We start from the raw sequence: 53,883 nt of genomic DNA, 5'->3' as shown, positions 1-53,883 counted from the left end.
CTAAAAAAAAAAAAGGCAATTTTATGTAAATTTCACTTAATGTTGTTTGAATATTGTTCGATACTCTATTGTTCGAATTTTTTTATTGAAATTTTCAAAAAAAATATAGTGAAATCTAACGGATACCTTACGTTCACATTCTGAAATGAATATGTTCATATTTTGAATTCTTATGTTCATATTTTGAATCCTTTTGTAAACTTTCTGAAATGCTTATATTCACTTTCTAAATCCATATGTTCATATTTTTTATGTATATGTTCAACTTCTAAAATGCTTAATTATGTTCATACGCATTATAAAATGAACCAATGCATATATTCATATTTTGAATGCATATATTCATATTTTTAATACTTACGATGCATTATGCATATGTTTCATAATCATATTATTTTTTTATTTCTTCAATTTTTAAATTCATAATTAAATGCCTTATATTCATAATAATATTTTATATGCTCATAATGTAAATATTCATAGTAAATATTTGTTGTTCATAAATATTCTCATTATGTTTGTATGCATATATTCTCTTTCTTAAACGCATATGTTCATATTTTTTATGCATATGTTCACCTTTTAAATTGTTATATTTACTTTAAGGAAACCAATGCTTACGTTCATATTTTGAATTGTTATGTTTACTTTCTGAAATGCATATGTTCATATGTTTTATGCCTATATTCACTTTATGAAAAGCCAAGGTTCACATTTAAGGGAACCTATGCATATGTTCATATTTTGTATGATTATGTTCGTTGATAAAAAAAAATGCTGAAAATTAGATGAAATTCTTACACAGATGAAATTGATCGAAGCTAAAAAAAAATTCAATTCATAGGAATTCAAAAAAACAGATAAACAACCAATTCCATACTGTAAGGAACAGATTCAATCATTAAATCGAAAAAAACGAGAAAAATAGAAAGAAAAAAAAAAACAGAGGAAAAAGGAATTAAAGAAGGAAGGAGAAAAAACAAAGTATAATTTGTGAATTCAAAGATTCATATAAACCTTAATTAATCGAAATTAAAGCACAAAATCGAAATTCACACAAAAATTCATAGTTAATAACTACTTTCATGTTGTAAGAAACAAATTCAATCAAAAAAGTGTAAAAAAGGGGGGGAAATTAAAAAAACAAAGGAGAGAAAAAATAAAAAACGAAGGAGAAAAATAGAGGAGAAGAAAGCTAATGTTCAGTTTCTGAAAAGCTAATGTTCATATTGCACTGTTGTTACACCTATTTTTAGGTGCATGAGTGTGCACCTAAGAATATGTGTTTTTTCATTTATAATCACACAAATATTGAGCACATACACAATTACTACTTTATACTTAGCCCAGCCCAACGCATAATTGTTTTAAATTGTATCACAGTAATGAAGATGATCAATAAGGTAACATATTGATTTTATACCATTTTTGTTTATTTACTTCTTCATTCTTGATTTCATACCATAATTATTTACTTTTTCACTAACTCATTTATTCCCTTAAATTGTCCATACAACCTTTTTTCATTTACTGCCACAGAAGTATTGTGCACATATACAATTAATCCAGCCTAACCCTTAGTTGTTTAAAGTTTTTTTTTTTTTTTTTTGACAGCTGGAGCTGTTTAAAGTTCTTTCACATTACTAAAGAGGGTCAACAAGTCTACACGTGTATTTTATACAAACTTTGTCTATTCACTTCTCCATTATTGACTTCATACAATAATTATTGTACACCTTTTTGAGTGGCTGACTCATTTATGACACTTACATTATCTATACAATTTTTTTCATTTACAGTCACACTAATATAGTGCACATATATAACTAATAACAATTATCCCATCCTAACCCATATTTGTTTTAATTTCTATCACAATACACAAAATGGTCAACAAGGCAACATGTTGATTTTATACCAATTTTGTTTATTAAGTTTTTCATACTTGATTGCATACCATAATTATTGTAACGACTTTTTCACTGACTGACTCATTCATGACACATACATTGTCTAACATCCATTTTTTTCATTTATTGTCATACTTACTGTGCATATACACAATTAATACTTCCTCCGTTCTATTAATATTGCAACAAGAGGAAATTACGCATCCCAAAACATATTTTATATGCTAAATATCTATAATTGTGTAAGACTAAAAATTATAAAAAGTTGATATTATGAAAGTATTTTATGAGACGAATCCAACAAGATCCCACTTGACTATATTTTGCTTAACGTATAACTCATATTATATGGTCAAACAAGAGTGATGAATAGTACAAAAAGTCCATTGTTGCAATATTAATAGAACGGAGGAAGTATATAATTAGTTTAGCCCAGCCCTTAAATGTTTAAAGTTTAACCACAGTTCTCAAGATAGTCAACAAGTCAACGTGTATTTTATTCAATGTTTGTCTATTTACTACTCCATTATTGATTTGATACAATAATTATTGTAAGGATTTTTTCACATTTGCTACCATCTAAAACACCTCACTTCAGATTTGCTACCGTTTTAAAAAAAAAAATTAACTTTGCTACCACCCTAAACAGAGTTTGTTAAAAATTACTACCCCATGCCTTACACCATTACAATTTCCGTCAGTGGGGCCGAACAACCGTCCAGCCACCCCACTACCACCCCTCCCCTCAACTTCCACCCCTCCCCCTCCCCACTGCCTGCGGCCGATGCCCAAAACAACGGCCGACGCCGCGCGACCCACTTCCCTTTCCCCCACCCACGAAGCTAACCCCCCTCCCTTTCCCCAACCACGAAGCCAACCCCCACTCCCTTTCCCCCACCCACCGAAGCCAACCACCACCAAATTCAGCCCCCCTCCCCGTTACCTCCAGCAGCCACCAATTCGCACCCACCCGCAACACCAGCTCCGCCACCAATTTCGCTGTCCCTCCTCAATTCGCAGCCACCATTTCGCAGAAGCCTGCAACACCACCACAACCACCAAATTCGCAAACCCCCAATTCACAAACCCTAACCCACCAAATTCGCAAACCCTTAATTCACAAACCCTCAATTCATTTGGGTGGCTTCAGGTTTAGGGTTAGGGGTGGTTTCGGGTTTAGGGTTCGATTCCGGTGGGGTAACGGGGAGGGGGGACTGATTTCGGTGGGGGACGGCTTCGTGGGTGGTGGGGTTGGCTTCGTGGGTGAGGGATAGGGAGGGGGGTTGGCTTAGTGGGTGGGGAAAAGGGAGGGGGTGAGGTCCACTACTAGAAAAAGGTCTAACTCCGACGGAACGGTTGCGACGGACATGAAAATCCGTCGGAAAACACTTAATTTCCGACGGATTTATTTTCCGTAGGAAATTTGCGACGAATTTGGAATTTCCGTCGAAAATCCGTCGTAAAGTAAGTGTTTTCCGACGGATTTTATTCCGTAGGAAGTTTCCGACGGAATATTTGGTCGGAAATTAAAGTTTCCGACGGAATTATATTCCGTCGAAAAATTTCCGACGGAATATTATAAGTTTCCGACGGAAATTAATTTTTTTTTTTTTAAAAAAAAAAAACAAACCCCCCAAACCCTAATTAAAAACGGCGCCCCTCCCACCATATATATTCAAACTTCTCATTCTCTCTCCTCTCTTCTCACTCCGCCTCTCTTCTATCTCTCTCTCCTCTCCTCTCCTCTCCTCACTTCTCAGTTCTCTGAGTTTCTATCTCTCTGAGTTCCAATCTTCTCTGAGTTTCTATCTCTCTCTCCTCTCCTCTTCCTCACTTCTCAGTTCTCCGGTCTCCTCTCTCCCTTTTTTCTTTTATTTTTTTTATTTTCTCCTCATCTTCTTTCCTTCTCCTCTTTCTCAATTCTCACCGGCGCCGCGCCTTAGTTATCTTGCTATTTCATATTAGTGGTTTATACGGCCAAATTCGACCTTGAAACCTCTAGATCTAGAGGTTTTAGGGTCGAATTTAGCCGTATTTAACCAAATTCGGGTTGAAATTGGAAGCTTCGGTTGGTAAGGTATGTATTCTGGTTTTAATTTTTTTTTTGTTTTTTGTTTTTTGGTTGTTGGTTGAAATTCGTGGTTTTTTTTTTTTGTTTTTTGGTTGAAATTCGTGGTTTTTGGCGGTGGTGGTGGTTTTTTATGGTGGTGGTACGGCCGGATTTGTTGTAGATCTGGGTTTGTTTTGGTGTTAGATATTGATTTTGGTGGGTTAGGGTGGTGGAAATGGTCGTTTAGGATTAGGGGGTGGGTCTGGTTTGGGTTAGGGTGAGTGGTGGTGCGGTTAGGGTAAGGCTGGGGAAGAGGGTTTGGGAAGATCTGGGTAAGGGTGCGGTGGCGGTGGTTGGTGAATCTGGGTTAGGGTGCGGTGGTGGTGATTGGTGAATCTGGGTTAGGGTGCGGTGGTGGTGGTTGGTGAATCTGGGTTAGGGTTTGATGATGATAAGTGGGTGATTTGGGTGGGTCTGGGTTAGGGTTTGGTGGTGGTGGTGGATGGATCTTGGTTAGTTTAGGGAGTGGCGGTTTGGGCTTAGGGTTGGTGGTGTTCTGAGGTGGTGATGCGCCGCGCCCCTGGTGGCGTGGCGTGTTTTTTTTAATTTCTTAAAATCAGTTTCCGACAGATTTGTGTTCGTCGGAATTTTTTGACGGACTTTTCTAGTGCCCAAAAATGCATTCCGACGAAAGGATTCCGTCGGAATTTTCGTCGGAAAAGTGTTTCCGACGGAAAAGGCTGATTTTCCTACAAAGGGTTCTCCGACGACAGTTTCCGACGGAATTCCGTTGGAAACAGGTTTTCCGACGGAAAACAACGTGTTTTCGAGGGATTTTTTTCGTCGGAAAACAACAGTTTTCTAGTTGTGGTCGCCGCCGGCCGAATCTTTTGGCGCCGGCCGCCGGCAGGGGGGAGGGTGGCAGACTGGCAGTTGAGGGTATGGGGGTCGGTGGCAGTGGGGTGGCTGGGTTGTTTTTCCTTTTTTTTAAATTTTAATTTTTTTTTAATAAACTTAAGAAACTTAACGGAAATCCTTACGGATTCCGTTAAGTGGTAGTGATATCTAACAAACTCTAATTTAGCAATAGCAAAGTAAAAAAAAAAAAAAATTAAAACGGTAGCAAATCTAAAGCTAGGTGTTTTAGGTGGTAGCAAATGTGAAAAAATCCTTATTGTAACAACTTTTTGACCGATTGACTCATTTATGACACTCACATTATCCATACAACCTTTTCATTTATTGTCACACATTATGCACAAACATAATTAATTAACAATTCCAGCGCGCATAACTCATACTTGTTTATATTTCTAACACATTACTCCAGATGGTTAACAAGTTGGTAACACGTTGATTTAATACTATTTTTGCTTATTTACTTTTTCACACTTGTTTCGTAGCAACTTTTTTAGTGGCTGACTCATTCATGACACTTACATTGTCCATACAATATTTTAATTTGATGCCACACGAGTGTTGTGCACATACACAACTAATTTACAATTAGACTAGCCCAACCCTTAAGTGTTTATAGTTATATCACAATACTGAAGAGGGTCAACAAGTCAACACATGTATTTTAAATGATTTCTTGTCTATTTATTTCTTCATTAATGATTTTATACGATAATAAATGTAGTAATTGTTTGACCGATTGACTTATTTATGACATTCACATTACCCTTACAATCTTTTTCATTTATTGTAACTAGTATTGTGCACATACATAATTAACTAACAATTATCCTAGCCTAACCCACATTTGTTTAAATTTCTAGCATATTACTCAAGATGGTCAACATACAAGGCAACATGTTGATTTTAAACTATTTGTTTGTTTGTTTGTTTTTTTTTTAGCTTATCCAGCACTCCCAGACGTTCGTTAGCAAGGCCGGCCCTTAGGGTGTGCGGCCTGCACAACCGCACAGGGCCCAACATTGTTTGGGCCTCAAATTCTTACAATATATACAAAATGGTTGTAACAAATGTATAGTGAAATTGTTGTGGCTTAGTGGTAATACTGGTAAATGTGGAGGAATTGATTCCTGTAAGTGCAAGGTTCAAATCATGCTATGCACTTTTTTTTTTCTTTCCAGTTTTTATTTTTTTAATTTTTTGTTATCTTTTCTTTATTGTAATTTTAATTTTATTATTTAAAGGTTTGGATATTCTTTCTATTTTCAAATACTCCGTTAATCCGTTTGTGCTTTACTTTTCATTTTGGTCTTTTTTTTTTTTTTAAATTCCATTCCTATATTTTGGAAGATTTTTTTTTTTGAAATAAAATTGATTCATAAAAAAAGTCATACGACATCTACAAAGAGATTTAGATCTAATGAATACATTATAATTGAATCAAATAAAAACATTCCATAAGCAAAGCTACGATCGTTGTTGCAAATCGTACATTCTTCATACCCTCTTTCATATCGCTGTGATTTACAGCCTTCATTGGCGAGGGGATCTATCGATCTGTTGTAGCCCTGCAGAAAATTTCCGTCTGATTCGCTAGATTGTAATCGACATATTAACCTCTTTTTCGATCTCGCACAAAATTTTACCCATGAAACAACTCTATAGCAATCCATAAAATAAAAAAGCAAATCCTCCCTCAAAAGAGAGAAGAAAAACCCGGTCTTTCGAAGGAGCCAAATCTTCCTAAAGAAGAAAAAAAAAACCCTGTCTTTCGAGGGATAAATATTCCTCCTAGAAGAGGAAGAATTATTATTATAAACCTAAAACAATAGAAAAAGCACACAAAAACAAACAATTGGGGTTTTCCACCGATAAAAATCGATGGAAGCCCCTCCAAAATTCAACAATGGAGACTAGGGTTTGAGAGAGAAAAGAGAGGAAAGAGAGGCTAGGGTTTTTTGACAGTGACCTCTATATTTTGGAAGATTGTAACAATATTTTATACTTTTATCCCAACTAATGGTCCCTTGACTCAATTTCATTTTTAGAAAATATTACCATTCTCTTTCCTCTTTACAATAACTCATAAAAACTTTTATAACTTGTGTGTTTTTTTTTTTTTTTTTTTTTTTTTCTTTTCAACATATTTCGATCGCTTATACATTTATTTCTTTGTTCTAAACCTCTGCAACAAATCATAGCAGAGCATTTATTGTTTCTTAAAAAAAAAAAAAAAGGGTTCTAATGTATCTCATTCGCACAGGGCCTCCATAAAAGTTGGGACAGCCCTGTTCGTTAGCTTTTGCCTTTTAAAAAAAAAATTTACCTCTTCATAATTGATTTCATACCATCATTGTGTTTTCTAAACAACCTTTTTCATTAATTGTCACGCAAGTATCGCCCACATACAGAACTAATTCACAATTAGCCCAATTTATTTATAACTGTGAAGTTCTATTACAGTACTCTAGAGGATCGACAAAAAACACATTGACTTTATACCGCATTAGGTACCATAACTATGTTAGCAACTTATTATCTAGCTTGTTCATTCATGTTGTACACTTGCATTGTCCATACAACCTTTTTAATCAATTGATATACAACTCGTATTATCCACATTCACAATACTACCCTCGTTTGTATAAACAAATACTACGCAGTCGAAGAAAATTCAATGTAATACTTTAGTAGTAACAACTAAATTACACAAATTATTGTATAGTCGTAATTAATATATATATTATCTATATTATATAATTTACAGTGCCTCACAATAAAATAGTGTAAGGCAGTGTCATACAAAACTCAGTCTCAAGGAGCTTCAACTATAAGTTTATGGGGTGGAGGAGAAAGCAACACCACATAACTTTAAGCTCAGAAAAACATTGGTATCTTACAAATTACAACCTTCATATATACTAAATACTACATATGACTCGAGTTTTCATACAAATGGATGCAACCACATCAATCTTAAATTGCAGAAGTGAAATATTTTTACATTCCACCCTAATGAAAGAAACAAACAAACAATAGAAGTAACCAAATTTTACACAACTAGGTGCTTCTTATACTGATTTTTTTTTTTTTTAGTGTTTAGAGAGCCACAAGGGCGGGGGTGAGAATCGATTCTAGGATCTCCTGAAACCGGGAAGGAAGCTCTAAACACTTGAGTTATCCCTCACTTTCTTCTTATACTAAAGAACTTGTAGCAATATGGTGGTTGGATGTACTGCACGATGCATGGCTAGGTCAATCTCATGACAACTTAACTTCCTTTTTGCAGAGCGGGCAAATCTGAATGAAAAATAAAACGTTTGCATCACGTCATCAACACAAAAGCATGCTCGACTAAAAAAGATAGGAATCAAACTATTTACAAACACATGCATTCTAAATTTGCAAGCAAGCATTCCAAATTTGCAAGTTATGAATTAGGAGCTCCCACGTTATATTAAAGGTAAGCAACTTAATGATCATAATGAAATCCCATTACACCATCAAGTATAATCCCACAATTGCAAGCAAACATTCCAAGTTGAGATCAATTAAAAACACTAAGGGAATGTTATAAAGTTAAGCAACTTAATTAGCAATATAACCACTCTGTATCCCATTAGGCCACTACACCTTTTGTATTTTGGGGTTAAGGGATGGAGAAAGGGCTGGCCGGCTGGGTTGGTGGATGGGGACACAAACAATTAGAATTAGCCTGTTTGACCAATTTAATCCAGCCTGCTACGCCTCTATTACCAAGGAAGATATGAAAAATTGTACAATTTGCTCTGACAGTAGCTTGTGTAATGCCAACAGCCAGGAAATCTTAGAATCTGATCCACAGAGTTAGCAAAAAATGTCAGATAACACAAATTGAACAACCCTCAAATGGATGTCATTAGTCTTTTTCCAATCTCAACAGTACTTGAGCTAAGCTTTCAAAGTGACAAGGGACAAACTGAAATAAGCAGAAACACATGCAATCGCAAGGCAAAATTCTTTCAATGTTGATCGGTGATGACGCTAAAGTAGCTGGCAAAGATGTATCTACTATACCATTAATACTTAGATATCAGAGATGAGACCCCCCAAAAAAATTTCAAATTGTTCAGAAATGAAAGAGGAATATTAGATTAGGGCTGATTCTATTTGTCAATCAACATTAAGCGTTTGCACAACCTTTCACCACGTACAAGTCACCAAGACCATGATTAAATGCGAAGCAACAGTCAAGTAAAATTAACACATCGAATAATATAGAGGAAAATAAAATACTACATAGATAAGTAGCTTACCCTTTTCTTCACTAGCCAAGGCTCTATACAATCTTTATGATATTGATGTAAACATGGCAGACTGATAATAGAATCCCTGTTTTTATATGTTGTAAAACAGATCACGCAGCTGAAAAATGCATTGCACCATCAGTAAAGTTGATCAGTATCACAAAAACAACACTCTTAAGACAACCCAAAAAGGTATCAATCATATAATCATATTTTAACATTGGAAGTTCAAAAGTTAAAAAAGCAGGCAAAATTTTCATTGGTATGAAATGTTAATTTACAAAAACCAGAATGGACTAATAGATTTCACAAACAGAAGCTCAAAATTAAGGGGACATTACTTTGTTATTGTTTTAAGTTCATCCATTGTTGGAAATATAGCTTCGCTTGGATGACCACAAAAAAACCTCCAAACAAGTGTCTACCAGTTCCTCATTTCTTTCAGGAGGGGAGGGGGTAGACATAGGAGGAAGTGAACTTACTCTCCAATATCGATCTTCTTTGAGAAAATCCCAGATTTGTGTGTGTGACGTGGCAAACTGGATATCTCACTCTTAGATAATCCTTGGTTCTCACTACCAATTGCTTCCCCCAAGGACTGCAGCTCCTGAAATAGGAAAAAAAAAATCTATAAAATTACAATAAATGATACTACGTAAATAAATAAACATTTGAAGACTTAAATGTGAGTATCTGAACTCTTTACACTTTTACAGTCAGAGTTGCATGATCCCTTTCTCAGGTGACCATGAAGCTCCAAAATGTAATACAGCAATAACCAAACCCTACTACTAAATGGGCAGAAAACCTACTTTGAAGAATAGGTTAATGAAACAAATGGCAGCTTGTGCAGATTTTGCAACAAACCTACAAGCGGCCTCAATGCCTCATACAAACATTTCCAACCAGAAAGAGAGATAACTTGAGTTAATTAACATGAAAAAGTAGATAAAATGCCCAACTTACCTCATAAGTCATTTCATCTGGATCAACGGAATCCTGAATTGTCTCCTGCAAGCATGAAAGTGACAGAATTGCCTTTTCAGACAAAAAGTAATACGAAGTAGATTAATATTGCTGTGAAAGATCCTAATCGAATTACCGAGACAGATGTGCCAGCAGCAGCAGCAGGTTCAGAGTTCCCTATATATACGATAAAAAGAATTATTGTTTATACAATACCATGATTCCACATAATGTATATTACAGTAACTTTCTAATATTCAGTTAGACATCAGACCATCAAACTTCTTTTCAAGTATGGTTGGGGAACAGGAGTACAGACGTGAGCCATAGAAGACTAGAAGTTATGCTGGTGACGGAAACAGAGGCAATTTTATGAAAAGTGGAAGGTAAAGAAAAGATAAATGCACAGTGACTAGTCAAGAAACTAGAACATATCCGTCACATTGACCATATCCACAAACATGTATAGGCCCTCTACTGTTCATTTCTTCCTAATACTAAGAGCCATAATGGGCTTGGAAATACCTCTAAGAAGTCGACATAAAAGAACTAATGAATATGACACAAAATAAAGCAAAGAACCAGAAGGAAGAAGCTTTCATAGACGAAATTACATTTGAGCAAAAGCACATTTTAAGCTTAAATTGTCTTAGAACTAAGACCATAACATAATGAATGAAAACAAAACATATATGATAAGACTCGAGCAAAGAATCAAGCTCGCATGAGTCACATCAGATGTTAATATATTATACATGCTAAGAGGAGTAAAAATTGTTGTGTGTAAGACTTAAACCGATCCTGGACTAACAAATTCCTCAGTATATTTTGTAAGAAAAAAAAAAGTCCGAGTCATTAAGAGACACTGGCAGCAAAGTCCATACGAGAAGATGGAGTATGAGACCTAACTGGATGCCACAAGAACTACAGAGGTTTACTGTTTCTGTGCATAAAAGTTATAGTCACGTGTATCCGTTCACAACCTCACATGCTTTTGCAAGTTTAAGGAACAATTATTTGAGTATGATCATAAAAACATAAATAACGTCACAAAGTCAATTACCAATGCAGCGAATGAGAATCAATAAATAATTTAAATGGTACTCTAGAGATAAGGAAAACGGAGATTTGAAGCAATAAATCTCAGAAAGGAGTAGAACAACAGCTCAGAGGTCGTGAGAGAATGAGAGACACAGGCATACATAACAGCTTCTAAGATGGACGAAAGACCTAATAAGTTATAATCCCACAATAAAATAATTCCCATTTCAGGAATCTAAGTGCCAATCCACCAACCTGGCGCAGCATGTGAGCATAGGATGAGTATTAACATATTTCCTTGTCCAATTCTAGAAACAACCAGGCTAGAATTAATACTCAACAATAATTCGGCAAGAATGATCACAGAAAAATATACATCAAGCTAATATAACAATGAAAAAGTATCAACTTCTTCCGATTTCAGGAATGTTAGGCCAACCTGCTACAGCCCGTGAATACAGAATGAGTATTAGCAGAAGAAAGATGCATTTCCTACATCAACCTTTATAAAAAAAAAAAAAAAAAACAAAAAAAAAAACAAAAAAAAATTTATACCCCCCACAGCACTTCAGAAACAATTAGTCAGTAGGAAAAAAAAAAAAGGTAAAGTTCGACCAACAATCAAAGAAGTGTGGACAGTAAAATTCAGGCTTTACTAAACTACTAAAGTAAGGAAAGAAATTGCGTTCCAAAAACTTCAGCATTCATTATAAAATTAGTCTGTACTACTTACTAGAAGCACTACGCAGTGATTCTGAAATGGCATCATGATCAATTTCTTCTTCTAAATCTAACTCTTGCAAAGATCTAGCCACAGCTTCATCCAATGCCAAATCATAGTCACAACTTCCTGAAAATGATGATTCTCCCCATGAATGCTCATGGCTACTGCTTGGTTCATTGTCAGAAGATCTAGCTATTTGGTCTATAGTTAGACAGCTAATCTTTAGGGACTGGTAAAGACTTTCCTGAGATGTAAATTAAAAATTAAAAAAAAGTCAACACCAAGGGTCAGCTAAGTTCTAATTTCAAACACAGCACATCAAACTTACATATATAAAATTTTGTAGAAACATGGAAAGGACAATCCTCTAAGAGATATACCTGATGCTGAAGAGCCTCTTCAATAGTAAGACCAGGAAACAGTTCTTCCAGATTTTCTTTAAGCTCAGGTAGGACATGATGTTCCTCCCACGGCTGGCTACCCATAGCTGTTTGATAATTTCTCTATTGAAATCACCTCAGTCCTCTAAACTGAATCAGGAGTTCAGGACAAGAACCTTTAACAGAGGCAGAGCCGCAGAAGAATGTGTATCAGCACCTCAAATCAAAAGGTGCCTTGACAAATTCTCTTTTGATCAACTGTTTGAATCACCACTTAAACAGTTCTCTAAACCAAATGTGCCTTTAAAGCTGAAGCCAATTCCTTTTGATCAGCTTTTAAACACCTCAATTCTCTAAACTAGACCAGTACGAATACCATCAACAACAGAAAATATAGCTACAAGAAAGAAGAGATAATCAGGACCTGTGGTCATCATTGTTAACTCTTCTATTGAGAATATTATAGCAGCGTTCAAAAGTTTACAAAAAAGGACGGTATTTACAGAATATGCACCAATACAAGTAATGAAATGCAGAAAACTGTAGTACTAGAATCAATTAAGATCATCGATATGATGAACATACTAATCTCAATCTTAAATGAAAAGGGTGTTTCCATTAAAAAGGATAAACGAATGCATATTACATAGATTAGCAAATACTTCATATGAAAGATAAGTAAAGACCTTAATGATGGATCCCCATAAACCCGTTATAAGACTCTCCCTTCTTCAATATTAGCCAGAACCTCAGAAAACATATGATGACATCAATCAGGAAGATTAATGAAAAAGTGAAAAAGAAGAGGGAAGAACCTAATTAAAAGCTCAGTGTATTTATAGCCTTTTTGGTCATTATTAATTAGAATTTCTTCTCTAACTAAGCCACATCGACCAAGAATTCCGACCAATTTTCCAAATTACTACATGCCTCACCTCACATTGACAAAGACAGCATAAAGAATTTCATTGTAGATATTTCCATGCCTAAGAACACGGGAACGCGGATAGAAAGTGCAATATAAATATTTTCAATTATCTTGAAAACAACCTAGATACAATCTTGATCATACAATATCTCCAAAATTCAAGAACAAGCTTTTTAGCATCAAACAAATGGAAATTCCAAGGAAAATCTATGTAAATATTACTAGAATATATGTCAGTCAACTAAGAAACAAACAACAAATTACTATTACAACCTTAAAACAGTACTATGTACTAGAAACTAAATAATCAAACAATAGGCCAGCTCTCAAGTACAATTTCCTCCCACAAGTACCGTCTTTTCTTAGAAACTTATAATTGCATAAAATTAGTAATTTAGACATGTATTCCTCTGACTTTGTCAATTTTTTTGATAAAATTAATAATATCAACAGAAAATGACAATTACCCAGCAACATTAACCTACTTACGCAACAAAATTACAACATAATCAACTCAAAAACATTAAAGAAAACAAACAATTTGCTAACAAAACCCATTAAATTTCCTATAATATAAACAATGTGAAGTAATTACAAGAATAAAAATGGAATCTTTCAGATCCTAACTAGTAATTAAACTGTGCAAATATATAATTTGAGAGAGATGATGAAATATACCTGATGATTTTTTAGTGAGATTTGCAAGAAAAAATAAAATTGGGAAGATGGGGTTGTTGATATCTAGACCACAAAATCAGTAGATTACAACAAATAATTGAGATATTCCAAATAATGGGGTTTTCTGATGATTTGGGGTTTTCCAATTTTTAACAGTTTCTCTCTCTCACTTTCACAGAGTAAGAGATGAACTGAAAGTCAAAATATTAGGAATTATATTTTGGCTAAATAAAGAGAAAGCTGTTTGGTAAAAATTAGAAATTTCGACGCAGGACAATGCCATAGAGGGGGATCCACAGTTGTGACGCAGGAAAAAGCCATACAGGGTCTTGCAAGACATTGCGTGGGGCCGAAACCGGTATCGTATATTGCCACTATGAATATGGTACAATCGGATGTACTCCGTATTTATTAATTTGGATCTTGTATATAACATTTTCGTCAAATTTTATAGTATATAAGTATATTAAAGTACTCATTTTGTTCCCGTCAAAAAAAAAAAAAAAAAAGTACTCATTTTGTTTCTTAAAATTTTCCTATTCCTTTAAAAATTTAGAAGATTATCCAACTTGTGGATATGTTAACTTTGTTACTGTTATTTTTAAAGTTTTATTGATACTCCATAGGTTTTAGATAAGTAATTTAAATTCTATTGAGTACTTGTAATTAAGAATTTAGACAAGGATCCGATAAAAGATTATCTTTTGCATAATCTTGGGTTTTCAACACGGTAACTTTTTAAATCAACTCTTGGGTTTTCAAACAATTTATTCATGATCAAGGTGTGTCGAAGGTGTGTCAAGGTTACAAAGACTTTTGGTTCATCATTTATACTTCATATATATCTTTAACTATCTAATAGATCAATTAAGACATAATTACTTCACTCAAGTATATTTGTAATAACTTTTGGTTCATCATTTGTATTTCAACTAGCCTTTTGACCCGTTCGATGCACGGGTTGTTACTTAGGTTATTTTTCTTGAAAAGTGTTAGTGTTGTTGTGGAATTTTATTAGATATATATACATAGATATTGTAGGGCATGAAATGACACATTGGTTTAAGTTATATTTAAGTTTAGGAGATGAAAAGACTAATTTATTGTTAATGTAACGAACACAAATTAGTTTAACTTTAAGTTATCATATTGAATATGAAACACTTAATTTTCTTACTTAAATTTGTAAGTTTTAGAATGCATAAAGATTAAAAGACTCAAACATTATTTATATATTTTTTTTTTATATTAAAATGAAAATTTAAAAAGAAAGGATTAAGAGAGGTGACATGTGGCTTGGTATAGATTTGTGGTTTGTGTTTTTAAATACTAAGTATAGATATAGATATAGATTCGTATATCCTTAACTATCTAATACTCTAATTGATCATTAAAGAGACATAGTGTCACGGTCCGAGTGGTTTGACACCGGATCGTGCGGCGCGCTCTTATCTTTTAGAAACAAGAACGCAAGCCTAGAGTGAGAGAGGTTCGTGGGCACACAGCAACACGGACCAAAGGTATCTCAATGAGGCAATCGTTAGTAACGAGTGCAGGGTCGGGGCTTGTGACGGTCGATACTTCGAATCGGGCACAAGCGGAACCGACAAGGATGTAGGCGTCTTTGAGAGTCTCTTGGTTTGGTGGGGAGCTTTAAAACAAGGCAAGCACAATATCTATAAAGGCTTAAATCAACACACAAGTCTTAAAGCAAGGCAACCCGAATAGGAGCTTTTTCATTCATTCAACCATCGCTCCATATAGAGCTTTATATTGCTTACATGGAGAAATACTAGTGAACACTGAAATGACAGTAACACAATAATCTCCTCTAGCGCCTAAACTACTTACACGAATACATTGAAAGTTTAACATAAGCTAAATAAAGACATAAGAAAGCAAAATACATGATGAAAGAGGTTGGAAACATCCTCCCCCACTTAAGCTGTCGACGTCCTCGTCGACTTACAAAATATGACTAAGGAGACTAAAGTTCTTGATCCTTAGGTCTCTGCTGAAGAGGTGTTGCGCTGTCTGCTCCTGATGCTGGCTCGGTTGCTGATGTTGCGGCTTGAGTCTTCTTGATCTGGGTGGTAGGGCTTGAGGCGGCTGACGTGAAAGACTGGGTGTATCTTCATCCATGCTGGAGGTTCGACCTTGTACGCATTCTTCCCTATCCGTTTTATGATGCGGATGGGGCCTTCGTATTTTCTGATCAATCTTCGATCTCTTCCTCTCAAAAACTTCAATTGTTCGGGTAACACTTTCACCATCACCATATCCCCAACATCAAACTCCAACGGTCTTCTGTTTTGATCAGCCCACTTCTTCATTCTCCTAGTTGCTCGCTCCAAGTAGGCCCGAGAAATCTCTGTGTTTTGCTCCCACTCCCTTTTGAATTCTCGAGCTTGAGTACTTCGTCCGGCCTCGGTGTCTGCTACTGTGTGAGGCAAGAGAGGTTGTTGGCCCATGGTCAGCTCGAAAGGGCTCTTGTTTGATGAGGAGCTCCTTTGGGCGTTGAAACAAAGCTGAGCTATATCGAGGAGTCTCACCCAATCCTTCTGATTGGCACTGACGAAGTGGCGCAAATATTCTTCAAGTAACCCATTGAATCTCTCCGTCTGCCCATCTGATTGTGGATGATGACTTGATGACATATTGAGTTCTGAACCCATCATCCGAAACAACTCTAACCAGAATATGCTTGTGAATCTCGTGTCTCTGTCGCTCACTATACTCTTGGGGAGTCCCCAATACTTCACAACGTGCTTGAAAAATAATGAGGCAATTTCTTCAGCACCACATGCCTTTTGCATTGGAACGAAGGTAGCATATTTTGAGAATCTATCTACAACCACCATTACTGCGGAGAGCTGGTCCACCTTTGGGAGGCCACTGATGAAGTCCATGGATACACTCTCCCAAGGGCGAGTAGGGATTGGTAACGGTTCAAGGAGCCCACCGGATTTCTGTCGGTCGACCTTGTCTTGTTGACACACCAGACAAGTTCTTGTGTAGTTCATCACTTCCTCTTTCATCCCCGGCCAATATTATCCTGTGCTCAGTAAGCTGAGTGTCCTTTGCCGACCCGGATGACCTGCCCATAGCGTGTCGTGGCATTCCCTCAAGAGCATCTTTCTCAAACCACCTTCTCTAGGGATGAAGAGTTTCTTTCCTTTAGTGTAGACGAGTCCGTCTTCCATCCAGAAACGTCTAGTTTTCCCTTCTTCAATCAGTTTCCTGATGGTTCCTGTCATCGGATCATCTCCTAAGTAAGCTTTGACTTGATCACGCACAGAGGTAGCGACATTGCTTGAACTTAAAGGGGATAATCTTTGTAGGGGTGCCAGGTCTGCTCGCCTGCTCAGCGCATCTGCTACACTGTTGCTAGCCCCTGTCCTGTATGCAAACTCTACATCGAACTCAGCTAAGGATTCTTGCCATCGATCCTGTCTTAACGTCAACTTAGGCTGAGAGAGAAAGTGGGTTGCAGCAGTATTGTCGGTGCGGACGATGAACTTCGAGCCCAACAAGTAATGTCTCCAGCCCCTAAGGCAGTGCACAATAGCTAGGAGTTCCTTTTCTTGTGCTGCGTACTTCCTTTCCGTACTGTTCAACTTCCGACTCTCGAATGCGATGGGATGGCCATCTTGGAGTAGTACTCCTCCCAAGGCAAAATCGGAAGCGTCTGTCTCTACTTCAAAGGGTTTGTTGGGGTTAGGGAGAGCGAGGACTGGCTCTCTCACTACTGAATCTTTCAATTTCTGAAAAGCTTTTTGCTGTTTCTCTGACCATTCCCAACGACGATCCTTCTGCAAGAGGTCGGTGAGGGGACTGGCTAACTCGGAGTATCCCTTGATAAATCTGCGGTAATAATTTGCCAAGCCTAGAAAGGACCGAAGCTCGGAAGTGTTCCTTGGATCTTTCCAATCCTGAATTGCTTGTATCTTCTTTGGATCCATCCTTATGCGGCCTTTACCTACAAAGTGTCCCAAGAACCCAACTTCTTCTTGGGCGAAAGCACATTTTTCTCGCTTGACGAACAGATGATGTTTTCGCAGCTTCTCAAACACCTTTCTCAAGTGGTCGAGGTGTTCTTCAAAGGTCTTGCTATAAATTACAATGTCATCCAGGTACACCACTACAAATTTGTCGAGAAATTCATGGAACACTTGATTCATCAAGGTGCAGAAGGTTGCGGGGGCATTGGTCAACCCAAACGGCATAACTAGCCACTCAAATGCTCCATATCTCGTCACACATGCGGTCTTCGGTTCATCTCCTTGAGCAATGCGAACTTGGTGGTAGCCAGATTTCAGATCCAACTTCGTGAAGAACACTGCATCCCCTGGTTGATCGAACAAGTCCGCCACCAACGGAATGGGGTAATGATTCCGCACTGTGACCTTGTTGAGGGCTCGGTAGTCTATGCACAATCGGAGGCTCCCATCTTGTTTCTTCTGGAAGAGCACGGGAGCTCCATAAGGAGCTTTCGAGGGGCGGATGAATCCTGACTCTAGTAAGTCTTCCAGTTGCTTTCTAAGTTCCGTTAGCTCAGGAGGGGCCATACGGTAAGGGCCTCGAGCAGGGGGCCTCGAACCAGGAACAAGTTCAATCTCGTGATCCACAGCCCTCCTAGGAGGAAGCACCTTTGGGAGCTCTTTGGGGAGGAGGTCCTCAAATTCCGTGAGAAGCTTATCTAAAACTGCGGGGATTTCATGAGGGGCTACATCTTCTTTCACTGATAGAGTAGCAAGGAATGTGGGTTCGTTCCTTTTCAACCCCCTTTTTAGTTGCATTGCCGAAAGGAGGGGGCCTTTAGACCCTTTTCTCATCTTGCAAGTCTTGAGGAGGCAAGGCTGTTGTCCAGCTACTAATACTGACCCCAGATGGGGCATCGGGACAGCTTTACTTGCACGTAGGAAGTCCATACCGAGTACAAGGTTAAAGTCATCCATGGTGGCTACAGTGAAATCCAGGTTTCCGCTCCAGTCCCCCAGCTTTGTTGGGATGTTCCTTGCAACCCCATGAACTGGATTGGCGGCTGAGTTAACAACTTTCATACTACCCCCTTCTTGAATCGGCTTCAGCCCCAATCTTCGAGCTTCTCCTTGGGATATGAAGTTATGGGTGGCCCCGGTGTCAATCATCGCATTGCCCCTCCTCCCATTCACCAACACTTCTACATACATCAACTCAGTGTTTTTGGACCTCTCCTCGGGCTCTTCCTTTCCCATGGCGTACAACATGTGCACCGCGCCCAGCCTTGAGGGCTCTTCCTCATCAGGTTCTACTTCGCATGCTTCTTCGGTCTGTTTTGACTCCACCGTCATCGCCGATAACTTCTTTTGGAGACTATCGATTTCTCCCTTATGACGGCATTCGAACCACTTGTGAGGGCCCCGACAGAGGATGCATGTTAGGGGTCTGTTCCCCGTTGAGAAGGTTGATGTGCTTCCCTTACTTGATGAAGAGGAAGCTCCACTCCTTCTAGAGTCGTCCCCCACAATCTTGTTGTACCTACTCCCAACATTGTTTGAGCTAACTTGGGAGGCGGGGTGTTGGCTTCTAGGAGTGCTTGTTGCTTGTCCATTGTTCCCCTTCTTCTGATTAAGGCCCTTATCGGGTGAGTAATCCATTAACTTCTCAGCTGCTGCTATAGCACCGGCTAGAGTGTCTATCTTTTGGCGCCAAATCTCACGTTGCGCCCAATCCTTCAAACCTCGTACAAAGTTGAACAACCGATCCTTCTCTGACATATCTTGGATCTCTAACATGCACGCACAATATTCCTTCACATATTCTCGAATGGAAGTCTTGTGGTGTAGGGTGGTTAACTTTGTGCGAGCCACGAACTCGGTGTTATCCGGGCAGAACTGGTTCTTGATCTCCTTCTTGAGATCCTCCCAACTATCAAGCGTGATTCGTTTTGCTTGAATGTCGGCATATTTGGTGCGCCACCACAACTTTGCGTCCTCCACTAAATACATGGTGGTAGTATCCACCTTGAAGGGATCCTCTATTTGACAAATCCGGAAGTATTGTTCCATGTCAAAGATGAAGTTGTCGACTTGCTTCGAATCTCTTGCCCCATCAAAGGTTTGGGGCTTGGGCGGCTTTATCTTTGCACCCCCACTGCCCCCAAAGCCTTGAGGAGCATGCATAGTGGCACACTTGTCGAGTGCCTCATCAGCTAGTGCCTGGACACAATTCAGTTGCTCCAACAGTCCATCTACTGTGAAACGTAGAATGCTGATTTCATTATCCTGCTTAATCACAATATCTTCGAGCTTGGGCACCCTTTCCTCTAGGAAGGCCCATTGTTCGGACTTGCCCTCAAGCCAGGCCAACCGTTGTTCGAAGGTGTATTCGAGATTATCTTCCATCACTGGCGTGCTACTTGAACACGAGTTTAGGCAACGATGCAGCGTTGGCTCTGATACCAACTGTCACGGTCCGAGTGGTTTGACACCGGATCGTGCGGCGCGCTCTTATCTTTTAGAAACAAGAACGCAAGCCTAGAGTGAGAGAGGTTCGTGGGCACACAGCAACACGGACCAAAGGTATCTCAATGAGGCAATCGTTAGTAACGAGTGCAGGGTCGGGCTTGTGACGGCCGATACTTCGAAGCGGGCACAAGCGGAATCGACAAGGATGTAGGCGTCTTTGAGAGTCTCTTGGTTTGGTGGGGAGATTTAAAACAAGGCAAGCACAATATCTATAAAGGCTTAAATCAACACACAAGTCTTAAAGCAAGGCAACCCGAATAGGAGCTTTTTCATTCATTCAACCATCGCTCCATATAGAGCTTTATATTGCTTACATGGAGAAATACTAGTGAACACTGAAATGACAGTAACACAATAATCTCCTCTAGCGCCTAAACTACTTACACGAATACATTGAAAGTTTAACATAAGCTAAATAAAGACATAAGAAAGCAAAATACATGATGAAAGAGGTTGGATCCTAACACATAGTCATTCCACTCAAGTGTATAGTAGGTCTAAGATATTGTGATTATACATACACTATAGCATGATTTTTAAAATATTTCAGATAAAATTGAAGATAATTCGCTAGAAGAGCTAAAATATTGAGTTGAGCTAAGCTCAATAACTCAAACTCGACTCGTCTTGTTATCACCCCTAACCTAATCTATTTGTTTAACTCTTGGACCTTCTTTGTGCAAGGCCATCATTTGATTACCATGTAATGGTATTCAAGATATAGTAGGCATATAATATGCATACATAAATCTTTTTCTAACCTGTAAATTTATAACTTGCAATATAGATTGATAATCATCCACTTATCATTATTTCCCTGAATTGAAACTTCAGGTACAAACCAAAACCAAATCCATTGTTTTACAATATTATTAAAGAAAAAATGGACTAAAACAAATATAACTTTGGACATTTTTTTATTAAGTTCTTTTTCATTTTGGAATAATAGTCCAAGTTCTTAGGAATTAATTTTCCTCAAATGCACCCCATATAAATATGGAGCTTTTTAAAGCATTTTTGGAAGATTTTCCATACAACTTTAGAATCATTTTCCAAAATTATTTAAACTTCATAATATTTTGAAGTCCAAAGATCATATTGTTTTAATCCATTTTCATAGCAAATAAACCAAGTTCAACATTATTTAAGAAATAAAAACTTAATAGCAAATAGACTGTTTTTGCTTTATTCTTTATTTGAAAACGCCTTGATGAAAGGACCAACGAACACCTCTTCAGTACTCACCCAGCAATGGATCATTGTCAGCATCAACCAGATCGTTGTTTAAGTAGGCAGCAATTGCATCCATAGGATCCTACATAACATAGACAAAAACATAGTCATATATCAAGCAATATATAGAGAGTGAGAGATAGATAACTCGAGTGGTTAGAGCTTCCCTCCTGATTTCATCTAGTTAAGCTGGAAAAAGTGATTATTTTGAATAGTCATGACGGGATAACAATATACTTTCCCCTCTATTTTTCTAGTTGATAATACGTAATTACTTATTCCAAAACTCAACAAATTCTCTCCATATAATTAACTAACAATACTAGATGAATTAACTTGGTAAGAAGCGTATAACGATATAAAAATGAGCCAATTAAGGGAAAAACTTTAGTTTTATATATTAATTATGAAGTAGTTTATGTACGTACCATGGAATATTCATCGTTGTAAACATTTGATAACCAATTTTGGAGGTGATTCGAGGTTCCATTGTTGAAGCCATAGCCCTCCATTTCCTACAAATATTACAAGTACAATATATGTATTTGAGTCCAAACCAAAAGGCACGGGAAAATAAGCATATAAATATGTACGTATCTGATTATCTAATTAAGGCATGGTACGTATGTTATAACTTAATTATGAATTTATGTTGTGGCATGTGTGTATCACGGAGTATGTACTAACTATTTTGAACGTATATATTAAGATATTAGTATCATGATTTGCATTTATTGGCTTTATCCATGGATAATAGAAAGATATTAGGAAGTTTACATTACCGAAAAAAAAAAAAATTATGCAAACGTTATACTTTTTTTACATATCAATGTAAATAATTGTCAAACATAAAGTGTTTAACTCTCTCTTCTTCAACCAATGTGGGACACTTACATGTGGTGACACACGTACCTACTCTTGGCCCAGTGAACTTTAGCCATTTAAGGTCCCATATCGTGGGCCTGACTCTGATACCATGTCAAACGCGGGTCTAGGCTGCACCCGCAAACTAAGAGAGAGAGTCCACTTCACAAGTCCAAGGAGGTTTCATCCCAAAATCATATGGCAATAGGAGGAGTAACCCCTTAGCCTTATAAAGTGTTTAACTCTCTCTTCTTCAACCAATGTGGGACACTTACATGTGGTGACACTTGAGAGGTTTATTCTTCAACAATAATATTTGCTTTAATTCATTCTTTTTTAGTTAACATATTTTGACTATTGACATTATTCACAAACTCTAGTTTGATTACCTTTTATGACCTATAATAATGATAAAACAAAGTCGTTTATTAAGATTGCCTCAATGTATAATTTCATAGTATTAATATTTAACCGTTGATCTTTTTTATTTTACAACAATATTAACCTCTTTTGTATTGATAAAAGTGAGAATTAAAATGTGTGAGCTTAAAAAACAGAGGAATTAAATGAATTAGAAATTCAATACTACGAAGTAACAAAAGATGGATAGATTGATCGAACATAATTAATTGATTACAAAGAAAACATACCTGAGCTTGTTGATCATTTGACACAGAAGAACCATTACTCTCTTGATTACCAACAGCCAATTGCTCAGTAAATGTAACCACATTTTGATTACCAGCTGATGTGTTGCTCAGATTGTCTGAGTTACCAGAAACAACTTGAGGCTGTTGCGCAACAGACTTGGTCATGTTGCTGGTAGCAGCAGCAACAGTAGGCTGAGGTTGCTCATCAACGGAGTTGAGCACGTTGACATCAGAAGGTGCTTTCTCAGAATCGTCAGAAATGTCAACAACATCAGTTGCAGGATCAGGTTGCTTAACAAAGTCAGACAACTTAGCCAAAGGTAGCGGACCATTGTTAGCCTCATCAGAAGAAGATTGCGCGGCATGGTTCCACACAGCTCCCAAGGGAGTAGTAGCACCCTTAGTCAAATTAATCATAGCAGCAATTTGAGAGAAAGGTTGTTGTGACAAGTTGAAGAATTCACCCATAGGACTCACAAAGGAATTTGGTAGGGTGAAATTTGGCCTGCTTCCAAAGTTGGACAGCCTAGTCGTCGTAGGATCACTAGAAGAAGACGCGACATGGCTAGGCATGGCAGCAGGCACAGGAGTAGTATCAGGCATAGAGTTGGTACCAAGATGTTGATTCATGTAAGTTGGCATATAATTCACCTGAGAAGTAGCAACACCATAAGGTTGTCCCACAATATTACTAGCCATATTACCAATAGAAGGTTGTTGCATCATGTAGTTGCCATTAGTAAAGTTTTGTATGCCTCCCGGAAAGTGTCCGTTATTATCCACAGCCATACCATTACTTGGGCCGCCGCCATGTAACCCAGCATATCCGAATGGCCATTGTGTCATCACCGTTTGAGGTTGTGTACCCGTACCATTATTATTGATGTAACCACCAACATTTGGCACGGTACTCTCTAGCACGCGCCATGGTACATTATTTTTACGCGTACGATTACCAATAATATCATGGTAATAATTTGCACCATTAGTTGCACCAATAGCACCATTGCTTGTAATTGGTGTAACAAGAGGTGAAATAGGCCGATATGGGGTGTACAAGCTATCAACACCACTAGTTGCACCAATATTACCACTGCTCGAAATTGGTGTGACATGAGGTGAAATGGGCTGATATGGGGTGTACAAAGTACCAACACCACTAGTTGCACCAATAGTACCTTTGCTTGGAATTGGTGTGACAAGAGGTGAAATAGGCCGATATGGGGTGTACAAGCTACCAACACCACTAGTTGCACCAATAGTACCATTGCTCAGAGTTGGTGTGACACGAGATGCAATGGGCCGATATGGGGTGTACAAGCTACCAACACCACTAGTTGCACCAAAAGTATCATTGCTCAGAGTTGGTGTGACACGAGATGCAATGGGCCGATATGGGGTGTACAAGCTACCAACACCACTAGTTGCGCCAATAGTATCATTGCTCAGAGTTGGTGTGACACGAGATGCAATGGGCTGATATGGGGTGTACAAGCTACCAACACCACTAGTATCATTGCTCAGAATTGGTGTGACACGAGATGCAATGGGCCAATATGGGGTGTGCAAGCTACCAACACCACTAGTTGCACCAATAGTGTCATTGCTCAGAGTTGGTGTGACACGAGATGCAATGGGCCGATATAGGGTGTGCAAGCTACCAACACCACTAGTTGCACCGGTAGTACTAGTAGTACCATTGCTCGGAATTGGTGTGACAGGTGCAAGGGGCCGATAAGGGGTGTACAAGCTACCAACGCCACTAGTTGCACCAATAGTACTAGTAGTACCATTGCTCGGAATTGGTGTGACAGGTGCAAGGGGCCGATAAGGGGTGTACAAGCTACCAACACCACTAGTTGCACTAATAGTACTAAGAGTACCATTGCTCGGAATTGGTGTGATAGGTACAAGGGGCCGATAAGGGGTGTACAAGCTACCAACACCACTAGTTGCACCAATATTACCATTGCTCGAAATTGGTGTGACACGAGATGCAATGGGCCGGTAAGGGGTGTACAAGCTACCAAGCCCCTGAGATGATGGTGGTGCCAAAGACGGCGATAAACCAATACCATTACCGGAGGTGTTTGTACCATTACCAAGCATTGGCATTGCATTATTCAGCCCGAATTGAGTAAAAGTTCTCCTTCTCTTGAATGTAGTCCTATTTTTGTCTTCTTCAATCTCTTTCATAAACACTGCAGTTGCATAGTTAAGCAAGTAGCTGTTGTGAACAAGGTCTGGAAATTCTTCCCAACTTAAGCTTGACATCATTTGCATCCAATCAAAAGGAACACCATATTCTTCGATTTTCATACAGGCGTCATAAATTTTCTTCATATAGATCCGATATTTCTGTAATAATATTGATTAAAAATAATCTATGTTAGAACCCGCAACTAATAACCAGTTTTAATATGTGAATTTTATTTTAGGACAAAAAGAGTACGTATACTCCATATATATTGTGACTTTGTGAGTAATTAAGTAACAAAAATTTAACGTACGTGAAAATATGTTTTTTCATAGCCTTACTACCTCAAAAGATCATTTTATTAATTTACTCTTATAATTTAGTTATTTAAGGATAATTCTCACGTATATGATCTAGCACGACTTTTCTCGCAATATTTTTATGTTACAATGAATTTATAAATAAAACAATAAAGTGTGAGAAATACTTGAATGAAAAGTGCAAGTTCTTATAGAAAATATGTAAGAAAATTATTTTAGCATACATAGTTGATTATGTACCTGTAGATGGCTAGATATATGTTGTCGAGACAATCCAATAACATTCATGTGCTCCATAATCTTTTTCGGAACAGCCCCTGCATTAAAAGTAAATGCAAGCAAACAAATTGAGTATGTACTCTATAATCTATCTTAAATGTGCACGTGCGCATCTGCACGTGCGCGTCTAAAATGATTATTAAGATATCAAATTTATGTTACATTAATTATAAAGTATGATGATCTATTTAATAACTTACTATCATAACCAATAGCTTTCATAGCGTCCAAGAATCTATTGTGCAACGCGGGTGTCCAAACCAACTTTGGCTTCGGCCTCTTCCTTGAATCGATTTTAGAGGGATCTTCATTTTCGTTATTTCCATTCAACTCACTCAACTCAATTTCATCAGATTTGCCTTTTATAGGCTTCTTTCCTTTAAAGTTGTTCTTAGCTTTAAGTCTTGTAAGAATATACCGCCAAAGATTTTGAACTTGATCCACTGTTGGTGGCTTACTCATCACCATTGCTCCTTCTTGCAAACCAGTTTCTACTGCAAGTTGTTGCTTGTCACTAACTTCTGACATCACTGCAATTACACAATTATCGTGACAATTAATTAGTATAAGTTACGTTAGTTACTCTACAATGATCGAGAGTAGTTCAAATATTTCAGTATATGTCAAATGACTAACTCAACCAAAAGTCTAAATGATGGTTGGTTGCACTAAATGATCGGTCACAATATATGTATTAGAAAAATAATATGGTTTTTTTACACGATGTAGATATATAGCAAGCACATAAACTTACAAACAACAGGGATTGAAAAATCGTCTTCAATTTTTTGTTGTAGCACAACACCATACATCAAGGGCATGTAAATATCTGCTAGCACAAAGTCAAATGAGACCACTTTCATCTGAAGAATGTTTAACGCTTCAAAAGGGTCTCTTGCAGGAGTCACTGAGTAAAAAAAAAAAAAAACTATTAGCAAATTTGAGATAGTATATAATTATAATTAAGTTATTTATTTGACGAAATTATAATTAAGCTATTTATTTGACGAAATTATAATTAAGCTATTAATTCCATGTCATTAACATTTAAACATGGGATACATTTTTTTTTTACTAACTACAAAAAGTCATTACTATGTGTCTCGTGTCTATGTACAATTGTACATGCTAGACCTCGTTTTATTTAACAAAATTCATTGACCTCTTTTACTAATTACACAAATTCATTATAAATTTAATCAATAAGTTTTAATTCTTTCTCTCTTCAAATGATTGTACTTCGTCACTCGATGAAACTATATTTTATGGATAAAACTAATTTTTACTCTATAAAACTATTTTTCAGTGACTAACCTAGGTTTGATCTTTGATTTTCAGTAATGAAATGATTTTTTTTAATATTGATTATAAATGAAATGATTTTGATATGACAAACTCAATTGTAACTATACTTAAGCATGTAAAATAAACAATTATATACAATCTAAACTTTTTTAAATGATCTGGCAATCTCAATGAAATTCCTTTTTAATTCTTTAAAAAAAATGATTTTTTTTTTTTTTTGAAAACTGAAATTCTTTTTTTATTAGCTGGCATTTGATTTTTATTTATTACCTATAACTGTTATTAGATTTTTTTTTCTTTTAAAAAATTATACAAATAAAAAAAAGAAAAAAAAAAGAAGAAGAAGAATTAATATGAGCAATATACACTATTTTAAAACTTGCTCATTAGAATTGAATGAGAAAAACTTGTAAGAGTCCATACACATACATTTGATAGGTATTACTTGTATCATTTACTTGTATGTTTTCATTTACTTGTATGTTTAAAATGAGTAAAAAGTTATATTTGTTGGAAGTAAAATTTCTTAAGTAAGGTCATCTTGTATTACAATTGTATTTGTATATATTTACATAAAATTTTGCTGTAAAAATTGATTAATTTGAATAATTCATTCAAAATCTTAATTATTACTTACTCCGATCTTTCGCTCTTCAATGGAAAAAGAAAAAAGGATTAGAGGAAATATGTGATGGTTGGATTTTTTAAGGGTTTTATTTTTTTTTTTAATATTTTTTAATATTATTATCTTCCTTATTTTACTTTATTTAATTTCTTTTATGGTAAATGAAATTCTCACTTTTATAACTCCTTTTTTTTGACAGAAAATTTCTTTTATGGTAAATGAAATTCGCACTTTTATACCTCCTTATTATACCACATGGTCTACAATATAGTGTATGATAGATACCAATTAACAAAATGGACCAACTTTTCACTAATTTCCTTTTGAAAAAAATGTCATTAATAACATTACCTTTAGCCGTTTCAATTCTTATAAACAAGTCATCCTTTTTTAAATTCTTAATATTACATTTTTTGGGTCAGGGGTATCAATTTTAAATAGTTTAAATAAAACTTGCATTGTAACCTTTTGGATAGGTTAATTAAGCCATGTGTCACTCTGTGATTGGTTGGAAATTTTATTTATTTAATTTTTTAATAAAAATTGTAATCTTTTAAACCATAGAAGGGGGTTTCAAGCATAAGGAGTGGTTTTGGGCGTGGTGGGGGTAGTTTCGATGGTGGGTGTGGGTGGGGGTGGGGGGGTTTGACGTTTCGTGGGTAACAATGACTTTTTTCATGGGAGGGGCGGGTGGTTTTGAACAGAAATAAGGTGGGTTGGGGTGTTGCAGTGGTGGGATGGGGCAATGTAGCGATGGTGGTCTGGTAGGTGTAGCCGTGTAGGCAAGTGGGGGTAGTGGTGATGTTAGAAGGGGAGGAGAGAGAAAATATAATTTATTCAAAAAAAGGGGTGTAGACAGAAAATTTAATTAAAATAATTTTTTAAATGAATCATAGAGCGACACTTGGCATGGTTTTGACTTGTTTAAAATTGATAACCGCTAAAGATTGTAATATTAAGAATTAATTAAACCGTTCTTTTTACACAAGTCAACCGTTTAATTATTCATGACAATTTTTTTTATTATTTTTTTTCTTACTACAATAATAAGGGAGATTAAAAAAAGAACAAAAGGAATTATGTGGCACTCTAAACACTTAATTACAAAGGTGGAAAAAAGTTAGCCAAGCTCGGCCCGAAATGACCGAGCTTGGGAGATTTTTGGGCCCAACATTCGGGCTCAAGCCGGGCTAGTCCGATTATTTAAATTTTTTGAGATTTGAGCAACCTAAACATTTTTGTAAGTTAAAATTCGTTTGACTCGAAAATAATATATTTTTTACTCGATCTTGAGAGTTTGGGCACAATTTTTTGGCTCAAACTTTGTCTTGCCCCGAAGCTTAGGCCTATGTACCACGTTTTTTAGCCTAGGCCTAACCCAAGTTTACTCGAAAGTTTCTTATGGCAAAATTGTAATGAGAAATAATTAACAAAATTAATTTGTTATTATTTTTTTTTTATGAGAATTTGTTAAATTTTTATATATATAATTTTTGTATCAATATTTTTAATTAATAGATGTAGTTTAAATCTTAAACATTGGTGGACTAAATAAGGCATTATTAAGTCAAAATAATGAATATTAACTGCATGCATTAAATCGAATTGATAAAAAAGGAACACTCAACATCGAAAAAACTCCTGCATCCCAAATTAACAAATCAAAATAATAGATGCTCACAAATTATATATATATATATATATATATATATATATATATATATATATATATATATATATATATATATTATATATATATATATATATTAACATTAGAGCATTGAGAAAATAATTTGCTCATGATATCGTAAACAACTAGATTATATAAAAACTTTTATACATACTAAAAATTAATGGAGAGGAAGAAATTTTTTATAATTTAATTCATTACCTTGATAGTTAAGCATGTTGAGCAACCTTGTGAAAAAATCCAAGCATGAAGAGTCATCATCTACAACCAAAACCTTGACTTCAGGAACACTCTCATCTATTGGTGAACGGTTGAATGGATTTTCATAGTCCTCATTCATTTTGTTGTGTTTAAAGGATTTAAAAACTAGATTGCTAATTTTTATTTATTTTTATATAAAAAGAAAATACTTAGAGATTAGGAATGTCTTCTCTTAATAGAGAGTGTATGTAAAGACACTTAAAGAAAAGAAGACATGTAAAACATTGTTTTTAAGGGGGTATTTATAACAAAAATGAAAGGATATATGTTGACTAACCCCAAAATATTATGACCAAAGTCCTTTAATTGACATATATTATTTATTTATTTATTTATTTATTGTGAAATGGTAAATATCTAAGCAAGGGTAAGGACTCTAAACTAATGCAAAGGTTGCAGGCCCTGTTTTCATCACCTTACTTAAATTATTGATACTAGAATTGAAATTATTTTTATTAAACTTAAATTATTTTTTTTGTTAAATTAAAATTATTTTACATATTAAAACATTTTTTATTAACTTATTTTTTTTTATTGAACTTAACTTATTTTTACTACAGTTATTGTTTAAAGAACATGGACGTTATTTATTAATAATAATGCTTAAAAAAATGATAGGAAAACAAAATGAGTATCTATACAATCTTATAATATCAAATTTGGTTTAATAATATTGATTTGATTTTAAATACTCAAATTTGGTTTAATAATATAAGGATTTGTCTTTGTACCTAATGCTTTGGTGTTTTTTCCATGGCAAAAATCATTAAGTAATTTTAATTTGAATACATGGTCCTATTATTCATATTTTATGCAAGCTTTCACAATTTTTTTTTCTTCATGATTTTAACAAATTTAATGATCTTCTTTGATTGTTAAAAACACTTCATATAGTTGTTCTTTTTCTGCAGGAAATCACCCTTCATAAGAACTTGCTGTAGTTAAGAAAACAAAATGTGTATCTATACTATCTTATAATAAATCATTTATTATAATTTTTAATTTATCTAAACGCATTTAGTTAAGCTTACACTAGTTTATTCGATAACTAAGTGTGAAGTATTGTGAATTTTTATTAAACAATATATACTGATCTTGTGTTACACATAGCATGTAGGATATAATCATCTCATTTTCAATTGACTTTGAAAGACAATGAATTTTTAACAATCTTTCAGACTTTGTGTACAATATCTATACTAATTTCCAACAACAAATGGTAAGAAATCCATATATGCACTTGAATTTGGCGCTCAAACTTACCGCATTATTTGAAATTTATCGCGTCATTTTAGCGGGTTTACACAAATGTTATATTACTAAGTTTGTAAAAAATTTTAGTTATACAAATAATTGCAACCTATGAACTTAGATATTGTTGGTTACAACTTTGACCTTCCTTTGTTTTTATTTATGGTGCGTGCAAGGTCTGTCCATAGTTTCACTATTAATTTCATCATTTAATTTAATAATATGAATGTATAAGAAAACATAACACATTAGATAAATTTGTACAACACATATAGCTTGATTTATATTTATTTGATCACTATCAAAAAACACATTTTAATTTAGAAAAATTAACATAAAGAAAATGGATCGAACAACATATGTTTTTGACAATGATCTTATTAACATATTTACAAGATTTTCATTTGTGTTGTAATGTAATATTTTTTTTGATACTATAAGTATGTACCATCGTACCCAAAACAAATGAGAACATATTTTCAACCGACTTAATTAATGATATACATATATATTGAAAGTAAGGAATTAGTTTTATTTTCTCGTCAAAAAAAAAAGAATTAGTTTTATTTCAATAAATTAACACAAACAAACAAGGGTTGGTAAATGTATGCTCAATGCACGTGTGACAATGACCAACTACAAGTAAAAACGCTACTCAGTAATTAAACTTTACTAGTTCCACACTTTCATCCACATTATTAACAAGGATTGAGAAATTAATGAGGGAAATATGAGTTGTCATTAACAAATGCTTAGGTAGATATGAAATTTTTTAGGAAATAAATCACCCTATTTGATACTCTATAATAATGTTTTAAAAGTGTCCTTATGAATTTGAGGCTCTCTAATAATGCTGTTATTAGACTGTCTCTAATTAATGCTACACCACGTGGTATTTTAATATATGTTATATATCCTTAGGTTGTCCCTAATTAATGCTGTGCCACGTGGTATTATATTATACTCCTTTACTTTTTGACTAATAAGTTAGCCAATTTCTGTTTTCAAAAGTTATTTAATCCATTGTACACCATAAGAAAAAATATAGTCATGTGAAATCTTGTTTAATTTGTCTCATACAGAATATTTAACTTCTCTAATTTTTAATTATTATCATGTAATTACATATATTAACACTTGCAAATGTTTATTGACAACCATGTTCATATATTATTGGAAGGACTTGGTCCGTTTTCCTAGATGATTGAATTAAAATTTAAATTTCCATTTGTTTGGCCAATAAAATTTATGATTACTTACAAATCCAAAAATTGGTCTCATTTAATGTATCCTATTAAATTATAACTAATGTGTGGTCCAGGATATGCACAAAGTTGTTACTCTAGACACTTATAATAAGATAGCTAGGACAATTTCATTCCCTTAATTTTAATAAATTATCCATAAAGCCTCTAAATATATGGGCTTGCCTTGTAAATTGTATGATATTGAGTAATTATCCTCTTTATCCCTACAAGCCAAGAAACAAACGCAGTGCAAACCGATTGTCTTTACAAGCTAAGAAAAAGTTTGACTCCATAATTTAGTAACTGAAATTACAAACCGTCTAGCAAAAGTAACAAAAAATTCTACAACAGCACTATAATTAATAAAAATAATTATTTAAACTTAACAAACTTCACATGAGAATAACACGCCCTAAAATTACACATTTTGATACTCATAATAATAGTCTAGTACAAGTAAAATTTTACACTCGAGTGTAAAATGGACACCATAACTCGAGTCAAGACACAGACTACGACTTGACTTTGTAATAACAAAACATGGGCTTAATTTGGGCGCCCACAACATCTCATCATCTTAAAAAAAAATTCAACACATTGCTTTTGGACCGTTTAAATTAATCAACAACATCTCTTTCTTCCTTACTTTCTCTCTCATCTCCCCCCAAATCTGCGATTCGCCGGAAACCACCGTGCACCACCGTCGCAACGGCGGCGCTTCACCGAACAATGTCTACATCACTAATCTCAACGCCATTTTCTCTCCCAACAAAAACCCACCTCCAATCTCAACAATCTCAAGCAATTAGTACTCTAAAACCTGCAATTTCTCTCTCTAATTTCACTCCTAAACCACTTTCTCTCTCCTCCCGAAAGCTCCCACCTCTTTCTGCCATGGCAATCGAGAAAGAAACCCCAGAAAACGAAGCCCCACCCACATTTCTTAAGGACCCATCTACGTCTTCCGACAGTGTACGAGGAAGATTCGAGAAGATGATAAGGGATGCACAAGACAAGGTTTGCGAAGCAATTGAGGCCGCAGATGGTGGCGGGAAGTTTAAGGAAGATGTTTGGTCGAGACCAGGTGGTGGTGGTGGGATTAGCAGGGTTTTACAAGACGGTGTCGTTTGGGAGAAAGCTGGTGTTAATGTTTCGGTTGTTTATGGTGTTATGCCGCCTGATGCTTATCGTGCTGCTAAAGCTGATGGTGGGTCTCATAAACCTGGTCCTATCCCTTTCTTTGCTGCTGGAATTAGCTCGGTAAATTCTGATTTTGTTGATTTTTGATTGGAATTTTGAGGTTGAGATTTTGATTTTGTGGGTGATGTTTCTAATTTTGGATGGTTTTTTGTTTGATTTTGAAAGGTTATGCATCCGAAGAATCCGTTTGCTCCAACTGTGCATTTCAATTATAGGTACTTTGAGACTGATGCTCCCAAAGGTATCCAATTATGTTATTGAATTTTGTTGGTATTGATTGAATTATAGCAATTTCAATTTTGATTGACTATTTTTATCAATGTAGAATGTTAATGGGAATGCAATTGGTTACCTATAGTTCTTAAGCAAGGGTCTGATAGTGTTCTACTTTACCAATTTAGTTCGTTTAGGATGGTGGTTTGTGGCCATTGTGGGGGCATTAGTGAATTAGGTGACACTGTTATAAACTGAGTACTGTATAATGACATTGGAATGTCTTGTGGCATGCTGGCATCACATTGAGGATTTGAGGTTATAAATATAACAAGATTTGAACTTGTGAATGTGTTTATGAGCTATGTTTAGACTAGTTAAGGTAGTGAAGAACAAGGGAGAGTAGCATAAGGTGATGCATATGACTCAAAGGCATTTGATATGACTAGAGTAATCATATTTCTTCAATTTTTGAATGTGGTGGGAAAATACAGCATTTCATGGTATTAGGTGTGTTATGGCAAATGTTCTTTTAAAATTTTTTAATATGGACTATTTTGCGAATTTTCAGATAACTTTATAGTTTAACAACTCTATATTACTCGGTATAGCAATTGGTGGCCTACATTCAAATTTCAAAGATGATGCATGTCATTATGATTTAGTGAAACTATTCTTAATGTTAGTAGTTATTTGTATTCTTTCTAAGTCCATTGCAGTGTCGTATTTGGATACATTATCGTTTCAATTGTTGTTCCATAATACCAATTTTGCTTTACCTAGCAAAAGTAATTGTGGTGTTGCTGGTATTCTGCTCCATGGCTTTGAAGTTTCAATTAACCTTTATTTGCTTTTGTGAAGTATAACATGACCATGACCCATTCTGAAATATCACTACTTAAAGCCAGAAACTGCTTCGTTGCTAATTGTCTATGAAATCTATCTTTTGCTGTGATCACTGTTTTGTGATAAGAGGTAGAATGATGGCAGGGTTCCTGACTTTAATGATCTTCATGGGTTAGCTGGGTGCTGGGAGGCCCATTAAAATTTTCAAATAGTTCTCTTGCTAAAGTAATAAATTTTAGCTTCGAGAGCAGTTTCTGTTGTGAAATTGTGCAAAAGAATCTTTCTAATTCAAAGGAAAGAGCAGAAAATATGATCTTAGAAGCTTGATGCAAAGCTTTGTTATGCTTTATGGCATGTAATTTTTAGTTTTAGACATCGTTTGGGTAGTGCTCTCAAACAAATGTTGTTTTAAATGTACAGATGTTCCTGGAGCACCTCGACAATGGTGGTTTGGCGGTGGTACTGACTTAACTCCTGCCTACATTTTTGAGGAAGATGTTAAGCACTTCCATCAGGTATTTGCTCCAATAAAGGGCTAGAAAGCTTTGTCAATTTATGATGTGAAGCTGGTGTTTATATAGTTATTATGTTTCTTCACTTAATTTTAGGTGAAGAGAACATCGCCTTAGTAGTCTAGAAAATTCACATCAAGTTTTTTTTTTAATTTTTTTTATTAATTTTTATATATGTGAAGAATCTGTAATTTGATCCTGGTGGTCATATGCGTAATACCTCTGTCCCCTGTATTTCTATCACCATGTACACCTTGCTGACTTTTTTTTTCCGAAAAAAACTATCGGTTTTCAAATTTGTGGTTGGCCATATGTGCTTAACAGAATGAAGGTATATGGTTGCTACTTGGGTTGACAAGAAATGTTGCTGGCTATATTCATTAGCTGTGTTTATGACAAACAAATTACATAGTACTGTTTGCTAAACATACTTACATGTTTTTGATGTTATTGCTGTACAGATATGGTGTGAAGTCTTCACCTTAACTATCATATTATGCTGACATTTGGCTTACTTTGTAGGTCCAAAAAGATGCTTGTGATAAATTTGATCCTAGCTTCTATCCACGTTTCAAGAAATGGTGTGATGATTACTTTTACATTAAGGTTTGTTTCTTATAAGATAGTCATATTTTATTGTCCTCGGATGCTTAATCTTCCATGTACTGATGTGCATGCCTATTTTTTACTTTCTTCAAGAGTGGGTGGAGAATTTCATTTTAAGAAGCCTTGTTTAGTTGAATTGGGAGAATTTTTTGCTTTGTCTTGCCAATTTACCGATGTGCCATACTCTACCCATGTCTGCTCTATTGTATGGAGTATCAGGAGACTTGTAATATCTTCTAGGTTCATTTGGGTTTTAGTGATGAACAACATGAACGAATTTCTTTGCTTTGTCTGGGCATATTTGCTGTCATGCCAAGCTCTACCCATGTCTGCTCCATATTGGAGTATAAGAATACTTAGACGGTCTACTAGATTCAATTGAGAAACTTTTGATAGCTTGATGTGTCTATAATCTGTATCTTATGTATCCTAATATATATGTACACAGTTCCCATCCTATTGCTCTAAATTATAAGTCAATTTACAATATCAGTACAATTTAATAGTTACCAAATTGCTAATTTGCAAAGGTGGCTAAAATGCCTTATGTTTTAAGATGGAGACAGTAAATTGCTACGGCCCTTAATGAAACTTGAAAATAAAAGGAGGTGAATAGTCAAATGGCTTCTCAGTTGTCACTTTTTCCACTCTTCCACATGCTAACTTACCTGAGAGCTGTAGTTTAACCAGGTCGATTCACTAACCAGGATTATTAAAAGCCTACAGATCAGAAGATCTTCATCTCCTACTTGTTCTGCAATTCTTCAGATAAATATATTTTAAATTTTTTAGTGTGCTTTGTTTGATGGAAATCATGTTGCTGATGCTTGTGATAAAGAACTAGAGCTCTACCATTATAGAAAATAAAATGTTAGCTCTTTCACGCTTGCTTCTTGTTATAACTGATTATCGTATATTTGTATATCATACATCTGTTATGTTATCAGTATATTGTTGGAGTTTGTTTTTATCTTTCTATCTCCTGATCTGAATGTGCATTCTGAAATGTAGTGTATGTACTTGATATGTGATTTAGAAAGCGTTGTTACAGTTATTTATGGTAAGAATTTATTCATTAGCGTTTTTTCAACAGCACCGAGGTGAACGGAGAGGGCTAGGTGGAATCTTTTTTGACGATCTAAATGACTATGATCAAGAGATGCTTCTTTCTTTTGCCACTGGTACGTATAAGCAGTGAATCCTCTTGTAATCTTTATATACGGAGTAACAGTTTATTCTTGCTTTCCAGCATTCCAGGTATGATTTTAACTTTTGTGATGTTTTTACTCAACTTTGCAGAATGTGCAAACTCTGTGATACCTGCATATCTACCTATCATCGAGAAAAGGAAAGATACACCTTTCACCGATAAAAACAAGGAATGGCAGCAGTTACGACGGGGACGTTACGTAGAGTTCAATTTGGTATGATAATAGCTTTGAAGGCTAGAAATTTACTCCTAATTTCTTTGCAATGGGCTCACTATTGTATTATTTGATGGGTTTATAGGTCTATGATAGAGGAACAACATTCGGTCTGAAAACTGGTGGTCGTATAGAGAGCATTCTGGTCTCTCTTCCTCTGACTGCTCGATGGGAATATGACCATGTAAGCCATTTCATAGCCCCCTGTGATCCTTACTATGAAGCCTTGTGAGTTATCCCCCTCTTTCAGTCCCAGCTCAAAGTTAACATTGCTTTAGGGCACAGTAATGAGTTTGGAGAAAGAATTACGAGAGGTAGAATGCTACGTGGAATGTTAACTTTGAGCTGTGACGAAGGGAGTAAAAAAGCAATTTGAGAACTGACATGTTGCAATATTATTATTAGTTGCATAAAATCACTTAAATGTTCGATTTCTTGCCACACTTGGTGTTTACAGAAGCCAGAAGAAGGCAGTGAAGAGTGGAAATTGTTGGATGCTTGCATCAATCCAAAAGAGTGGTTATGATCGTGAATTCGTGACAATACCTTTGTAGAATCAGCCTGACAACTTTCTCCAACCCCTGCCTTTTAGTGCGACTGCTTGAAGTTGTAGCGATGAGTTCCTTTTTGTTCATAGATTGTATTTACCCCTTTTTTGAAGGTTCAAGTGTTCAATTGTAGATTAATTTTGAGAATCATCCACGAGATTGTAGATGTAATAACCTACTATGAATGTAATCAGGTTTAAATTGTAAGAACTTTGCTCTCTCTTGCAGTCTTGTTACTATAAACTATAAAGGACTAGTTTTGTCAAATTACTCAATAAAGTTTGGTCCAGCTTGATTCAGCCTTCAATGCAAGTTATCCTCTTAAACGGGCTTGGATGATGGCCCAACTTTGGATAATTAAATTAATCAGGGGGCAAACATTATAGCTACAAATACTTTTATGTACTACTAATAGGCTTGAAGTTGGCTTGTATAAATTTGTTCAAATGTTTAGTTGTCCTAAACTTTACAAACTAAAATACTCTTTCCTTGAAAATTTCGCATTGTGTTTTGGTGTATTCGGGTCTCTAATGGACACTTGAGAGTATAAAAAGGTTGGTTGTTAGGGCCTGTTCTCTTTAGCTTATTTTCAGTTCAGTGTAGTTTCTATTGGTACATCATTGATCATTGTTGTTGTTTATACTCGTATTTGACTTAAGTTGAATTCATAAAGGTTTTTAACAACATGACGAACATCCATTCCGTTCTTCAGCATAAAATCGTAATTATCATCGTTAATTATGCAAGAGATAATAAGTCAAAGTCAAGGAGGTCTAAAGTGGAGTGGTTACATAATTACTTTACGTAAGTTTGGAAATTAAACTTTCTGATAATAGGAATGGGCCCATAAACTATTGTCATTCCTGATAATCAGCAGCAACTTGATTTCAGCCCATTTGTTAACCTTATCATCTTAGCTAACTTTATGCCAAGATTGCCAACCATATAAGTTCATTGTTTTTTTGCCCTTGTTTTTTACCGTTTACAAATCTATGCACCATGATGCTATACCTTACTAAAGTAGTGAAGTTGACAAGAAAATAAAATTGTTTAAGGTGATAGTTTCATTTTAGTATCCATCTCCGTTTCATATTATTTACAACGATTTGACATAAAATGAACCGTTGCAAATAATATGAAACGGAGATAGTAGTTTGAGCTTTAATTATTCTAGCTACAACTAGACAAAGATACTCCTAAGTCCTAAGTACTACTCATGGTCCAAAGCTCTATGAATTCCCCCTTTTTCTTTATAGATCTTGTGTTGTATAATTTGCGCGCGGCCGCTAATATCAATAGAAAAATATTTAATATTATATTAGAAAATTAATACTCCTACTAATCGGATTAAGCAAAATCATAATAAGCATGCATGCATGAAAAACTTTGTGGAATGAAATAGTATGATTGGTGTACCGTTATACTCCATATATATCTATAAATCAAACTATATTTATTCAAACAATGTTGTATTTTAATTACTCCGTAATAAATTAGGTTAATAATCATTATAATTCATGCTATAGATTTCAATTCAACACTATCACTATGTTTTGTGATGTATGTTTATTACTTACAAGTTGATCGATCAATTCAATTTTACATGGCTTTGGAGAAACATGCGGGAACCACTTCTTTTGTTTCATGCACGTTTACATTTTATGTTGGATTGTCATGTCAAGTTCAATTTAGCCACTTATTTCTTTTTGTAGCTTATTAGTATGGAGTACTCTGTATAAGGGTGTTTTTATGTTCTTTGCTTCTAGTTTCTTCTAACATCATAATTGTTACACTTACATACTTCTATTATAACTGATGCAAGAAAGATTTGCGAAACCAATAGAAAATAAAGATACAGATCAGATTTACGTGATTCACTAACAATAATGAGATATAGTTACGTCAATCGTCTGTGTATAGGGGGGATGATCAGATTTTTAAATAACTTCGTAAAGATTAGAATAGATCGAATTAAGAGTGTATATAATTTAACGTAAATTAATTAAGGAATGAGAATGTAATTGTCAAATCAACTCTTAATTGTTTGGAATAAATGATGGTGTTTGTTTACTACTCCTTTCAACATTTTCCAACTCTATGGTTTCTATTAGGGCTGAGCAAAACTACCCGAAAAATCGAAAACCCGAAAACCCGAAAACCCGTTCCGTTACCGTTCCGAAAATTAGGGTACCCGATCCGATAACCATAACAATTCGGGTACCCGTTCCGATAATTTGTTATCGGGTATGGTTTTTGGGTTTCATTTTAAAATTAACGGATACCCGTTCCGTTCCGATAAGCAATTATTTTGTTTTTTTTCCTACTTAAATCTATCTTTTCAATATTTAAACTCTTACATTACTTCATAATCACTATAAGTATCAATAATTAGTAATGTTATTAATAATTTGGTCAAGATCATGTGGTATTGTTGTTAATTAGTGTTAAAAAATATCATAATAACTAATTTTTTAAAGTTTAATTATCACTATTGGATACTTTATAAGGTACCCGATAACCGTTCCGAAAATTCGGGTACCCGAACTTATCGGTTCGGGTTATAGATATCACTTTTAGTGATATTGGTTATCGAGTACCCGAACCGTTAATACTAACGGTACGGGTACCCGTCCCATTCTCACCCCTAGTTCCTATGATCCACTATACTTTGCCAAGGCTAGCTAGTCCTACATATATATGCATGGTCCTATACTCCTATAGTATCATGTGATGGGTTGATATGTAATTTCAAGTCATGCATGCATGCAATTAATATAATGTACATATATACAATTGACAAATCACACATCAAGCAATAATGCACGGTAGGCAAGAGTACATGTTTTTTTTTTGAAAGAATAACGTTGGCATGAGCATGAGTATGTACTTATATTACTACTTACTAACCCTTCTTCAAATACTAAATGCAATCACAACTATTTTAGAAAAAGCCATATATATGATATTGAGGTACTTATAGATCAATACTTGACCCAGTGATTATTACATGCAGTTTTATTGGTTTCATGAGAGTCTCGAGAGTGGAGAAATTTGATATCATCACAATACTTGACGACTAGACTTTTATTTGTTACTACGTACTCTCTACTTTACTTTTTGTTGTTTACGGATGCTATTATTGCTCATTTTTATCGCTCATGGTAGGTTACAATCCCGAACTTTTTTTTTTAAATGTAAAATTAACTTTTCTATCTAAGCATTCTTATGACACAAAATGGTCAAAATCCACTTACTATTCTTTCTATCTAAATATTAATGTTTATAATTAAACTTGGAATCCATTAACAATCATCATGCAACTTTCACTACTTATACTACGTATTTAAAACTCTTTTCATAAGCTTAGAAAATCGGAGTTCCTTCAACCTCCGACCAATCACCCAAGATTTTCATGAAAACCAAATTTGCTAATACTTTATTAACTTTATCTTCAATCTTATGTACTTTATATTTTTTGTTAATAAAATTCATTTGTCTCAATAAGTAATATCTTTGCACTAAATTAAGATGAATGTTTTTCTGACCTCCTACTATTTTAAATTTTAAACATTCATTGAGTGGAGTGGGATTTTACTAGTTATATGTATATACAACCTTTATGTTTTATTTACCCCTTGATTAAAGCTATCAACATCACATAATAAAACTCACCCACGAATTGGAAACACACACAAAAAATTAATATTCCTTAGTCTTTCACCATTTTCCATAAACCTACAAGATTTTTACTTTTTTTTTTTTTTTTTTTTTTTTTTGAAACATACAAGATTTTAACTTAATTACAGTAATAATTACTCCATAATATATTTAAACTAAACCATCCATCTCCCCCATATTAGAACATATTTAGTCATATTTTTTTTGAAGGAATTTCCCATAAAATATAACCACATAAAATCGATAAATAATCTCATTTTCCAACATCCCCTCTTCACTAGCTCACTCCCTTCACCAATAAATACTCTCACTAAGTCACTAGTAGAAAATTATCATAACAAAATCCAAAACACCCTAAAAAAAAAAAATAAAAAAAAAAAAGGGAGGTTTAGACTCACCATATCACCCTACTTCAAAACCTTCTTCCTCCTTTTTGAACAAAATAATAAAAAACACCAATAAACACAACATACTCACTTTAATTTTCATTGTTTTCCTATGCTCCTTTTCCTACCTCCTAGCAATATGGCAGGGCCGTGGCACCGCTATAACTTGTATCACCACTTTCAACAACCTAACCGGGTCGGGCTCATTAGACTTCGTGGCCCACCACACGGCGGACCACGAACTATCCACTTCTAGCCCGACCCAATCACGGGTGTATCCGCCGTGCAACATCACGTACAGCGAATACACCCCGTGTGAGGATAAAAGAAGGTCAAGAAAATTCACAAAAACCAGACTGATATATAGAGAAAGACACTGTCCCAATAAATGGGAGGTCCTAAAATGTCGGGTACCCGCCCCAAAAGGGTATAAAAGCCCGTTTAAGTGGCCCGTTAGTAGGGATTACGTATGGTACAATAACGTACCACATAAACATTTAACGGTCGAGAAAGCGGTTCAAAATTGGATCCGGTTCGAAGGTGACCGGTTTAGATTCCCTGGAGGAGGGACTACGTTTCCTAATGGTGCAGACGCATATATTGATGATATTGCTAAATTGATTAATCTTGATGATGGGTCTATTAGGACTGCTATTGATACTGGTTGTGGGGTAAGTTATTTTAATTTATTTTTGTTTTTTTTTTAATAACAAATTAATTATTATTTTTGTTTGAGAAAATGTATTAATGAAATTTGTTGGAATGCTTGTGTATTTTTGTGGGTGATTAAATTGGGTTTTTGGAATTTTGTAGTTATTTTTATTTTCTAAGGTAATGTTTAATGTGATGATTGGTTAATAGTGGACTACGTAAATTAGATAAGGTGGAATAGAGAAGGATGTGCATGTGGAATCTTTTGTCTTATGGTCCTGATTTGTTTGCTTGGAAGAATAGTCTAAAATTGGGGAATTTTCTACTGATTTTTTTTTCTTCTCAAGGAGTAATAATTGTGTGATGTGAAGTCCGCGCGGGTAATTTTTGCTATTACGGGTTTGTTCTCTTCACATAAGTTATACTGAACTAATGAATGAAGTTTCTATAATAAATCAAACGGATAATTATTGAATATTGATTGAGAAGAACTTTCGATAAACACTTAGGAACATGGTCTAAGACTCTAAGTTGCATATTGTGTTTGTTCCTGTACTATAAGGAGTACCATTTACTTCACATATTGTATGAGATTAATATGGAATGATTATTATTTCACTTGTATGAGACGGATTGTTTTAATAGAATTTGAAAAGCAAAATGGGAAACTAATCAATTAAAAACACAAATTTGATTTTATGTAACTATGCTATCAATATTATTTGATAATATCATACGATCAGGATCTTAGCTATAGTCATTTTTTTTTTGTTGAACAAATCTTAGCTATAGTATCATACCATATACATGATATTTCATAGTAATAATGAATATGCTATAGCATTCTTATTTTCTTAATAATGTATCATGCCCAATGTATTATTATACCATTAGTTGCTTCAATTATTTAGAGATCAATAGAAAATTTGATGTAAAAAAAGTTAATTAAATTTGTTTACTAATAGGTAGCAAGTTGGGGAGCGTACTTGTTGTCAAGGAACATATTGGCAATGTCCTTTGCACCAAAGGACACTCATGAAGCTCAAGTACAATTTGCCCTAGAACGCGGTGTTTCTGCTTTGCTTGGTGTTATTGCTTCTAAGAGACTCCCTTATCCTTCTAGGGCTTTTGACATGGCTCATTGCTCTCGTTGCCTTATTCCTTGGGATCAATATGGTACTGACAAAATTAATCCACTCGAATATACTCATATTTACTATTGCATACAAAATAATCATACTAGTATAATTTGAAATAACCCATTAACACACACATTAATTTTATTATGCTATTTGTCCTGTTTTGTATTATTTTGGAACAGATGGAGTATATTTGATAGAAGTTGATAGGGTACTTCGACCAGGAGGATACTGGATCCTATCGGGCCCACCTATTCGATGGAAGAAGTATTGGAAGGGGTGGGAGAGGACCAAGGAAGACTTGAATGCAGAACAAACTAGGATTGAAAGTTTAGCCAAAAGTCTATGTTGGAACAAAGTGATAGAGAAGGGTGATATTGCTATTTGGCAGAAGCCAATTAATCACATAGATTGCAAACATAATAAGAAAGTTAATTCTATGCCACATTTTTGCCCTGCTTCGGATCCTGATCAGGCTTGGTTGGTCTTTCAGTCCCTCTTATTTCGTATTTGTTACACATTTAGATAAAAAAAATTTCACGTGTTTACCATCTTATACAAGAAATTGACGTCCAGCTTATACTTGTTACATTTTTCTTTATCATTGCGGACTTTAATTTATATAAGATGCAAATAACAAAAAATCTTAATAAACTTATGAAGTTGTGCAACTAGTTACTATTTGAAACATTCAGCATTGTGCTAGAGACATGTCAAATCCCTTTACCAGAAGTTTCAAGGGATGAAGAAGTTGCAGGAGGAAAACTAGAAAAATGGCCTAAAAGATTAACAGCAGTACCACCAAGAATTAGCAGCGGTACTATAAAGGGAATTACTCCGAAAATGTTCCAAGAAGACTTGGAATTATGGAATAGGAGAGTGTCTTACTATAAAACAGTGAACAACCAGCTAGGGGAACACGGAAGGTACCGAAACCTTCTTGACATGAACGCGAATTTGGGTGGATTTGCCGCGGCTTTGGTGCATGATCCTGTTTGGGTGATGAATGTTGTGCCTGTTGAAGCAAAGGTTAATACTCTTGGAGTCATCTATGAAAGGGGGTTAATTGGTACTTACCAAAGTTGGTAAGTAACAAAAATAATAACGCATTTTGTGTTTTATTGAAGTTTTTCTTTGATGAAAGTAAAGTGAAGTAAAAAAAATTGTGCAATATTTTCTTGTAGGTGTGAAGCAATGTCTACTTATCCAAGGACTTATGATCTTCTCCATGCAAATTCTGTTTTTACACTCTATAATGATAGGTATGTATATCTTCTTGAAATTCTGTTTCTTCAATTCTATAGAGTTAGTTGATCATTTTTGGCCCAACTTGATCCAAAAAGCCCAATTATGTAAAAGTTTGGTCTTTGCTTTTAAGGCCCCTTTGACTCTTGAGCCCAAAGTTGGCGGCTTTTTAGCTCAACTTATGGCTTGACCTATGATCAACTCTATATGTATATCTCGCACAATGGTTATATATCACAATAATTTGGTCAATGTAATGCAGATGTGAGATGGAGGATACATTGTTAGAGATGGACAGGATATTGAGGCCAGAAGGAAGTGTAATTTTTCGAGATGATGTCGATAATTTGGTGAAGATACAGAAGATAACAAATGCATTACAATGGGATAGTCAAATAGTAGACCATGAAGATGGTCCTCTTGAAAGGGAGAAAATTTTGTTTGCGGTTAAAACTTATTGGACTGCTCCTTCTAACACTAATGAGCAGGATTCCAATTCTGCTTCTTAGGTTTTTAAATTATTTTTTTTTTTTTTTTTTTACTCCAAGTTAAAACTCATTCTGTATTAAAAATGGGTAAATCCACACAAGTGAAATGAAAAAAAAAGAGAGAAATTTAACTCTAGTTCTTTATGCTCTATAGTCGATCAGTCGGCTTAGTCCTTTTCTCTTATACGGAGTACGAGTTTTACCTAGTAACATTATATTGTCAATTTGTCATCATGATGTTATCTTGAATTATTGAAAGTAATGTACATATTACTATAGTTTTCTAGATTAATCAAAGGGGCAAACGTGATACAACATGTTGGGAAGAAACAAATTCACAGCAATCTTCTATGTTAGTTCTTGCTATAGTTTTGCTTTTGCCCTAGTAATTAAGGTCCAAAATTTTGACTTCCTTCTTAAAAATAAAAAATAAAAAAACTTTGACTATTAATATTATTAATTGGTGATGACTGAGCAGGTTGATTATAATCGAAAGTCACGGAGATATTGGCCTACTGCTGTATCTGTATTGAGAGATTCATGGACAACATTGGTGTGGTGGGCCTGCGGGGTAGGTTAGCAACTCATGTGGGCCAAATTGCAAAACTCTATTTATTCATTTGGCTTTTCATCTTGTTAGGCAGTTGCTCCATATTTTCACTGGAATCGGATTTTAAACACCCTTACAAATAAGAATATCAGAGAGTGAGGGATAGTTCAAGTGTTTAAAGTTTTTCTTCCGATTTCAAAGTATCTTGGGATCGATTCTCATCATCCACCTTTGTGACTCTAACGTCAACATTAATCAGAGTCGTAACATATTGACACGAAGCTAGTTGAAAGTGTACCATCAAGTTGATAATGTTACTGATCAAATAAAATACGAGTAGTTCTACTTTGAGACCATGATAACAAACAGACATACACAAACTACTAGACTAGCATAATGTTTTGGAAAGAAGGAATCTCAAAGTTTGTAGTTTAGTAAAATGTTACTGTACTAGTCATTTAGTGCTACAAGTTTTGCTCTCCCATCGATATTCTCAACTAGATTCAAATCAAATAAAGCTACATCTTTTATTTTCTCTCGAACTATCACTACTGTCTACTCTTCACCAATAAATTCACCCTTAAACCCACCTTTTTCAAAAGTTAAACTACTTCACAACTTCAACATTATTTCCTCTGTTCTTGACCTTCCCTTTTAAACACTCTCTCACAATTTAGGAAAGTGAAAGGAAAAAAAATAAATTCATGAGGGGTTTAGACACAACTTACAAGATTTTTCCTTTTTGGAGGAAAATCAATCACATCTATGCACTAACCATCATTACAATCTTATGTTCCTCCTCCTATCTTCTAGGCAGGTGGCAACGCAGCAGGGGTGAACGTTCCACCCCTGCCACAATTGCCACCTGCACTACAAACAACCTCACTAGCCCAATCCAGGTCCCCAAATTGTTGGACTTCTCCGCCCACCACATGGCGGAGGATGATCCATCTATGTCCATAGGTTCGGGCTTACTACAAGCCCGAACCTACCCCTCGTGTAACACTAACTGCATCGAATACACCCCTTGTGAGGATCCACGACGATCATTAAAGTTAAATAGAACCCGGTTAATACATTTGGAGCGACATTGCCCGGCAAAAACGGAGCTCCTAAAGTGTCGGATACCGGCGCCATTCGGGTATAAGAGGCCGTTTACGTGGCCCGTTAGTAGAGACTATGCTTGGTACAATAACGTACCACATAAAGAGTTAACAGTGAAGAAAGCGGGTCAGAATTGGATCCGATTTGAAGGAGACAGGTTCAAGTTCCCTGGAGGTGGGACCATGTTTAGAAATGGTGCAAATGCATATATTGATGATATTGCTAAGTTGGTCAACCTTCAAGATGGCTCTATTAGAACTGCCATTGATACTGGTTGTGGGGTAAGACCTTTTTTCTTTTTCTTTTTCTTTTTTGTTTAACATTTCTTTCTTAAATTTTCGATTAAGAACTTAATTATTTCAGTTGTTTAATTGTCTTTAGTATTGTCTTTACACTTTAAATAAAGGTAGGTAAAGTAAGATGCTTGACTGCTTGAGGCATTAGTTTAGACAGTTGTCATATTTTATTTGGTTTATAAAGTGATTTGGGTAAAAATTATGTTATGAAAGGGTAAAAACCTTCTTACTTGTACGTACCTAATTATATCGACCGTGCTATTATTTCATAATATCAATTGTAATGAATAGAAGTGAAATAAGTAAAAATGAGGTCATGCATTCAAGGGGGAAAAATAAAAAACCTTATATGAAGTATATAATATTGAATATTTGAACCTTTTATTTAACGAAGTTTGGAACAAAATTTTGATAACATTTTATATAGGATTAATGATGTGTGATTTAACTTAATTTTGTTGTGCCATGATAATCTTACAATAAGTAGGTAGCTAGTTGGGGATCATACTTGCTATCAAGGAACATATTAGCAATGTCATTTGCACCAAGAGACACCCATGAAGCACAAGTTCAATTCGCCCTAGAACGCGGTGTCCCTGCTTTGATTGGTGCCATGGCTTCTAAGAGACTCCCTTACCCATCTAGAGCTTTTGATATGGCTCATTGTTCACGTTGCCTTATTCCTTGGGACCAATATGGTACTTGTTTTTTTTTTTTTCCATCATAAATTCGAGTATTATTGTAATATGTTATGCTACATTGTTTACATATATGTTGTTTTAATTGGTACGAAATCTTGGCAGATGGAGTGTACTTGATAGAGGTTGATAGAGTACTCCGGCCAGGCGGGTATTGGATCCTATCCGGTCCACCAATCCGGTGGAAACGGAGTTGGAAATCATGGGAAAGGAGTAGGGAAGACTTGAATGCAGAGCAAACTAGATTAGAGAATTTGGCAAAAAAACTTTGCTGGAAGAAAGTTGTAGAGAAGGATGATATTGCTATTTGGCAAAAACCAATTAACCACTTCAACTGTAAACGAACACAAACTGATAACCCAAACCCACCTTTATGCCCGACTCAAGATCTGGATTTGGCATGGTAAGTCCTTCCTTATCAATTCTTTCTTCATAACTTTGAGTACGTATTTTCCATACTTAAACCAATTAATTAGTTGACATTCGCACCACTTGTTTACGTGGTTTATTACATAGTAAATGTGAACATAAGAACATTGATGTATAATTTTCGAACTAATTAAACATGGACAAAGATTGTGTCCAAAAAAAGTAGATGAATTAGGTCATGCCATGCTACAAAAGTATGACACAAACATGTGGTTGGTAGGTACAAAAATTTAGTTAATCCAATTTAAAAAATATTTGTACAACTTTTTAAAGCATTAGCTAAATAGCTAATATATTTAATACTATTTTATTTCTTGAAATATAAACTAGTATATTGTTATGATATTTGGATTTAACAACATTATCCAACAAATCTCTAGGTACACAGATTTGCAAACTTGTCTAACACCTTTACCAGAAGTATCGGTGAATGAAGAAGTTGCAGGAGGACAATTAGCAAAATGGCCTACAAGATTGACAGCAATCCCACCAAGAATTAACAGTGGATCACTTAATGGAGTAACCCCTGAAATGTTCCAAGAAGACATAAAATTATGGAAGAGAAGAATGTTACACTATAAGAAAGTGAATTATCAGCTAGGGCAGCAGGGGAGGTACCGGAACCTACTAGACATGAACGCGTACTTGGGTGGTTTTGCCGCGGCTTTGGTTGATGATCCTGTTTGGGTGATGAATGTAGTTCCTGTGGAAGCTAAGGTTAATACTCTTGGAGTCATCTATGAAAGAGGGTTGATTGGAACTTATCAAAGCTGGTATGTGGAAATAACACAGTATAATGTCACAAAGTAATTTAATTGGACTGCCCTAATTTTTTGTGTTTTCTTATTGTAAGAGACTAATGTGATGTTTTGTGCAGGTGTGAAGCTATGTCTACTTACCCAAGGACTTATGATTTTATTCACGCTGATTCAATCTTCACACTCTATAAAGACAGGTACGTAAATGTTACAAATCTTTTTATTTGACAAAGTGTTACGTTATTTGGTTACAATTAGGGGTGAGCACAACCGGGTACCCGGTGAAAAACGAAGGAACTGGTCTTGGAACTGGTTTGTACCGGGTCCTAGATTTTGGAACCAGACCCGGAACCGGTATAACCGGGTCCAGAATATTTAGAACTGGAACTGGAACTGGAACTGGTGGTAACCGGTTCTAGAACCGGGTACCCGGTTACATATTCAAAGAAAAAATCAGATTTGATCGATAAACAGAAATTATATTTATTTAAAAAAAAATCAAACCTAAAAGTATTATATGAAAATTGCAGAAAATAAAGATGAAAAAAAGTAGATCTGAGCATTTAGAGAACGTACAGTAGCAAACTCGGGTTGTATTACATAATCATGGCTTTTTCATAAATTTATTAGCCTGAAATTACACAAATCATCCCTAAAACTCAGAATAATAGAGTATGTAAGCTTGATTTATCTTTAATCTTCATCTGTTTTCGGCCTCTTCTTCACCACCTTCATCTTTTACCTCTTTCTATTGTACAAATAAAAATTAAGGATGGAAAAAAGTGGATTTAGATACAAGAATTTGGGAAAAAGATAAGAATGGAGTGATTAATTTAAGTTGGGTGAAATAATCATCAAATTGGAGTTTGATGTTTGACGGATGAAAGTAGAAATTATGAGTGGTTTTTGGTGGGTGATGAAATGAAAAAAACATGAGTTAAAAAAAAAAGTACTCCTTAAATATATGGTGACTAATTAGGTTAGAAATAAAGTGTGGGCTAGGAAATTATAAGGCCCAATAGATAATTATGCCCCATATATTCAGAGCAGGCCACGAATAACATATTTTTAAAGCAATGCAACCAGTACCGGGTCCGTAAAATCAAGAACTGGAACTGGAACCAGTTATAACCGGTTCCTGATTTTTGGACCCGGACCCAGAACCGGTTGCACCAGTTCCAATTCTGGACCCGGCGGGTCCTAACCAATTTCGAGTCCAAAACTGGGTACCCAACAATTTTGCTCACCCCTAGTTACAATCGCCCACAAATTTAAACTTTTATTTCCTATGTAAATTAATTGTCACGTATATTATTATCCGAAAAAAATATTGTAATTTTTTATAAATCGTAAGTGTCCCTATGTGTTGCAGGTGTGAAATGGAAGATCTATTGCTGGAAATGGACAGGATTTTAAGGCCAGAAGGAAGTGTGATAATCCGAGATGACGTGGATGTATTAGTGAAGATTAAGAAGATAACAGATGCATTAGAATGGGATAGTCAAATAGTAAACCATGAAGATGGGCCCCTTAAAAGGGAGAAGCTTCTTTTTGCAATTAAAACTTACTGGACTGTCCCTAACCCAACTCAACAACAGTCCAATACTCGCTCATAGCCCAAATATTTTTTTTTTTTTTTTTTTTTTTTTTTTTTTTTTTCCACTATGGTGCAATGTAGTTTAGTAATTTACTTTGGTGCCCTGAATTTTATAATAGTAATATCAAACATACATCAAGATTATTTTTGGTTGGGTTGGTTGATGAAATAGCATATGTAATGGGTTTATATGTGGTCAAACTCTTCAATGATAAGAATATGTGAATGAATTTCTAATTCTAATATAATCCCTTAATAACTTTCAATATTTTTCACATATGGATTACATGAAATTAGTAAAACACAATGTTATGGAGTACTAGTAACTACATATTTTATAAAAATAATTAAAAAAAATAAATTATACTCGGTATATTGATTGGCTTTTTTTTATATCAAGTATATTGTATATACTCGCATTAGGAATTCCCTTCGTGAGGAGGGTTTCCTAATGATACTTTTTTCTTACCATTGTAAAAAAAAATAAAAAAAAATAATAAAAAAAAAGTATATTGTATATACTGGTATAAATCTATATACTATAACTCTTTTTTAAGTCTAACGTGTAATGTTCTAACTTCTAACGAATTAGCATCCCAAACGTAATATTTATCATAATTATGTTAATGATAGATTTTTGGTGTTTAGAAATAAACTAAACTTACTAAATACTAAACGAGATTTATTATCATCTTATTGTCTTATTTTGTAGAAACTTAATAGATATTATTTTGGTTTGAGGGATCCTTATAAACACTTATCTCTTTTATTATCGTACCAAAATTGTTTAATTGCATCTATTCGTTACAGAGACATTGAAATGATGATAGAGTATGAAAGGATGAAATGTAATTTTATTATTCAAAAAAAAGTTAAATAAATAAATTACTGTACAGCGTTTATATAATAGTATAATACGGAGTGCATAGAAGTGCTCACAGAGCTAAGAACGGATAAAAATTGGAATGGATATATGGAGTTACTTTAATAATATATGCATACCCGAGATAATAAATCATGGATACAAAAAAATAATATCAATTAGTCGAAGATATATTATTTGGTAATAATATCGTCCTTAACTGAATATAAAGTGAACGGAGCCTAATTACAAAAGAGTAATTAGTGATTTTTTATAGTGATTATTTGATTGACGAAATAAATTGAGTGAGTTGGAAAATCATTGAAATTAGTAACTTGAAAAATAATGTTATTGCAATCAAGGAATTTTTTATTTGACTGAAATGTTATACTTATTGATTGGAAAAAATAGGAAAATATATAATTTACGAAGATAATTGATTGTGATCAAAGATGATGAATAATCATCCCACATAATTCAAAAATATTTTCAGACTGTAAATTAAAGGTCTGTATATAGTAACATTCAACTAAAATTCAAGAAAAAAAATTGTAAATTATCTCGACACTGTACCAAGAAAATTATAATATTCCATACTCCCCGCGGCGTCAAATTGGTTCAATAACAGTTTATACGATTGTTTGATAGTAGAGGTTTTATAAGAGGTGGTGACCAAGGTGTTGGTTGTGGCTGCGGCGAGGAAGGTGAGGGCTGAACAGAGGGAGAAATATGCAAGCGAGGTTATTGAGAGTAGCCATTGGTGTGGGAGGTTATTGTAATTTAGGATGAAAGAAAGGAATGTTGTGAAAAAATACGAGTAAAGTAACATTGTTAATGAAAGTGGTAAAACTAATGTAACGATGATTAACATGGAAGTTAAAGGGAGAGATTTTGAGAGGTGAGATTATATTTTTGATTGTTTCTTTCATACTTAATTTTGGTTTGATGTTAATATCTGCCATTGTTGAGAGATTTGAATTAAATACACCAAAAACTCGAGGTAATTAAGCTGGAGAATTTTGTGATTTAAGAGGAGAAGTACAAACACAAGGGTGAAGTTTTAAAGAGATTAGTATATTAGGGGACTTCCAATTTCAAAAAGGGTGAAGTTTTATACATTGAAAAGCTTTGAATACGATCTCTTCTGTTATTCATAGTTGAAAGATGAGTTCTCAAGAGATGGGTTCTAACTTCTAAGGAAGAGAGATCGACCGGTATGCCCTCTTTCTAGTTTCTACCAATCACTTTTATGATATTTTCTTAATCTTTTAGTGGATTTTTTTTTTTACTTTTTTTTTTTAGTTTTATTAGAAGGTATCCTTGCCAAAAAAAGTGACATGGATGAAGAATGTACTTGGAATCTATTTTATTTTGCAGGTATTAATATTAATCCCTCTTAATCTTGAATTTTACTCCAAAAATTTAAATTAATATTATTAACTCAAAAACATCGTCACATACCTCCGTATAACAGTATTGTGAACACTAGTTGTTTGTTTTTATTTTACTAGAATGTTATTTATCTCTATTTCATTTAGGTTGTTTCCTAACATGAATCTCAATGTGGTCTTGCAGATAACCTTTCAACTATGCACAAGTTTCCAATATTTCATACGATATGGTTATGGTTTTGATGTATTTTTACCCACTATTCTCACTTTTCTCGCTATTTGGGTTGGAGAATTAGGTTAGTATGCTTATCTCTAATTTTAAACATTTATAATCTTGATCATGTGACATGTTTCCATATATATGCTATATTATATATCCAATGGTTTATTGCGAATAATTTAATTCATGTTTTGAAGGTCGTAGACAAAGCCGAACAAAGTTCTTAACATTATACGTGGTGTTGTCATATATAGCAATGATCCTTCTTTTCTTAACGGAGAGAGAGCGTCTTGGTGGTAAGAGTAATTTCCTTTAGTATTGTAGATAAAAATCGAAAATGTAGGCTCTTAGGGCTTGTTCACATTTACTTAATTTCAATTCAGTTCAGCTCCAATCAGTTCAGTGTTCAGTAAATGTGAACAGGTCCTTAGACTAATTATTAGGAATATAATACATAAGATTATCACACAATTAAAAAGATCTTACATATATTCTCTAAGAGAAAACACGTAAAAGTTTATATTTGGTCTGAAATCAGATTATTTGATCTCAAAGCTAATAATCGTCAATTTTGCATCTTCAGGATCAGGATTTTGAATATGAGGATGACCCATGTTTGAATTATCTAAGCAGACTTAACAAAACTTTTGCGATGACATTTGGTATATATATCTTTCCTTACATACCCTTGTCAATATAATTGTCACTACTTTTACCAAATTTCTATTTA

General features: G+C 34.9%; 4 protein-coding genes and 1 long non-coding RNA gene across 6 annotated transcripts; 3 read left to right on the top strand and 2 right to left on the bottom strand.

Annotated features, from left to right (window-relative positions):
- Positions 1-7,729: 7,729 nt before the first annotated feature.
- On the bottom strand, positions 7,730-14,169 carry LOC110729701 (E3 ubiquitin ligase BIG BROTHER-like). Of its 2 annotated transcripts, none has more exons than XM_021909476.1 (8): positions 13,882-14,169; positions 12,276-12,672; positions 11,905-12,139; positions 10,267-10,307; positions 10,131-10,175; positions 9,647-9,771; positions 9,174-9,282; positions 7,730-8,178 (listed from the first exon to the last, which is right to left on the bottom strand). In XM_021909476.1, the coding sequence occupies exons 2-8, from the start codon at positions 12,378-12,380 to the stop codon at positions 8,140-8,142; spliced, it is 699 nt and encodes a 232-aa protein (XP_021765168.1). In that variant the 5' UTR covers positions 12,381-12,672; positions 13,882-14,169; the 3' UTR covers positions 7,730-8,139. The 2 variants fall into 2 exon arrangements, with proteins under 2 accessions (XP_021765168.1, XP_021765170.1); XM_021909478.1 differs by lacking the exon at positions 13,882-14,169 and adding an exon at positions 12,962-13,714.
- An 18,645-nt stretch (positions 14,170-32,814) lies between these two features.
- LOC110729700 (oxygen-dependent coproporphyrinogen-III oxidase, chloroplastic-like) lies at positions 32,815-37,973 on the top strand. The gene is made up of 8 exons (XM_021909475.1): positions 32,815-33,572; positions 33,678-33,753; positions 34,992-35,086; positions 35,606-35,689; positions 36,783-36,870; positions 36,989-37,113; positions 37,199-37,297; positions 37,571-37,973. The coding sequence occupies exons 1-8, from the start codon at positions 33,042-33,044 to the stop codon at positions 37,637-37,639; spliced, it is 1,167 nt and encodes a 388-aa protein (XP_021765167.1). The 5' UTR covers positions 32,815-33,041; the 3' UTR covers positions 37,640-37,973.
- Positions 37,974-41,697: 3,724 nt separating this feature from the next.
- Positions 41,698-45,384, top strand: LOC110729697 (probable methyltransferase PMT16; the record flags this gene model as incomplete). Its single annotated transcript, XM_021909474.1, has 6 exons — positions 41,698-42,396; positions 43,342-43,552; positions 43,698-43,995; positions 44,211-44,600; positions 44,700-44,777; positions 45,023-45,384. Coding segments are annotated over 6 exons (1,923 nt in total), but the record flags the coding sequence as incomplete, so codon positions are not given.
- Positions 45,385-46,135: 751 nt separating this feature from the next.
- Positions 46,136-51,082, top strand: LOC110729696 (probable methyltransferase PMT16). The gene is made up of 6 exons (XM_021909473.1): positions 46,136-47,183; positions 47,686-47,896; positions 48,002-48,299; positions 48,706-49,098; positions 49,203-49,280; positions 50,456-51,082. The coding sequence occupies exons 1-6, from the start codon at positions 46,503-46,505 to the stop codon at positions 50,697-50,699; spliced, it is 1,905 nt and encodes a 634-aa protein (XP_021765165.1). The 5' UTR covers positions 46,136-46,502; the 3' UTR covers positions 50,700-51,082.
- On the bottom strand, positions 48,768-50,418 carry LOC110729699. Its single transcript, XR_002512941.1, has 3 exons — positions 49,660-50,418; positions 48,944-49,028; positions 48,768-48,851 (listed from the first exon to the last, which is right to left on the bottom strand). It is a non-coding gene; the product is annotated as an uncharacterized LOC110729699 (long non-coding RNA).
- Positions 51,083-53,883: the final 2,801 nt, after the last annotated feature.

The sequence above is a fragment of the Chenopodium quinoa genome, unplaced genomic scaffold (assembly GCF_001683475.1).
Source record: "Chenopodium quinoa cultivar QQ74 unplaced genomic scaffold, ASM168347v1, whole genome shotgun sequence".
NCBI lineage: Eukaryota > Viridiplantae > Streptophyta > Magnoliopsida > Caryophyllales > Amaranthaceae > Chenopodium > Chenopodium quinoa.
This window is presented reverse-complemented; position numbering and strand designations above follow the sequence as displayed.

Coding starts and splice junctions, on each gene's coding strand:
- LOC110729696 (XM_021909473.1), top strand. CDS start 46,503: ATGAGGGGTTTAGACACAACTTACAAGATTTTTCCTTTTTGGAGGAAA. Junction 47,897..48,001: donor TATTCCTTGGGACCAATATG/GTACTTGTTTTT, acceptor AAATCTTGGCAG/ATGGAGTGTACTTGATAGAG. Junction 49,281..50,455: donor TTCACACTCTATAAAGACAG/GTACGTAAATGT, acceptor TATGTGTTGCAG/GTGTGAAATGGAAGATCTAT.
- LOC110729701 (XM_021909476.1), bottom strand. CDS start 12,380: ATGGGTAGCCAGCCGTGGGAGGAACATCATGTCCTACCTGAGCTTAAA. Junction 10,176..10,266: donor CTGCTGGCACATCTGTCTCG/GTAATTCGATTA, acceptor TCATGCTTGCAG/GAGACAATTCAGGATTCCGT. Junction 9,772..10,130: donor CAGATGAAATGACTTATGAG/GTAAGTTGGGCA, acceptor TTCCTATTTCAG/GAGCTGCAGTCCTTGGGGGA.
- LOC110729700 (XM_021909475.1), top strand. CDS start 33,042: ATGTCTACATCACTAATCTCAACGCCATTTTCTCTCCCAACAAAAACC. Junction 33,573..33,677: donor TTGCTGCTGGAATTAGCTCG/GTAAATTCTGAT, acceptor TGATTTTGAAAG/GTTATGCATCCGAAGAATCC. Junction 35,087..35,605: donor ATGTTAAGCACTTCCATCAG/GTATTTGCTCCA, acceptor CTTACTTTGTAG/GTCCAAAAAGATGCTTGTGA.